Raw genomic sequence first — 70334 nt, forward strand, 5'->3', positions numbered from 1 at the left:
AAATTCTGGGAAAAGGTCTCATTGGGGGTGAATGGAAACACTTGGTTTCAGTCAAGCCAAGATGTTTTGTGTCAATGGCGATGCTTATTTAGTGTATTAACTTCCACAAGAGCAAGTCCAATTTGAAATCAAAAGTTCAGCTCTGCTTTAGATGAGATCCAGGATCACCTGGAGTTCAGGCCGGCGGCTTAGCCACCAGGCCATGCTCCCACAGCTAGGAAAGGGCGAAGTGGAGGAGACACTAGGTACCGGCCAGGGTGCATGGTACCATTGGGCTGTTTGCAGACGCTGGCGCACTGGGGAGATATGTGGCCTGCACTGACCCACCAAGATGACACATCTCTGTTCTTTCCAGCTTCGTCTCTGGCATCGTCAGACACTATTACCGCAGTGATGCCCACGTCCTGGCCGACTGTGAGCTGCAGGCCTGGGCAGATGAGATCTTCCGTGAAGGCTTCCTGGAGAACGAGGCATCCGGTAAGGGCCATGTGAACCCAGAGCTCTGCAGCCGCTAGTCACTGGGCTCCATGCGGGGTTTGGCTGGGGGACATCTCCGGACTGTGTGTCTGTCAGCCAGATCCCAGCTGATGTCAATGGGCATCTCCCCATTGGAGTCAATGGGGCCAGATCCCAGCTGGTGTCAATGGGCGTTTCTCCATTGGCGTCAATGGGGCCAGATCCCAGCTAGTGTCAATGGGCGTCTCTCCATTGGCATCAATGGGGCCAGATCCCAGCTGGTGTCAATGGGCGTCTCTCCATTGGCGTCAATGGGGCCAGATCCCAGCTGGTGTCAATGGGCATCTCTCCATTGGCGTCAATGGGGCCAGATCCCAGCTGGCGTCAATGGGCGTCTCTCCATTGGCGTCAATGGGGCCAGATCCCAGCTGGCGTCAATGGGCGTCTCTCCATTGGCGTCAATGGGGCCAGATCCCAGCTGGCATCAATGGGTGTCTCTCCATTGGCGTCAATGGGGCCAGATCCCAGCTGGCGTCAATGGGCGTCTCTCCATTGGCGTCAATGGGGCCAGATCCCAGCTGGTGTCAATGGTCGTCTCTCCATTGGAGTCAATGGGATCGGATCCCGGTTGGTGTCAATGGGCGTCGCTCCATTGGAGTCAATGGGATCAGATCCCGGTTGGTGTCAATGGGCGTCTCTCCATTGGAGTCAATGGGGCCAGCGACCCTGCAGGGACAGGGTGGCCTGGATCACGGTGGTGGGACGGGGCTGTGGGGTGACTGGGATCGGCCCCGCCGTGGGAACAGGCAGGGCGGGGAGACGGCGCGTGGCTGAGCTGAGACCCGGAGCAGGGGAGCGACTCACTGGGGGAGGCTCCGGCAGAGGGAGGCATCGAACCCGACTCTATGGGTCCCAGCCCAAGGCCACAGAGCAGGGTCGGGCCAGGTCAGTGACAGGTCAGTCTCCATCCCGCAGGTTTCCCCTCGTCCCTGCAGAGCATCCCCGAGCTCATCAAGTACCTGACCATGTGGATCTACTGCTGCTCGGCCCGGCACGCCGCCCTCAACAACGGGCAGGTAGGGAGAGGCCAGCCTGGGTGCTCGGGGGGGGGCTTATTCCCTACCCCCCACAGGGCCCTTGGGTGCAGCCACTGACACCCGCACCCTGCACCCCCCACACGGGGCCCTGGGGTCCAGCCACTGACATCCCGGCACCCAGCATGGGGACCTGGGATCCCACCACCAACACCCGCACCCTGCACCCCACCCCACTGACACCTCAATCCCCAGGACCCTGCTCTAGCGGCCAATCCCCCACCCAGCACCCAACCCCAGTGAGATCCTGGACACCTCAGGACCCTGCCCCAGCCCCCCAGGACCCTCCCCCACTGCCGCACTCAGTACCCCAACCCCCCTCCCCCTTGATTCTCCCACCCGTTGGCCGTGGGAGAGATTCCGACCAAGCCCCGGGTGCCCAGGCCTCTTGGTTGAGCCAGACCTTCCCTGTACTGGTGGAGTGAGGAGGGGATCCCTGGCTGGGCTGGGGGGTCCCCGGCTGCTCTGACTGGGGGGGGTCTCTCTGGGCCGCAGTACGAGCTCGGCGCTTGGATGCCCAACTTCCCGGGCTCCATGAGGAACCCCCCGCCCCAGGCCAAGGGCACCTCCTCCCTGGAGAGCTACCTGGACACCATCCCGGAGGTCAACAGCACCAGCATCGCCATCTACACCCTCTGGGTCCTCTGCTGCGAGCCGGGGGACTCGGTGAGGACACAGAAGATAGGGGGGCACTTTGGGGCAGGGAATGGGGCAGGGGCTCAGCAGGGGGCGCTCTCCCCTGGCAGGGGGCTGGCCCCAGGGTGGAGCTAGGGGGCGCTGTGGGGCAGGGAATGGGGCGGGGGGCTCGGCAGGGGGTGCTCTCCCCTGGCAGGCACGGCTGGCCCCAGGGTGGAGCTAGGAGGCGCTGTGGGGCAGGGAGCAGAGCAGAGGCAGCAGGGGGCGCTCTCCCCTGGCAGGCGGGGCCGGCAGTGGGGGGCGCTGTGGGGCAGGGCGGGGGGCTCAGCCGGGGGCGCTCTCCCCTGGCAGGTGGGGCTGGCCCCAGGGCGGTGCTAGGGGGTGCTGGGCTGTGGCTGGGAGTGTCTCTTTAATGAGCCGTTCAGCTGTTTTCTTCCCCCCCCCCCCCCCGTTGTGGTAAGAATAAAGGACCCGCTGACATTTCCCACGAGCCGGGGCATGAACCCAGGTGTCCCGGCCCAGCTGCACTTTGGGGGATTCCGTTCAAACACCCATAAATTCTACCGTGTTGTTTCAACCGGCCGCAGGATTCTCCTTCCCTCCCTGGCGTGAACTCTTCCCAGTGTTGCTACTTTTTTTTTTTTTTTTTTTAACACGGTGCATCTTTACCTGGTCCGGACCAATACCATGAGGCGGTATGACAACCCCTCTTGAGGCGGTAAAAACCCCTCAGCATCGGTGCATTCTAATGCATTTACCTATGCATTACCTTATGCATTACCTATGCATTTCCTTGTTGGCCAACTCAGCAGTTCCCAATACTGCTATAAACTAACCTTGTTGGGGCCTTTCCCCAATACCACTCTGCATCTGATCTTGCTGCACAGTCAATAAGTTCAGATGGCGTGAGCCCAACAGAGACAGACGTCCTCACGGACAGTCCTCCTCCGATACCCCAATAGAGATTTCAAAAGGTCTCATACCTCTCATGTGGCGCCATGGGGTTCGAAGGGGAATGATCCGTAGTAGCCGTCTGTGGGTCCGTGGGCATTGCCATCCCGGACGAGCCCCCAAATTGTCGGAGAAAAACTCAGTTCTCGCTTTTTGTTTGGGTGCAGCAAAATCAAATACTTTATTATTTCTCCAGTAATTACAATGGAGGGAGAGAGTGCCATAGGACACAGGGTCGCCCCAGTCCTGGACAGGTCTCTCAACTGGTAAACAATTACAGCAAGCATTTATACCTTTGTTACAGACAATAACTAACAATAATACAGACAGTAAAGAGAAACAATTGCATTTGTTTATACATAAGCCTTTCTGCTATCTTATTTGTCTCACTACCAGAAAAAGCAAGCCTGCATATTTGGTTATCAATGCAAGGTCGTAATAACTTTTTACACAGTTCGTTCGTCTGTCTCACACTATCTTTGCTTCTACAAGTCTCACGTCATTAGGGTCACAGCTAGCCTAACTCTTGCTAACTAACTGACATGCATTAAAATCCCTTCAAATCCTTGTTAATTATTTCCCTGCTTCCACACTACACAGCTGTTAAACACCTGCCCTGCGCTCTAGGGCACATGAGGGATCCTTGTGTAACCAGCCGCCCCGCCCCAGAGGTGGCTGCATCTCAGCGCCAGGCGAGGGGTCCCTGGGTAACCAGCCGCCCCACCCCAGAGGTGGCTGCATCTCAGCGCCGGGCGAGGGGTCCCTGGGTAACCAGCCGCCCCACCCCAGAGGTGGCTGCATCTCAGCGCTGGGCGAGGGACCCCTTCCGTGCTGTCCCTCACCGCTCTCCCGTTCCCTTGCAGAGATCCCTGGGCACGTACCCCGACGAGCACTTCACGGAGGAGGAGCCCAAGCGGCTGATCGCAGCCTTCCAGGGGCGCCTGGCCCAGCTCTCCCAGGAGATCCAAGAGAGGAACAAATCCCTGCCCATCCCCTACCGCTACCTGGATCCCCACCAAATCGAGAACAGCACGTCCATCTGAGCCCGACCGGCGAGCCCCAGGGACGGGCCCCACGCGGCCGCTGGCAACGCTGTCCCTGCGATCCTCTCCCAGGAACAATAAACCAGACTGGTTCCACTCTGAATGGCTGATTCTGTCTAGTGGGGTACATCATGGGGGGCTGAGAGCCAGGACTCCTGGGTTCTATACCTGACTCGGGGAGGGGAGGGGAGTCTAGTGGGTAAAGCAGGGGGGTGCTGGGAGCCAGGACTCCTTAGTTCTATACCTGGATCTGGGGGGTGTGAGGGGGCTGGTGGTTAGAGCAGAGGGGGTGTGATGTTACTGACATAACCTGTAACTGTATAGATCGTTGTTGCAACCACTGCTATATATTTGCAGCAAAGATTGTTGTGTAAGGTGTCTGTGAAAAGGTTATGATTTGCTGATTATGATTATGCTATCTGGATGCATGTATCATTTTTGTAGTTGCAGTTATGAATATTGGCTATGTACTTGTATCTCAATGTGTTTTAATTCTGAAGAAGCCTTGGTAAAGCATTTGGTCAGCTTCTTGAGAAAGGAATTTGCAAGTTAAGTGTCCAATCAAGAAACACTTAACTCACAATGGACTTTGGAAGACTCCAATCCACATAAGAAATCTTCCTGGCTACTGTCGGTACAGATCTGAATCATGCATGGACATGTGACTTGCCCATGTGACTCCAAACTCCATTTTGCTGTAATTTTCCACAGTAAGAACAAAGAGGTGTCCTTACACCTGGAGGAGACTATAAAAGGCAGCTGCCTTATCTCCATCTTGTCTTCAATCCTGCTTCATACCTCTGGAGGGACTTTGCTATAAACTGAAGTTCTGAACAAAGGACTGACTGACCCATCCCAGCTGTGGATGGACTCCAGAGACTTGATTTGAACCTGATTTATTCCATCACTGCTACAAGCCTGAACCAAGAACTTTGCCATTACTGTCTGTAAGTGATTCCTTTAACCAGTTTTAGCTCTCATCTAGATTTCTTTCTTTTATGAATAAACCTTTAGATTTTAGATTCTAAAGGACTGGAAACCGTGATTTGTGGGTAAGATCTGATTTGTATATTGACCTGGGTCTGGGCCTTGGTCCTTTGGGATCGAGGGAACCTTTTTTCTTTTACTGGGGTCTTGGTTTTCATAACCATTCATCCCCATAACGAGCGACACTGGTGGGGATACTGGGAAACTGGAGTGTCGAAGGGAATTGCTTGTGTGACTTGTGGTCAGCCAGTGGGGTGAGACCGAAGTCATCTCCATTTGGCGGGTTTGGTTTCCTTTGGTGTGCAAAGGAACCCCAGCCTAGGGCTGTGACTGCCCTGCTCTAAACAATCTGTCCTGAATTGATATTCTCATAAATATCCCACAAAAGGCAGCATCGTTACAGGGGGGCTGGTGGTTAGAGCAGGGGGGGATGGGAGCCAGGACTCCTGGGTTCTCTCCCCGGCTCTGGGAGGGGAGTGGGAGCTGGTGGTTAGAGCGGGAGGGCTGGGAGCCAGGACTCCTGGGTTCTCTCCCCGGCTCTGGGAGGGCAGTGGGAGCTGCTGGGTCAGAGCAGGGGGGGCTGGGAGCCAGGACTCCTGGGTTCTTTCCCCGGCTCTGGGAGGGCAGTGGGGGCTGCTGGGTCAGAGCAGGGGGGGACTGGGAGCCAGGACTCCTGGGTTTTCTCCCCGGCTCTGGGAGGGCAGTGGGGGCTGGTGGGTTAGAGCAGGGGGGGCTGGGAGCCAGGAGTCTTGTGGGTTAGCGCAGGGAGGCACAAGGCTCAAGTGAAATCACCCATCCAACACCAAGTCCTGTGTCTATGGGTAGCAAAATACCTGTCCCCAAACCCTGCCCTGGACAGGAGGGCGTTACAGGACAGCTGTGGCTTTAATTAACCCTGAGCAGCAATTAAGGCCTGGAAAAGCCAGAACAGAGGCTGGGACAGGCCTGCACAACATGCAGCCCGCGTGGGCTCGCGGTGCGGCCCGCAGGCAAGTGGCGGGGAGGGGCTGTCGGGTTTGCCCAGGGCCGGTGCAACTGTCTGGGATTTCTCCTCCTTCCCCTCATGGGTGCGGAGTGTGGAGCGGCTGATTGGGCGCCTGGGCCTGATTTAGCTGCTCCCATTGGCTTCCAGCAGGCAGAGTCTCGCCCCCTCCCCCTGCCTCAGTGTCATGTTGCAGCACTTTGTGTGTGACATGCGGTTTCTATGATGAGCTGCATGCAATGCGAGGGGGGGGCTCCCCACCACTACCCTACCCCTGTGCATGGACACTTGCAAGGGGGCAGTCTCACGCAATAGGGATGAGGAGGAGGAGGAGGAGGCTAGCGAGCCGAGAAACCATTCTTCCCGACAGCCAGGAATTGTTTATCACGCTGGAGCCAATACCCGCCCAACCCAAGCTCATGGACCATGAAGCCGGAGGAGGCACCTCTGGTGAGTGTATCTGTGTAAATATAATGCATGGTTTAAAAGCAAGCGCATTTAATGATGTGGCAGCAGAATTAAAATCAGGGTAAATGTTTCAGTCAATTTAAGGACAGAATGAAAGGCAGCCCTAACCCTAACCCTAACAATGCAAGAGTTGTAAGAGGTGCTGTTTATCGCCTCGCTTTTAGTTGATAAGGATGGAATGCGGATTTAAGCAGAAACCTTGAGATAAGGTCGTGTCTAAAGGGAGCTTGTATTAACAAAGGATAACCGTTAGCCATTGATGTATGTAACGGGAAAGTGTAAATACTTGTCTTATACTGCCTGTAGGGGGAAGATCTGCCTAAGGTCGAGGGGGCCCCCTGTCTGACCGCAGTCTTGTAATAAACTGTCTCTGACTTGTTGCTAACAAACACAGAGTGAGGACTTGTTTTCTTCCACAAGGATTAATTTGCCCTGAAGACTTGGGATGCATTCGTGGCCAGTACAGCCCCTCCTCTTAAATGGCCAACCCAACAGGTGCTTGGTATGGGAAAAGAGGGTGCTGCGTGTGTGATCTCTCACACCAAACCAGCAGGGTCTCAATGTAAGAGGCAAAATGTGACCTTGTACTGAAAGTACATGTGCTATGGAATGTTAACAGCTTGGTTCACTGTGAAAGAGTCTACCCATTGTTCTCTAAAATGTGTCTTTTTAAATACTATTCTCCCATTTTTTCCTCCCACAGCTGCAAATGTTTCAACGCTCCCCCTATCATCTCCACCCCAGAGGCTAGCGCAGATAAGAAGGTGGAAAAAAACGCGCTTGCAATTAAATGTTCTCTGAGCTCATGCAGTCCTCCCGCACTGAAAGTGCTCAGCAGACTGCATGGAGGCAAACAATGTCAGAGTCCAGGAAAGCAGAAAATGAACACGAGGACAGGAGGGACGAGCAAGAGGAGAGGTGGCGGGAGCAAGAGGAGAGATGGTGGCAGCACAATGAGAGGAGACAGGATTCAATGCTGAGGCTACTGATATGCTCCGGTGTCTGGTGGAGCTGCAGGAAATGCAGCAGGAGCGCAGACAGCCGCTGCAGCTCCTGGGTAACTGCCTGCCCTCCTCCCCAAGCTCCATAGCCTCCTCTCCCAGAGGCCCAAGAGCTTGGTGGGGGGGCCCTCCGGGCACCCAAATACTCCACCCCAGAAGACTTCCCAAGCAACAGAAGGCTGGCATTCAATAAGTTTTGAAGTGCAATGTGGCCTTGTCCTTCCCTCTTCCCCTCCTCCACCACCCCACCCCTCCTGGGCTACGTTGGCAGTTATCCCCTTGTTTGTGTGATGAATTAATAAAGAATGCATGATTTTGAAACAATAATGACTTTATTGCCTCTTCAAGAGGTGATCGAAGGGGGCAGGGCGGTTGGCTTACAGGGAAGTAGAGTGAACCAAGGGGGTGGATTTTCATCAAGGAGAAACAAACAGAACTTTCACACCGTAGCCTGGCCAGTCATGAAACTGGTTTTCAAAGCTACTCTGATGCACAGCGTGCCCTACTGTGCTCTTCTAGTCACCCTGGTGTATGGCTGTGGGTAATCAGCGGCCAGGCGATATGCCTCAACCTCCCAGCCCACCATAAATGTCTCCCCCTTACTTTCACAGATATTGTGGAGCACACCGCAAGCGGCAATGACAATGGGAATATTGGTTTTGCTGAGGTCTAACCGAGTCAGTAAACTGCGCCAGCGTCCTTTTAAACATCCAAAGGCACATTCTACCACCATTCTGCACTTGCTCAGCCTATAGTTGAACAGCTCCTTACTGCTGTCCAGGGTGCGTGTGTACGGCTTCATGAGCCATGGCATTAAGGGGTATTTTCTGGTCTGGGAAGTAAGTCTCTTCCTGCAGCTGTTCAAACAGACCAGAGTTCCTGAAGATGCGCGCCTCATGTACCTTTGCCGGCCATCCCACGTTGATGTCGGTGAAATGTCCCTTGTGATCCACCAGTGCTTACAGCACCATTGAAAACTACCCCTTTCAGTTTATGTACTGGCTGTCTTGGTGCTCCAGTGCCAAGATAGGGATATGGGTTCTGTCTATCGCCCCACCACAGTTAGGGAATCCCATTGCAGCAAAGCCATTCACTATGACCTGCACATTTCCCAGAGTCACTATGCTTGAGATCAGCAGCTCAGTGAGTGCGTTGGCTACTTGGATCACAGCACTTACCCACTCCAAATTGATTCCCGACTGACCGGTAGCTGTCTGGCGTTGCAAGCTTCCAGAGGGCTATCAACACTCACTTCTCAACTGCGAGGGCTGCTCTCATCTTGGTATTCTTGCTCTTCAGGGTAGGGGAAAGCAAGTCACAAAGTTCCATGAAAGTGCCCTTACGCATGAGAAAGTTTGGCAGCCACTGGGAATCATCCCAGACCCGCAACACTATGCAGTCCCACCAGTCTGTGCTTGTTTCTTAGACCCAGAATCAGTGTTCCATGGCATGAAGCTGGCCCATTACCACCATGATCTCCAAATTGCCAGGGCCCTTGCTTTGAGAAAATCTGTGTCCATTGTCTATTGTGAGGTGTTTACAATGCTCACAACAGCAGCGGTGAGCTGAGTGGGCTCCATGCTTGCCGTGGTATGGCATCTGAAGGAGAGCAGGAAAGCAGACTTGCAGCGGAATCGATGGATGATGACGGATGCCACGAGAATAGATATTTATACTGAACGATGAGATGACCTGTGAGGTGGATTCATGGCACCAGGAGAGCAGAGTTGCAGTGGAAGCGGTGGAGGACGGTGGTTAGCACCGCACACATTTCCCGAGTACCCAGGAGCCCATGACAGACAACATGGAGAAATTGGCTGTCAGCAGAGCAAAGTTGTAGTGGAAGCGGTGTATGACGATGGTTTGCAGTCCTACACCCAGGACACAACAGCCTTTACCAGCTTCTTTTCGTCAATAACTTCCCTCTCTTCTTTCAAATTTCCTTTTTTCTCTAAACCTTACTCAAACTTTCTTTTTTCATCTTTAAACTCTCTCACGCTCTTCTTTCAACCTTTTTCTCTCCATGTACCCAAGCACAAACATACACAACTCTTCCCCTAGTCAAACACATACACATACACATTTTTCCAAAATGGCCGACGGCGCCACACTTCAGCGCCAACGGAAACGGGGTGGGAAGGCGGGACATAAGCCCTAAAAGGGGCGTGGAAACCTATCAAAAATGCATGGTGATGAATACTATCGAGTTCTATACTACTGATCTGATCCAGGAGAAGCATTTGTTGCCAGGTAAAATGGCAGAATTAGAGCTGGTGGGAGATTACTGGTGGGAGATCTGCAGAAAAGGACCCGGGGGTTACAGTGGACGAGAAGCTGGATATGAGTCAGCAGTTGCCCTTGTTGCCAAGAAGGCCAACGGCATTTTGGGCTGTATAAGTAGGGGCATTGCCAGCAGATCGAGAGACGTGATCATTCCCCTCTATTCAGCATTGGTAAGGCCTCTTCTGGAGTACTGTGTCCAGTTTTGGGCCCCCCACTACAAGAAGGATGTGGATAAATTGGAGAGAGTCCAGCGGAGGGCAACAAAAATGATTAGTGAGCTGGAGCACATGATTTATGAGGAGAGGCTGAGGGAACTGAGATTGTTTAGTTTGCAGAAGAGAAGAGTGAGTGGGGATTTGATAGCTGCTTTCAACTACCTGAAAGGAGGGTCCAAAGAGGATGGATCTAGACTGTTCTCAGTGGTGGCAGATGACAGGACAAGGAGCAATGGTCTCAAGTTGCAGTGGGGGAGGTTTAGGTTGGATATTAGGAAACACTATTTCCCTAGGAGGGTGGTGAAGCACTGGAATGGGTTACCTAGGGAGGGGGGTGGAATCTCCTTCCTTAGAGGTTTTTAAGGTCAGGCTTGACAAAGCCCTGGCTGGGATGATTTAGTTGGGAACTGGTCCTGCTTTGAGTAGGGGGTTGGACAAGATCCCTCCTGAGGTCCCTTCCAATCCTGATATTCTATGATTCTAATGAGCCAAGCTGTGCAAAAATCATAAGATTGGCTTGATAATCATGAGAATTAAATTGATATAGTTGGGGATAAACTTCCCAAGCAGTGTAAGCGATGCAGAGGTGCTTACCTGAGTCTTCAGCCAGCCTGAGACGATAGCTCGGAGAAGGTGAAACTGCCTTGAATTTAATTGACACAGTGATGTCTGCTTGAGTGTGCAGAGAGCCTGAACCAATCAATCTGAAGGGGGCGGGACTACTCCTAGTGTAACCGATGCAGCAACATCTGCTTGAGTCTGCAGGAAGCCTGTGCTAATTGTTCCGAGAAGGGGAACTGCCTCAAGTGTAATGGACGCAGAGATGCCTGCCTGAGTCAGCAGAGAGCCTGATCTGATTGCTCTGAGAGGGGGGAACTGCCCCGAGTGTAACTGACACAGCAATGCTGCCTGAATCTGCCGAGAGCCTGAGTCCATTACCCTGAGAATGGGCTACTTCCCAGATTCACAGCAGTGGGTGCTAATCATAGAATCATAGAAGATTAGGTTTGGAAGAGACCTCAAGAGGCCATCTAGTCCAACCCCCTGCTCAAAGCAGGACCAACACCACTTTGTCAAGCCAGGCCTTAAAAACCTCCAAGGATGGAGATTCTACCACCACCTCCCTAGGGAACCCATTCCAGTGCTTCACCACCCTCCTAGGGAAATAGTGTTTCCTAATATCCAACCTAGACCTCCCCCACTGAAATTTGAGACCATTGCTCCTTGTTCTGTCATCTAATTCAGCTGCCCAGTGAGCACACTTTAAATGCAAGTCTTTAGTGTTCAAGTCCCATGAGCCAGGCTCTCCAAAATCACAAGAATGGCTGAAAAATAATTAGATTCATCATAACGTATGTGAGGTTCTATTTATTTGCCTTCTGGTATTGGTGCCCCTGGGCGGGGGGTCACATTTTGAGCACTGCCAGCCAAATCTCCCTGACACCTCCCGCTGGCTCCGTCGAGACACTCTCCGGTCAGGTGGAAAGTGCTCTGAGCTCCCGGAGGAGATGCCCTGCTGGGTTATATGGACACGCTGTTCTGAACCTCCGCGGGGTCCAGGTAGGGGTAGCGAATGGGCAGCGACTTGTTCCTCTGTTGGATTTCCTTGGAGATCTCCGCCAGACGTGCCTGGAAGGCTGCAATAAGCCGCTTGGGCTCTGCCTCAGTGAAGTGCTCCTCAGGGTAGCAGCCCAGGGGTCTCTGGAAAGGAGCGAAGAGAGAAGTGACTAGGGAGGCACTGAACTCACAGATCCCGCTCGGCAAAGGGGAAGAACCAGGGTCCATTCCAAGCTGGCCCGAATGTCCTTCTTCTTGGATCCCTTCTGATGCTGCTGGGTAATGGACATTCAGGCACAACTGGTGCTTTCTCCTGCCCTTTGGGTACCAGGGAATCTCTCACGAGCCACCCACGAGAACAACTCCAATATCTGCTTCCAGCAGAACATAGGAATGGCCACACTGGGTCAGACCAATGGTCCATCTAGCCCAGTGTCCTGTCTGCCGACAGTGGCCAATGCCAGGTGCTGTAGCGGGAATGACCAGAACAGGGCAATTATCAAGTGATCCATCCCCAGGCGCCTGACGCCCGCTTCTCTCCACCTCCTCCCCCGAGGCTCCCCCTGCCTGCTCGCTGCTCCCTCTTCTCTGAGCCCCCCCAAGTGTCTCCCGCCCACCGCTCGCTCCTTTCTGCCCCCTCCTGCCCTAAGGGCGCGTGACGGCGGGAGGGAGCGGAGAGGAGGGAGCTGCGGGAGGTGCTCAGAGAAACAGGCAGAGCCCTAATGCAGTCTGGTGAGATTGTCCTCACCTGATTTGGGTTTTTACCCTGGGGAGGGGAGTCACTAGGGAAATTTCCAAGGAATTGTTTCCCATCCGAACATGGAGTTTTGTCAAAATGTAAATGTTTCACAGGAACGCGTCAATTCCAATGGGAAAAAGTGGAAATCGTTTAGACTTTCTCGTTGCACTTTGATCCGGTGAAAATGTTTTGTTTTGACTTTCTCACTTCATTTAAACTTTTATATTCTATTGTAATCTTTTAATATTCTATTATATTTAATAGTCTATATTATCCTGTAGTGTTTTGATGTGTTCAAAATATTTTAATATATTTGTATAGAGTCTATTTAATACTAAATTACAGTGTTATGCCATTAGAGAAACAAAACTTTGAAATATTATAGTGTATATATATTATATTTAACATTTAATTTGCTGTAACACAAAAGTGCTTAATAAATATTTCTGTTCTGTAACTTGGGAAAACAACAGGTGTTGCAGTCCTATCATCCAAGGATGAGAACACTCTTTCCTTTCCACTAGTCTCTCAGGAGGAATTTAAACCTTAGCTACTAAAGACAGACATTTTTTAAATCAGCAGATCCAGATAACTTGCAACCAAGAGTTTTAGAAGAGTTGGCTGAGGTGCTCACTGGGCTGCTAATGCTGATTTTCAGTAGGTCTTGGAGCACTGGGGAAGTGCCAGAGGAGTTGAAGGATGCTAACATTGTGCCAATATTTAAAAAGAGTAAATGCGATTTCCCAGGCTGGTCAGCCTGATGTCGATCCTGAGCAATATAATGGAGCAGCTGATAAGGGACTTAATAAAGAATGAAAGGAGAGTACTATAATGAATGCCACTCAGCATGGGTTAATGGACAATAGATCCTGTCACACTAATTTGATATATCTTTCTTGGGTGAGATTACAAGCGTGGCTGATAACGATAATAGTACTAATGTAATAGACTTAGACTTCTGTAAGGCATTTGACTTGGTACCACCCGGCATTTTGATGAAAAAGCTAGACCGATATTAACTGAAGATGGCGCACAATGAATGGATTCAAGAGAAGGGAGGGTGGCAATGCCATACCATGCCACCCTTCCTTCGGCGCTTCCCTAACTCTCCACTCTGCCTTCAGAGCTGGGCGGCCAGAGAGTGGCCGCTGCTGGCTGAGCGCCCAGCTCTAAAGCACGGAAGGAAGCAATTTCAAAATGGCAGAAATTCTCCGTGGGACCCAGATCCACTAGGATGGGTCCCTCGCAACCACCCTAATTTGCAGGGCTGATGAATATGCATGGCCTCATTTCCATAAATACCCTCTTTCTCCCAGCATTCCCCAGCCATTGTCTGTCCCCCCGCCCGCACACATCTGTCCCTCTGTCTCCCCCAGCCATGCCCACAGCTCTCAGCCAGCATCCATGGGGCCGCCTCACTCACCAGGTCTCCTGGCTCGTAGCTCACAACGGCGAGGAGGGAGAGGAGGGCGCAGGTGGCATTCACCGCGGGCAGGGTGTCCAGGACGCTGCGCAAGGTCGCGGTGCCCTTGGAGGTGGGCGGGGGAGCTCTCAAGGTCGATGGTGTGTTGGGCATCCAGGCGGCGAAATCGTACTGCGGTACAGACACACCCAGGTGGGTCAGCGCCTCCCCTTGCTGGAGGGAAGCTACCCAGAGAACCCAGGAGTCCTAGTGGCTACAAAGCCAGGATGTGGATCCTCATTAGACCTTAAAGGCACAGCATTTAGGTGGTCCTATAGCTTCATATTCATAGTGTATATTATCTACCCCATGTATTAGTGTCTATCATGCACCAATAACATTAAGCACAACTATTTTAACAGTGATCTAACTCAAACTGGCCTAATACCATCATCCTGGTCACTGAGGCTGTGCCCCACAACACCTTGCAGCTCGTGAAGTAAACGTTTGTCACAGATAGGAAACTTGTCAAAAATCAAGATACATTTGTTCTCTGTCTTACGACAAGGCAGGGAATTACCTTCGCAGCTCAGTGCCGGGGATATTAGCCTCCAGAACAAAGCTACGAACAGAGCAAGACGTTAGAGAACTGGAATGAACCGATGGGCTGGGTTTTTGTGAGGTGCAAAGACATGTGTCACTTGTAGAATCATAGCAATGACAGCAGCGGAAATGTGTAAATTGGGGAGCATGAGGTGAACGTAACATCACTGCACGGGCTGGCTCCTCGGGGGTAGGTCGTGTGCAGAGCCTTTTTCCTGTGCCATATTCACAAACCTGACTGGCGCTGGCTATTTGGTCTCTTGAGTCTATTTCATAATGAACCAACATGTGGTCAAGCAATTGACGATACAATTTAGCAACAACAGATTTAACATAATCCAACCAACCTCGACTTCCCCATAAGAACAGCCACACCGGGGCAGACCAATGGTGCGTCTAGCCCAGGATCCTGTCTGCCGACACTGGCCAATGCCAGGCGTCATAGGGAATGAACAGAACAGGGAATCATTGAGTGAGCCACACGCAGCCGTCCGCTCCCAGCTTCTGGCACTCCGAGGCTGGAGACACCCAGAACATGGGGTGCCACCGAAGCACCAGGGCAGTTGAGTGGCTGAGCCGTGCTCAGAGGAATGGCATTGCTAGGAGCCGGGCGAACGCCTGTCAAACTGCCGTGGGAAGTTTTTAAGAGTTAGCCAAGAGGCCACCCCTAAAACAAGGCCTGTTAGAGTCTGCTCAGAAACTAGCTGCGTGTGTGTGTGGGGGGGAATCCACTGTGCGACAGCGAACGCAAACGGTGACCAGAGGAGAACGGAGCGAGAGGCAGAGGCAAAAGCCAGCAAGCCAAACCCGGCCTGAGCGCCTACAGTGCAGCGTGAAGCTGGGGCAGTGGGACCCTGGTGTAGGGACTTGGTGCACCCTGGCCCACGCCTGAGCATCCGCACTGGGCTGACAATTGCTGGCCCCAGGTCTCAGCCAGGCCAGCACGGCCATAGAACCACAGGGTTACAAGGCACCGCAAGGGTCATCGAGTCGAACCCCCCCATGCCGAGCTGCAGGATTTAGTGTGTTTCCACCAGCCGGCTTACCCAGTCTCCAGCCCATACTGCACTACACAGACCTTCTGACTCGGATCTGCGGCTTGAGCTGCGTCCACACTGCCCCGTGACAGGGCTTGGATCTGACTCGCAGCAGGACTCGGGCTCTGACCTACCCCACCAGCGAAGTCCGAGGATCTGGGTCCTGACCCAAGTCAGATTGGTCTGTGTGTGGACGACAGGAGGGCTTGGCCTCAAACCTGAGTCACACCCCGGGCTGCATGTGCAGTGTGGACATACCCAGTGTGTCCCTGGGAAAAGCTAGAGAGAGAGAGAGGAGTTTTGGGACTGTTTGCTAAAGAAGCCTGGGTTCTCCCTGCTGTTGCAGCAGCGGCGTTTATCCATTCCTGGTACATAAATCAGACGGCATCAAAAGGATACCAGACTCCATCAATTTCTGCCTCTGCCTGGAACGTACCAAGGGGCCTGAAACTTGACTAGCCACTCGGCTCAAAAATGTGCAACAGTGTGAACCTAGCACTAGCGGTGCAGCACCCATGTCTTCATGGGCCCAGAGCGGGAGAACCCACCTAGCCCTGAGGTGGCTTGGGCTCAATGCACAGGGACTTCCTGTGTGACCCGGGGGAAATCCCTCAACTGGGCGCTGGGTAGGTCTGTTCCCCAGAGGGGTCACCCCAAGCACATTGGGCTGGCAGGGTTTTTAAGGCCAGAAGGGACAATTATGAGCCCCTAGTCTGACCTGCCTAGCCCAGTGATCCCTGAATGGAGGCCAACAACCTCTGGAGGGGCTAGAACCAGATGCATGATCCTGGGTAAAGGTCTTCATGGTCCATTAGTGAATTATCCACCCTGCTAAACCTGGGCACTTTACTTCCAGTTTAGAGTCAATGGGGCCAGATCCCGGCTGGTGTCAATGGGCGTCTCTCCATTGGAGTCAGTGGGGCCAGATCCCAGCTGGTGTCAATGGGCGTCTCTCCATTGGAGTCAATGGGGCCAGACCCCAGCTGGTGTCAATGGGCGTCTCTCCATTGGAGTCAGTGGGGCCAGACCCCAGCTGGTGTCAATGGGCGTCTCTCCACTGGAGTCAATGGGGCCAGACCCCAGCTGGTGACAATGGGCGTCTCTCCATTGGAGTCAGTGGGGCCAGATCCCAGCTGGTGACAATGGGCGTCTCTCCATTGGAGTCAATGGGGCCAGACCCCAGCTGGTGACAATGGGCGTCTCTCCATTGGAGTCAGTGGGCCCAGATCCCGGCTGGTGTCAATGGGCGTCTCTCCACTGGAGTCAATGGGGCCAGACCCCAGCGGGTGACAATGGGCATCTCTCCATTGGAGTCAGTGGGGCCAGATCCCAGCTGGTGACAATGGGCGTCTCTCCACTGGAGTCAATTGGCCCAGACCCCAGCTGGTGTCAATGGACGTCTCTCCATTGGAGTCAGTGGGGCCAGATCCCAGCTGGTGTCAATGGGCATCTCCCCACTGGAGTCAATTGGGCCAGACCCCAGCTGGTATCAATGGACGTCTCTCCATTGGAGTCAATGGGGACAGATCCCAGCTGGTATCAATGGACGTCTCTCTATTGGAGTCAATTGGGCCAGACCCCAGCTGGTATCAATGGACGTCTCTCCATTGGAGTCAATGGGGACAGATCCCAGCTGGTATCAATGGAGTGACACTGATTTCCCTTGCCATGGAGACGCCCTCTGGACCAGTGCAGAGATCCACCCACCAAATCAGCTGAGCTTCCCAGGGTGCCAAAGAGGAGTGGGAACCGGCAAAGCAGCATATTTCAGGGCTATTCAAACTCAGCTCCCCCCAACTCTCTCCTACCTGCCCGCTGTTGACGGCCGCATGCCGGGCCGAGCTGCAGTAGACGATCATGGTGAGGAACTTGATAAGCTCAGCTCTGGTCTGCAATGTGGAGGGGACACCTGATGGGTGGACAAAATGACCCAGGCAGTGAGATAACACCAAGAGTCCTCTCTGCCCTGGGGAACAACACACACACACACACACAGCTGCCTCAATGCCCCCTTCCCAAGCATTGCTACAGGCTGGGGACCGACTGGTTAAGCAGCAGTTCTGCAGAAAAGGACTCGGGGATTAACGTGGAGGAGAAGTTGGATATGAGTCAGCAGGGTGCCCTTGTTGCCAAGAAGGCTAACGGCATTTTGGGCTGTATAAGTAGGGGCATTGCCAGCCGATCGAGGGATGTGATTATTCCCCTCTATTCAGCACTGGTGAGGCCACACCTAGAGTATTGCATCCAGTTTTGGCCCCCCACTAGAGAAAGGATGTGGATAAATTGGAGACAGTCCAGCGGAGGACAACGAAAATGATTAGGGGGCTGGAGCACATGACTTATGAGGAGAGGCTGAGGGAACTGGGATTGTTTAGCCTGCAGAAGAGAAGAACGAGGGGGGATTTGATAGCAGCCTTCAACTGAAGGAGGGTTCCAAAGAGGACGGAGCTTGGCTGTATTCAGTGGTGGCAGATGACAGAACAAGGAGCAATGGTCTCAATTTGCAGAGGGGGAGGTTTAGGTTGGACATTAGGAAAAACTTCTTCACTAGTAGGGTGGTGAAGCCCTGGAATGGGTTCCCTAGGGAGGTGGTGGAATCTCCATCCTTAGAGGTTTTTAAGGTCAGGCTTGACAAAGCCCTGGCTGGGATGATTTAGTCGGGGATTGGTCCTGCTTTGAGCAGGGGGTTGGAGTAGATACCTCCTGAGGTCCCTTCCAACCCTAATCTGTGATTCTATGATTCCCCGCTAAGAGGAATGGGGCAAATAATGGAGTTTTTGGTTCATGGGCCAGACAAGGGGGAAAAAATCATTTTGGGTCCAACCAAAACTGAAATTTTTCATGAACTGAAAGGTCATCATGAAAATCAAAATGTTTCCTTTGGAGAATGTTGAAATGGAACGTTTCCTAGATGCTAAAGCCACCGTGACAGTCTACTCTGACCTGCGTAACTTCCCGGAGCTAATTCCTGGTTCAGCTAGAGCCGAGGCTTCAGAAAAACATCCACGCTTGAGCTAAAAATTACCCGTGGTGGAGAACCCACTGCAGCCCTCGGGGAGTTATTCCAATGACTGATTCCCCTCGCTGGTAAAAATTTACACCTTCATTGCAGTGGGAATTGGTTTGGTTTCAATTTCCAGCCGCTGGATCTTTCTCTGCTAGATCGAAGAGCCCGTCATCAAATTGTTTTTCCCCACGTGGGTTCTTATACACTGCTTTGGCCTCTACCTGGAGCAGCAAGGCCACAAGGAGAGGCCTGCACGGTTCCTTCCCCGGGCAATGCGGCCACACCCTGGTAGCTTTAACCCTCACCCAGCCCAAAGTGAGTTCTAACCAGACCCCCACTGGCTACGCTGGAGAGGGTGAGCGAGGGAGTGGAGGATGGTACCGGACGACTTCCTGCCCAAAAACCCTTCCGTGAAGATCTCTGCCACCCAGGCCTGCAGCTCGGAGTCCTTCTCGACAGTGGCGTCGCTCTGGTAGTACAGCCCAATGATGCCAGAGACAAAGCTGTGGGGGTTAAAGGAGAAACCAGTGAGCCAGGTATGCAGTGGGGTCACTCCGGAGTCACACCAGGGTGAGCGAGAGGGGAACCAGCCCTAGTGACTCCAAGGGAGTTACTCCCGATTTACACAAGGGGGCAGCGTGAAAGGAATCAAACCCCAACGAGATAATAAATTACTGAGAATGAAATGTTATGGGAAAGTCACTAGATGGCACCACAGGACTAGGAAAACGCATTGTACAGCGTTTCAGCTGTCAGCCATTTGCCACACACAGAGATTTTTGTTTCAGTGGCAGGAGGCTGCTCACAGCACTGATGTGATTTCAATGACTCCTGGAAGTTAACCCTGCTCTGCTCACCTATACTGACCCCCCTGCCCAGCCCAGACATCAAAATCTCACTCAGCAAGTCCTTGCTGAGGCTGAGGGGTAACAGGGTGTCTCACAGTTCTGGGAGTCCTGATCAGGATGTCAGACCTGCACTGCCGCCAATAGAACAATGCTGATTTACACCAGCTGGGGATCTGGCCCCATTGACTCCAATGGAGAAACGCCCATTGACACCAGCTGGGATCTGGCCCCATTGACTCCAATGGAGAGACGCCCATTGACACCAGCTGGGATCTGGCCCCATTGACTCCAATGGAGAGACGCCCATTGGCAACAGCTGGGATCTGGCCCCATTGACTCCAATGGAGAGTCGCCCATTGACATCAGCTGGGGTCTGGCCCCATTGACACTAATGGAGAGACGCCCATTGTCACCAGCTGGGATCCGGCCCCATTGACACTAATGGAGAGATGCCCATTGACACCAGCTGGGGTCTGGCCCCATTGACTCCAATGGAGAGACGCCCATTGACACCAGCTGGGGTCTGGCCCCATTGACACTAATGGAGAGACGCCCATTGACACCAGCTGGGATCCGGCCCCATTGACTCCAATGGAGAGATGCCCATTGACACCAGCTGGGATCCGGCCCCATTTACTCCAGTGGAGAGATGTCCATTGACACCAGCTGGGGTCTGGCCCCTTTGACACTAATGGAGAGACGCCCATTGACACCAGCTGAGGTCTGGCCCCATTGACTCCAGTGGAGAGACGCCCATTGACACCAGCTGGGATCCGGCCCCATTGACTCCAGTGGAGAGACGCCCATTGACACCGGCTGGGGTCTGGCCCCATTGACACTAATGGAGAGACGCCCATTGACACCAGCTGGGATCTGATGGGCATAAGACCCACGGGATCAGGCCTCACATTACAAACAGCAGCCAGCTCTGAAAGGCCCGTGTCCCTGATGGCCCAGTAGTTAGTGCAGTAGTTAGCCCAGTAGTTAGTGTGGCAGACCCAGATCTGAAGCCCCACTCTGCAGCCTGTTAATGTGAACACAGGGCCCCAACCCCTGTGCAATAACTGGGGGGCAGGAGAGGTTCCCTGTGAGGAAAGCACTGGCCTGTGTTCAGGGCCTCATTCCAGGGGACGATTTATGGCTATGAATAAGGCACCGCCCTCTAGCCTTCAATTAGGCTCCCAAACCTCTGCCTAGTGGCCTGTAGCTTCTTTGATGCCTAACTCTCCCCTTGCGAATCTGGCCTGCCTCAGTTTCTCTCAAAGGGGACTCACCCTATTGGCCTACCTTTGCAAAGCCCTTTGAGATCTGACGAGGATCGGCGCGAGGGTCAACGATTAATATTGATCCCTGCCGGATGGTCCCACGCTCCTGCCCAGCCGGAAGGGCGACGTCCCAGAAAGCACCCGACTCTTTTAGAAGCTTTCGGCCGAGGCGAATTTCACCCAAGGCAGCATTTTCTGTGCTCCCTCCCCTGCGTCCCTGAGACAACCCCCCAATTCTGTTGGCAAAAACCTCTTTCCAAAGCCACATTTAGCGTCAGCGGATCAACTAGCTTCGGAAAGCCTCCATCACGCCCAGGCTGTTTGCATTTTCCCAGCTGCCCGCGGGAACGTGTCCATGTCTCAGCAGCGTGAGGAAAAGTCCTGAACCCCTATCCTGCCCCATAATCGTCCCCTGCACTAGGGACGAGGAAAGAGAGAGGAGTAGGTCAGATCCCCAGCTGGTGTAACTGGTTGTCACTCCATTGGATTCAGTGAGATCAGTTTCCGAGCTTGTGTCAAGGGATTTCCACTGGTTCTCTCACCCACCCTTTGTCTATTTAGATTGCGAGCTGGTTGAGACAGGAACCTTCTGTCCATGGGTGTCTCTCTCTGCAGCACCTAGCACCCTGACAGTACCGATCTCGGTCAGGGTCTGTGCAGCGCCTGGCACAATGCGGCCTCTGATCTTTGTCTGGGTCTGTGCAGCACCTGGCACAGTGGAGTTCTAATCCTGACTGTAGCAAACTATAATCATTTGATCGCAGCCCATAAGTATCTACATGGGGAACAAATATATAAAAATGGGCTCTTTGGTCTGTCAGAGAAATGTCTAAGAAGAGACAATGGCTGGAAGGTGAAGCTAGATAAACTCAGGCAGGAAATAAGGTGCCTTTTTTTAAAGGTGAGAGTAATTAACCATTGGAACAATTTACCAAGGGTCATGGAGGAGTATCCCTCACTGGCAATTTTAAAATCAAGATTGGCTGTTTTTTTTCCTGAAAGATCAGCCCTAGGAATTATTTTAGGGAGGTTTTCTGGCCTGCGTGAGACAGCAGATCAGAGTACATAATCACAGTGGTCCCTTGTGGCCTTAGAATCTATAAATAAAAATGATAGGACCAGAGCCTCAGTGAGTGTAAATAAACACAGGTGTATTGAAGTCTCACAGATTCACATCAGCGGTGGATCGAGCCCGAATCTTCAGGCCTCATGGACGTGAAAAAAACCTTCAGATTGTGACCTGAATGTGACCTGATGCAGCGACGCTGCCTGAGTTTGCAGAGAGCCTGAGCCCATTGCTTTGAGAGGAGGGTGGTGAGTTGCTCCCCATATGTGCCATTAATAAGGCCAACAATTTCCAGCTCCCGATGACTACATCAGTGCTGATGAAAGCACATTACAGAGGAAAGAGATGACCCCCATTGTGATGTTCTACTAGGAGCAGCACCTCATTGAAGGGGAATGTGTGGATGGGGTTTGGTCAGGGCCGGTGCAAGGATGTTTCGTGCCATAGGCAAAACTTCCGCCTTGCGCCCCCCACACCCCCGCCCTGAGATGCCCCCCCTGCAGCAGCTCCCCACCCTCCACCCTGAGGTGCCCCCCTTGCGGCAGCTCCCCACCCTCCGCCCTGAGGCACCCCCCACCCCAGCTCACCCCTGCTCCGCGCATGAGCACGAGCACCCCGAACACGCCGTGGCCGCTTCACTTCTCCCGCCTCCCAGGCTTGCAGTGCCTAAGCTGATTGGCGCCGCAAGCCTGGGAGGCGGGAGAAGTGAAGCGGCCACGGCGTGCTCGGGGAGGAGGCGGGGCAGGGGTGAGCTGGGGCAGGGAGTTCCCCTGCATGCCGGCCCCCCCTCCTTACTTGCTGCAGGCGGCCCTCCCCGCCTAAATACCAGCGGCGACCGGGACGGCCAAAGATCCAGCCACCGCGGTCACTGCCGAAAAAAATGGTGCCCCCCAAATCCCATCTCCCTAGGTGACCGCCTAGGTCGCCTACATGGTTGCACCGGCCCTGGGCTTGGTCTGTGGGTGGGGCTTGACAGAGCACTACCTCTGTTTTCTCCTAGAGATTCACTGCTCTGCCCAGCTCCACTGTGGTTCCTCCACCCCCAGCCTCTGAGGCATCACTAGCCCCCGCCCCCTGGATTCACCTCTCCACCGCTGTCCAGATCCTCATGCCATCATCCCGGTAGTAGTAATTGGGGAGCAAGGTGACCCCACGAGCTTCCAGGTCGTCTGGCAGACAGAGCGCCTCGTAGCTGACATTCTCCACGCCCTTGGCCAGCAGCCTCAGCATCCCGTCCCGACCCGTCGAGGAGGCCTGGAAGAGAGGCAAGAATCTAGAAATCTTGAGAGGACAGATCCCCAACTGGTGTCAATGGGCGTCTCTCCATTGGAGTCAATGGGGCCAGACCCCAGCTGGGGTCTATGGGCGTCTCTCCATTGGAGTCAATGGGGCCGGATCCCAGCTGGTGTCAATGGGCCTCTCTTCATTGGAGTCAATGGGGCCAGACCCCAGCTGGTGTCAATGGGCGTCTCTCCATTGGAGTCAATGGGGCCAGATCCCAGCTGGTGTCAATGGGCGTCTCTCCATTGGAGTCAATGGGGCCAGACCCCAGCTGGTGTCAATGGGCGTCTCTCCATTGGAGTCAATGGGGCCAGACCCCAGCTGGTGTCAATGGGCGTCTCTCCATTGGAGTCAATGGGGCCAGACCCCAGCTGGTGTCAATGGGCGTCTCTCCATTGGAGTCAATGGGGCCAGATCCCAGCTGGTGTCAATGGGCGTCTCTCCATTGGAGTCAGTGGGGCCAGATCCCAGCTGGGGTCAATGGGCGTCTCTCCACTGGAGTCAATGGGGCCGGATCCCAGCTGGTTCAATGGGCATCTCTCCATTGGAGTCAATGGAGCCAGACCCCAGCTGGTTTCAATGGGCGTCGCTCCACTGCAATCAATGGGGCCAGACCCCAGCTGGTGTCAATGGGCGTCTCTCCATTGGAGTCAATGGGGCCAGATCCCCAGCAGGTGTAAATCAGCATTGTTCTATTGGCAGCAGTGCAGGTCTGACATCTTGCGCTGGACTGCAATCCCGACCCCAACCCCTGCGCCGGACTGCAACCCCCGACCCGGACCCTAGTGTGCGGCTCCGAGCCCCGACTCCTGCGCCGGGCTGCGAGCCCCGACCCCCACAGTTCATGATGCACTATGATGCACACCTTAGATGTATTAGTTGATTTTGTACACGGATCTTATGATTAAAATAAATAAATGTTTTATTATCATTATTTATTCTTGTTAATTACATATTTTTCTGTTTTTTCACAGAGTAACTACTATGAAATTATATGGAGGTGGGAGGGTGCAATTTCATATTCTTGCCCCTGGCACAAAAATAGCTAGTTACGGCTCTAACCCCCCAGCCCCCACTCCCCTCCCAGAGCTGGGGATAGAACCCAGGAGTCCTGGCTCCCAACCCCCCCTGCTCTAACCACCAGCCCCCACTCCCCTCCCAGAGCTGGGGAGAGAACCCAGCAGTCCTGGCTCCCAGCCCCCCCTGCTCTAACCCCTGAGCCCCCGCTCCTCTCCCAGCACTGGGGATAGAACCCAGGAGTCCTGGCTCCCAGCTCCCCCTGCTCTAACCCACCAGCCCCCACCTTCCTCCCAGAGCTGGGGAGAGAACCCAGCAGTCCTGGCTCCCAGCTCCCCCTGATCTAACCCACCAGCCCCCACCTTCCTCCCAGAGCTGGGGAGAGAACCCAGCAGTCCTGACTCCCAGCCCCCCCTGCTCTAACCCCCGAGCCCCCTCTCCTCTCCTAGCACTGGGGATAGAACCCAGGAGTCCTGGCTCCCAGCTCCCCCTGCTCTAACCCACCAGCCCCCACTCCCCTCCCCGAGCTGGGAAGAGAACCCAGTAGTCCTGGTTCCCAGCCCCCCCTGCTCTAACCCCCGTGCCCCCGCTCCTCTCCCAGCACTGGGGATAGAACCCAGGAGTCCTGGCTCCCAGCCCCCCCTGCTCTAACCCACCAGCCCCCACTCCCCTCCCAGAGCTGGGGAGAGAACCCAGCAGTCCTGGCTCCCAGCCCCCCCCCCCTGCTCTAGCCAAGGGGACAGGAGTGGCAGGCAAGTCACCTCTCACCTTGTCGAAGATCCCTCCCGGCTGGATGAGGTTGGTTCTAGCCAGGGTGTTGATGTGCAGGGTGTAGCGGGTGTGGGGGATCAGGAGCTGTGGGGAGCAGAGCAACGTGGGGCTGAGCTGGGGCCTTGGTGCTAACTCTAAATCCAATCCCCACCCCCCGTGACACAGCCCCTGTGGGATACAGGGCCCATCGAGGGGCGACTGGCCCCACGCGGCTGCGTGAAACAGAGACGTGCCCGCACACAGCTGGGCACAGGCTCTGCCGGACATAGCTGGGGCAGGGCACATCTGGGTGTCATCCAGACGACCCCCGCAGAAGCAGCTGGGCATAACTGGGCGTGGATCCAGGTGGGGAGTGGGCACCTTTGGCTGCAGACGGCACCTTCGCACTCAGCTGGGGAACAGGCACAGAGGGCACATCTGGGGCAGGGGCTGCAGCTGGGCACACACCTGGGTGCCCCTGGACCCTGCAGACACTGATGGACCATAGCAGGGACAGCTGGGCACATTTTGAAGCGCGATCAGCTGCCTCTGGGCACATCTGGGACACAGACGCAGCTGGGCACAGATGTTGCCGGACACACCTGGGGCACGCAGCTGGGCACTACCGGGGAATGGCTGCAGTGGGGCGCTTCTGGGGCACGGGTGCAGCTGGGCACATCTGGGGCACACAGCTGGCACGTGGCTGTTTCCTGGCCAAAGACACGGGAAGGACATGAGGGGGTGACCCTTCCCCAATTTCGCTCCCTCTCCCCCCCTCACCTTGTAGACAGGATGGCACATGGGCAGCTGGCGCAGTGTGGCCATGCAATAGACCTCGCAGAGGAAATGCGCCTCCAGCAGGTGGGTGTTGACCTCATGGACGTGGAAGTTGGCCAGGCGCACCCAGATCTTGGCCAGGGTCCAGTCCCACTGCGGGTCGCTGGGCAGGAAGATGGGGCTGCCGGGGCCCGGGCGCTGGCTGAGCTGTGGGGGGCGGGGAAAGGAGTTGGGAAGAAAACAGCCTCCTGCGTGGCCCACGTGCTGGGAGCCCTGCAGCTGGAGGTGGGACTAAGGCTTGTGGGCTGTGACATCCCGAGACACCAGTGGGTGGGAACCGGGCGGAGGAGGGGGCTGCCCCACCCAGGAGGGCCCCACTCCTGAATGAGTACATGGAGCAGGAAAGGGGGAATCAGAGCCCTCCTGTGAGACTTCTGGTCCATCCGTCCATCCCTCCTGCCCAGCACCTCGGTCCATCCGGGTGCTACGGAGCTTGAGCGCTCACGGAAAAAATAGGGGGTGCTCAGCACCCACCAGCCACAGCGGGGCAGCAGATCAGCTGTTGGCGGCTGGCGGGAGGCACTTGGGGGGAGAGCGGGGAGCAGTGAGTGGCTGGCGGGTGGGGGATCTCGGGGGAAGGGGTGGAGCAAGGGTGGGGCCTCATGAAAAGGGTCGGAGTGGGGGCAGGGCCTCAGCGCAGAACAGGGGTGGAGCAGCCACTGGGAAATATCAAAGTCAGTGACTGTGCATCCATCTGTCCATCCTCCCGTCCGTCCTCCCGTTCCTCTGGTCTCCTTGGCCCATCCATCCTCCCATCTGTCCTCCTGTCCTTCTGGTCTCCCCAGCCCATCCATTCTCCTGTGTGTCCTCCCGTCCCTCTGGTCTCCTTGGCCCATCCATCCGCCTGTCCATCCTCCCATCCGTCCTCCTGTCCTTCTGGTCTCCCCAGCCCATCCATTCTCCTGTCCATCCTCCCATCCCTCTGGTCTCCCCAGCCCATCCATCCTCCATCTGTCCTCCTATCCTTCTGGTCTCCTCGGCCCATCCATCCGCCTGTCCATCCTCCCATCCGTCCTCCCGTCCCTCTGGTCTCCTTGGCCCATCCACCCTCCCATGTCCCCAGCCCATCCATTCTCCTGTCTGTCCTCCCGTCTGTCCTCCCGTCCCTCTGGTCTCCTTGGCCCATCCATCCTCCCATCCGTCCTCCTGTCCTTCTGGTCTCCCCAGCCCATCCATTCTCCTGTCTGTCCTCCCGTCCGTCCTCCCGTCCCTCTGGTCTCCTTGGCTCATCCATTCTCCTGTCCATCCTCTCGTCTGTCCTCCCATCCTTCTGGTCTCCTTGGCCCATCCATCCTCCCATCCGTCCTCCGTCCCTCTGGTCTCCTTGGCTCATCCATTCTCCTGTCCATCCTCTCATCTGTCCTCCCATCCTTCTGGTCTCCTTGGCCCATCCATCCTCCCATCCGTCCTCTGTCCCTCTGGTCTCCTTGGCCCATCCATCCGCCTGTCCGTCCTCCCGTCCCTCTGGTCTCCTTGGCCCATCCACTCTCCTGTCCATCCTCCCGTCCGTCCTCCCGTCCCTCTGGTCTCCTCAGCCCATTCATCCTCCCATCCATCCTCCCGTCTTTCTGGTCTACTCGGCCCATCCATCCTGATGTCCATCTGTCTGGCCTTCCTGCCCCGTTGTAAAAAAATTTTTTTTAAAGGGTGAAAAGTGGATTTTCTCCTTTTCCAGCCCGACTTTCAGAGGTTTTCTGTCTTTCTTTTTTTTCTTTTTTTTTAACGTTTCAGTGATTAAAAATGCAGAAGAAGGAAAAAGAGAAAAAAAGAGAATAAAGAGGAAAGGAAATTGAGAGAGCAACTCCCCACCTCCAAATCCAACATTTTTCACTTTCTGAACCCGCCCCCACCAACCTTTTGAGTCCAATCACACTTCCTGTTTGGATCCAGTAACAGAAAGGCTCTGTCAAAATTACCTTGTATGGGAGGATCCATGTTGGAGGGTTTCTCATGGGACAGTGTTTCACCCCCCCAAATGTTGAGGTACCTGCTCACTAGGAAGGGCCCACTGGTCTGGATCGGGGGCAATTCCTCTGTTCTGGATTAGCCTGGCAGGGTCAAAGGGCTCCCTGGGCGGTTGTGAGCACCAGGCAGAGGCCGGGCATGCTTGTTACCTGGATGGCCAAGGGTATAACCTGCCCGCCAGGTGTCAGGTGCAGTAGGCAGAGCGGTGCGGCCAGGTACTGCTGTTTCCCGTTCAGCTGCGTGGTGGGGATCCCCTCCAGGATCTTGTAATCTGTCAGGAAGATGTTCCCTTTCTGCAAGGCGGAGAGAAGGGTTCATCTCTCACATGAAACAGGCTGCTGGGTTTTGTTGCGGGCACCCACAGAACTCATCCCCACACACGGCTTTCGGGAGACCAGCAGGATCACCTTACCTTGAGCTCGTCCTGCAGGGTGGTGCCCTCCCCCAGGGAGCCGGCCACCATCTCCTCCGTCACAGGAAAGTTCTCCGGGAGCGATGTGCATTTCCGCATCACCACCGGGTTGACCCCATTCAGGAACTGGTACCCGAAGAACGAATCTTCCTGCCAGTGCTCGGAGACGTACTCTGGGGACACAGATAACAACGTGTGAGTCAATGGGGCCAGACCCCCAGCTGGAGTCAATGGGTGTCTCTCCGTTGGAGTCAATGGGGCCAGACCCCCAGCTGATGTCAATGGGAGGCAATAGATGGGGGAGCACGAGCCCCCTCTAGCTATGGGAGATGGGGTGGGATCCCCAACTAGCTGCTGGGGGACAGATCCTGATTCCAGCCAGAGCTGCCCTCCAGTCTCCCATGCGGATGGTGTAGTAAGAGGAGGCCCTAAGATATAAACCTTGGTATCAGAGGCCTGGTATGAGGCCTGAGGCCTGAACTAAAGTAATGGTCAAGACTTTGCTAACATAAAGCAAAGTGAAGCTGCTCACAGAAGCTGGCAAGAAAAGGGCTGATGTTGCATAAACGTATCTCCACATAGTGGATTGAAGCGTAAACACGGTACCAGGACACAGAAATACTGCACATTCCACCCAGATAACAAGGAACAGACGGACCCATCCCAATGACAGGGCCAAAAGGGGAATAGGATGGATAGGGTTGTTTTGTTCGAACCAATGTGTACAAGGTGAGAGGCGGCACCTGACTACGTAGAGGGGTCATACCTTGAAGCATAAACACGGTACCAGGACACACCGCCCCAGGGGTACATTCTTATACACAGGTACAAACAAGTTACACATCACCCCTGACGTATTGAGGTGCGACCCTTCTACGCAGCAAGGTACAACCGCTCTACGTAGTCAGGTGCCGCCTCACACCTGGTACACGTTGGTTCGAACAAAACAACTCTATCCATCCTATTCCCCTTTTGCCCCTGTCATTGGGATGGGTCCGTCTGTTCCTCGTTATCTGTGTGGAATGTGCAGTATTGGTGTGTCCTGGTACCGTGTTTACGCTTCAATCCGCTATGTGGAGATATGTTTATGCAACATCAGCCCTTTTCTTGCCAACTTCTGTGAGCAGGGCCTGCCTCTGGCTCACAGCTTTATGTTAGCAAAGTCTTGACCATTACTTTAGTTCAGGCCTCAGGCCTCATACCAGGCCTCTGATACCAAGGTTTATATCTGAGGGCCTCCTCTTACTACAGATGGAACCAGGGAGGCTGCAGAGGGCTCACAAAGCCCGTTTGTCCTTCACCCTCCAGCCCCAGTGCTCAGGTCAGCCCAGGAGGAACAATGAGTCTCAGCCCTCAGCCCTGCCCATGGTGGAGTCAGCAGGGCCATCTCACCCCATGTCTGCGGGCACAGGGTCAGATTGTGTCGGGGGGCCGGGGGCAGGACATGCCCGTGCCCTGGGGGAGCACAGACCTGAAGTGGGGTTCTTGTTACACCAGAATATCTTCCGGATGTCTTCCAGCTTCTCCCAGGAGCCCGTGCATAAGGAGAAACCCTTCAGCTTCAGCTCCAGCTCCCTGGGGACAAGAGAGACCCTTAGAGGAGAGACCGATGGACCCGGCCAGTCAAGAGAAAGGAGACGCAGCCAGGCCCCATAACCACAGTGTGTGCCAGCCATGGCCCCAATCCACCCACTGTGGGCACTGGGGGGCAGGGAATAGCAGCAGACTAGAGGTATCCGACCATGCCTCCAGTCTGATAGATAGGTAGATAGATAGATAGATTGGTTTTCAGTTGGTTGGTCACTTAGAATCATAGAATCATAGAATCTCAGGGTTGGAAGGGATCTCAGGAGGTCATCTAGTCCAACCCCCTGCTCAAAGCAGGACTCTCAGCCATCCAGTAAAGCAGAAGGTTTATTTAGACGACAGGAACACAGTCCAACACAGGTCTGCCAGATCGTCCATCAGCCACTGCTTCAGGTCAGCTGGGCACTGATCATACAGGTGCTGACTCTCAGCCATCCAGTAAAGCAGAAGGTTTATTTTAGACGACAGAAACACAGTCCAACACAGGTCTTGCAGGCACAGATAACCATTCCCCCCAGCCCATCTTCCCAGGCCAGGCTCAACTCACCCTTTGAATTCCTGCATCTCACCCTAAACTCTGGGCTCTCCCCCCCCGCACACACAGACAGTTCTTCCTTCTCTTCACACCGGTCATCTAGTCCAACCCCCTGCTCAAAGCAGGACCAAACCCAACTAAATCATCCCAGCCAGGGCTTTGTCAAGCCTGACCTTAAAAACCTCTAAGGAAGGAGATTCCACCACCTCCCTAGGGAACCCATTCCAGTGCTTCACCACCCTACTAGTGAAAAAGTTTTTCCTAATGTCCAACCTAAATCTCCCCCTCTGCAACTTGAGACCATTACTCCTTGTTCTGAGCCATGATTTCTATTCCTACCATTGTGCAGCTGGTGACCTGAGGTCTAAACAGAGGGTCGGAGGGGAAACTAAGTCAGAGAGGAGGGTTTAGACCGGGAGGACTTTGGGGCATGGGCTGTCTCTCACTGTGGGTCGCCAGGGCCCGGAATAACATAGCGACCGAGAGGAATGGCTGGGGATGTCCGGAACAGAGGCAGGCGTGAGTCCTGCTCTGGGGGCAGGATCTGAGCTAGAAGATGGCCTCTTTGGAGTGACTCTCAGATCAACCCATCCCCGCTGGGGTACCTGGGGAGGGGGTTGGTCCCCTTTGAGCCCTCCCCAAATCCCCACTGCCCCAGGCTGCTCCACTCAGGGCCGGCCCCAGGGTAGCGTCCCCCCGCACACACACACTCACGTTTTAATGGTGCGCAGGGTGAAGATGGTGGTCTTGGTCAGGCTGTACTTGTCATTGGAGTCCAGCTCATCCACGGTCGCCACGTCCAGGCACCTTGGCCACCCGGGGGCGTATTCCTTCCAGCTGCCGGGAGACACACGTGGGCTCACCATCCCACGCCCGAGAGAGCGCAGACAGGGGCCCCTCCAGAGACCTCCTCTGCCTCACCCAGGCGTGCCTGGAGGCTCCCCAGGGGCAAAGAAATCCCTCCCCTGCTCAGCTTCCTAGCAAAAATAAAACCGTCTGCAGCTTGTGTAGTTACAGAGGAACCATCCAAAATGGGCAGCCAGTGTGACCGACTCAGCAGCACTGCCTGCGTCTGCAGAGAGCCTGAGCCCATTGCTCCAAGAACTGCCTCGACTCCCTTCAAATGCCCTAAGAGGCTCGTTTAAATAGTAGATCATGCACCAGCCCCGTCCCCTGAGTAAGTAAGACCCCAAAGGGTTATTGAGTGAAATCTCAGGATCTGGAAGTCGATCCCTATAGGTGGGGGTCAGATTTCTGAGTTGCTCTCCCCACACACAATGTCTGGAGAGTGACTTGGCTTTTAAAACAGAAGCTGAGTTTTTTCCCCAGGATAACCCCGTGACTCCAGGAGCTGGGGCTTTCAGAGAAGCCCTGAGCTGCCGATGCCGCAGGGTTAACTCTTCCATTGTCTCCCCAGAGCAGGTGTGGGAGACTGATGGAGAGTGGGGGATGGTCAGGCCTACCCAGGGGGGTAAGATGGGGCAGAGATATGGTTTTAGATGAGTCTCGCCCAGCATAAGCTCTTCGCCCACCTTCTGCCAGTGGCTGGAGCCTGCCCACCCCTCCCAGGTGGAAACCAAAGGAAAAGACCGTGTCCTTCCAGAGGTCACTGATAGGAGGTGCTGCAGCAGCTGAGAACAGAGACAGGCTGCAGCACATCATGGCTTATGCTGACATTTGGGAGGGGAGGGTGTAGGATTGAATCAGGATCCCCATGAGCCTCTGGGTTCTCTCCCCGGCTGTGGAGGAAAGTGGGGTCTAGTGGTTAGAGCAGGGGAGTCGAGAGCCCAAAGTGGGAGGCAGGGGAAGGGAGTGAAAGCAGAACCGGTGCTTATTATCGTCCTCCCCCGGACAGGGCTTACGACTCTATCAGCCTGATCCTCCTCATCCCCCAGTCCTGCCTGGGTGCATCCCAGCCCCCTTCACCAGCCCTGCCGCCCCCTCCCTGCTCACCGGTAGGCCTCCCGCCGCGCCTTCAGCTCCTCTTGCCGGTGCTGCAGCAGCAGCGGGTGCTGGGCATCCTCAGACACGGTTTTGGCTGGAGGGAGAAGAGGGAGTTTGAAAGCCAATGGCACACGTGGGCGTTAGCCACATCATGGGCCCATCCTGCCGTGTTTGTGTCGGGGGGGGAGGATGGCTGGTCCCAAACAGAGTGAGAAACAGCACCTCCTGCTGCTCCCCCAGGGAATCAGGGAGGACGCTTCCTTTCTCTAACGGGGATGTACCAGGCTGCCTCCCCAAAAAAAAGTTCTCTTCTGTGACGTTATTGACATGAACTGGGACTGTATAGATCATGGTTGCAACCAAGGTCCGGTACTGGCACCAAATCTTGTAGAAAGGGGGTCAGATAAGGTGTCTAAGACAAGGTTATGGTTTGCTGGTTAGGATTAAGCTGTCTGGATGGGTGTATCAATTTTGTAGTTCAAGTTATGAATATTGGCTCTGTGCTTGTATCTCAATGTGTTCGATTCTAAGAAGCCTCAATGAAGCATTTGGTCAGTTTCTTGAGAAGGGACTGTTCTCAGTAAGTGCCCAATCAAGAAACAGTTAACGGACAATGGACCTTGGGAGACTCCAATCCACATAAGAAGTCTTCCTGGGAACGCTCAAGACAGCCTGTGGGCAGTGGCTGCCGCCTGTAAAGAACTGAGTCAGGCATGGACATGTGACGTGCCCATGTGACTCCAAACTCCATTTTGCTGTAATTTTCCACGGTAAGAACAAAGAAGTGTCCCTACGTCTGGAAGAGACTATACAAGGTGATGTTACCTCATCTCCATCTTGTCTTCAATCCTGCTTCATACCTCTGGAGGGACTTTGCTACAAACTGAATCTCTGAACAAAGGACTGAATGACCCATCCCAGTGGGGGATGTTCCAGAGACTTGATTTGAACCTGCAGCTTATTCCATCACTGCTACAAGCCTGAACCAAGAACTTTGCCATTACTGCATGTAATTAATTCCATTTAACCACTTCTAGCTCTCATCTAGATCTTTTTCCTTTTATAAATAAACTTTTAGATTTTAGATTCTAAAGGATTGGCAACGGCGTGATTTGTGGGCACGACCTAACTTGTATATTGACCTGGGTCTGGGCCTTGGTCCTTTGGGATTGAGGGAACCTTTTTCTTTTACTGGGATATTGGTTTTCATAACCATTCGTCCCCATAACGAGCGACACTGGTGGGGATACTGGGAAACGGGCGTGTCTAAGGGAATTGCTTGTGTGACTTGTGGTCAGCCAGTGGGGTAAAACCGAAGTCATCTCTGTCTGGCTGGTTTGATTTGCCTTGGTGTGCAAAGGACCCCCAGCCTTGGGCTGTAACTGCCCTGCTCTAAGCAATTTGTCCTGAATTGGCACTCTCAGTTGGGTCCCACCAAAGCCAGCATCGTTACATCTTCACTGATGTGGGGGAGGGTACTGAGAAGGGAGCAGGGGTGCAGGGGCAGTTTCAGATGCTCGCAGGGCAGATGTGGACAGCTATGCATGGGGCAACCCTGCCCTGGGGCAGATGTGGCCAGATGTGCAGGGTGCCGAACGTTATCAGGGACAGATGCGCATGTGTCCAACCTGAAAATAGACGGATGCAGATGTGGCGAGCCTCATGGAGGACCTGTGGCAAACCAGGGCCAGGACAGATGGGGACAGATGTGCCCATGGCAAACCTCATGAAATATAGTTGTGGACGGGGCCGGCTAGCCTCACAGTATATGTGGACAGATATTGCATGGGGCGAACCTCTGGAGGGACAGATGTGCAGGTGACAGCCCTTATGTTGGCCAGATGTGCACAGTGCAAACCTGAGGACAGACATGCATGAATGATGGATGGGGCGTAAGAATCAGGGTCCAGGTGCTCCTCCCCGGGGAGAACAGAAGGTTTGAATACCCCCCCATAAGAAGTTCAATCAACTGTTTGTATACAGTGTTATTTGACCATAAAAATATCCTGAGTAAGGTATTTTATGCAACCGTGTGATGTTCTGAACTGCCCGGCCCTTGTGAGCAAGGCATCCAGGCTGTGGTTGTGAACGTGTGTATGCGAATACAGAGGGAAGTGTCAATTGGAACCATGATGCAACGTTAGCATCACCTCGTGGGAGGGCGGGGAAGCAAAACAGGCCAGGAGAGGCCACCTCCCAAGCCAAGTGTTTACACAAAACCAGTTCCAAGTAACCATCCATTAGCCAGCCCAGGAGATGACAATCAGGAGCCATTACATAGGAACATAAGAACGGCCAGACTGGGTCAGACCAATGGCCTATCTAGCCTAATATCCTGTCTTCTGATAGTGGTCGGTGCCAGGAGATTCAGACAGAGAGACCGGGACAGGCAATTTCTCGAGTGATCCATCCCCTGCCATCCAGTCCCCGCTTCTGGCCGTCAGAGGTTTAGGGACATCCAGAGCATGGGGCTGTCCCCTGAGCATCTGGCTAATAGCCATTGATGGACCTATCCTCCATGAACTTCTCTAGTTCTTTTCTGAGCCCTGTTATAGTCTTGGCCTTCACAACATCCTCTGGCAAGGAGTTCCACAGGCTGACTGCGCGTTGTGTGAAGAAATACTTCCTTAGGTTGGTTTTAAACCCGCTCCCTGTTAATTTCATTGGGTGACCCCTGGTTCTTGTGCTATGTGAAGGGGTAAATAACACTTCCATAGTCACTTTCTCCACCCCAGTCATGATTTTCTAAACCTCTATCATATCCCCCCTTAGTCATCTCTTTTCTAAGATGAACAGTCTCAGTCTTTTTAATCTCTCTTTATACGGAAGCTGTTCCATACTCCTCATGAGTCCAGCGGAGGGCAACAAAAATGATCAGGGGGGTGGGACACATGACTTGCAAGGAGAGGCTGAAATAACAGGGCTTCTTTAGTTTGCAGAAGAGAAGAGTGAGGGGGGAATTTGATAGCAGCCTTCAACTACCTGACGGGGGGTTCCAAAGAGGTTGGAGCTCGGCTGTTCTCAGTGGTGGTAGATAACAGAAGGGGGGAGGGATAGCTCAGTGGTTTGAGCATTGACCTGCTAAACCCAGGGTTGTGAGTTCAATCCTTGAGGGGGCCATTTAGGGATCTGGGGCAAAAATCTGTCTGGGGATTAGTCCTGCTTTGAGCAGCAGGTTGGACTAGATGGTCTTCTGAGGTCCCTTCCATCCCTGATATTCTATGAATGTCCACTTCTAACAAGGAGCAATGGTCTCACGTTGCAGTGGGGGAGGGTTGCATTGGCTATTAGAAAAAACTATTTCACTAGGTGGGTGATGAAGCAGTGGAATGGGTTCCCTAGGGAGGTGGTGGAATCTCCTTCCTTAAAGGTTTTTAAGGTCAGGCTTGACAGAGCCCTGGCTGGGATGATTTAGTTGATGTTGGTCCTGCTCTGAGCAGGGGGTTGGACTAGATACCTCCTGAGGTGTCTTCCAGCCCTGATATTCTATGATTTTTGTTGCCCTTTTCTGTACCTTTTCCAATTTCAGTACATCTTTTTGGAGATGGGGCAACCAGAACTGTATGTAATATTCAAGGTGTGGGCCTACCATGGATTTCTATAGAAGCAATATGATATTTTCTTATTATCTATCCCTTTCCTAAGGGTTCTGTAGCAGGGTGGACCCCTGCTCCTGCCTGGAAGGGGTTAAAAACAGCCCTGGGAAGGGGGCTGTGGCTGGAGAAAGCAGCCTTTAGGCTGGGGCAAGAAGCCTGGGATGATTGGGAGAAAGCAGGTCCAGCTGCAGCCAGGTCCCAATCCGGCCCAGCTGGCCCCTATAAGAGGCAGTGAGCCAGGAGCCCAGTCAGTCTCCCTCTGCCTGTAGTGAGAGAAGGGCCTGGCTGCAGGGAGCTAGACAGGGTACCTGAGGGGAGCAGGGCTGGGGAAAGGCTGAGGAGCTGGGGAGCTCCAGCCTGGAAAGCCCCAGGCTGCGGCCTAGCATGGGGCTAACAGGTACTGGGGGTTGCAGGGGGCAGCCCAGGGATAGTCAAAGGCAGCAGGTCCAAACCCTCCTTGCCAGTGATGAGTAGGCGGATACTGCAGTCTGCCCCTGGGCGTGGGGCTAGACAATGACTGGCAGTAGCCAATACTGAGGCAAGGTGGGGATAGAGGGTGGGGGTTCCCTGGGGAGGGGAGACCCTGAGAGAAGAGGGGTTACTGCCAGGGGGCAGCACCCCAGCTAAAAGGGCACCGGGTCCAGGGAGGGACCCGGGAGGCCAGAGGCCAGGCGGATCACCGGCCTGCAGAGGGTGCTCCAGCGCTGGAACGGAGCTAATTCCCAGGAGTCACCAGCAGGAGGCGCCGCAGGGGTGAGTTGGCCCGTCTACAGGTTCCCAACATTCGGTTCGCTTCTTTGACTGCCGCTGCAGTGGATGTTTTTCAGAGGACTATCCACCATGACTCCAAGATCTCTTCCTTGAGTGGTAACAGCTAATTTAGCCCCCATCATTTTGAATTATCGTTGGGATTCTGTTTTCCAACATGCATTAACTTTGCATTTATCAAGACTGAAATTCATCTGCCATTTCGTCACCCACTCGCCTGGTTTTGGGAGATCCTTTGTAACTCTTCGCAGTCTGCTTTGGACGCAACTATCTTGAGTAATGTAGTGGTGGCTGCAAACTTTGCCACCTCCCTGCTCCCCCACTTTTCCAAATCGTGTATGAATATGTTGCACAGCACAGGTCCCAGGACAGACTCCGCTAATGACCTCTTCCCACTGTGAAAACTGATCATTCATTTCTGCTCTGTTGTCGATCTTTTAACCAGTTACTGATCCATGAGAGGACCCATAGGCGCCGACTCCATGGGTGCTCCGGGGCTCAAGCGCCCATGCCAAAAAAAAATAGGGGTGCTCAGCACCCATGAGCCATAGTGGTTCCTGCCCCCCCACCCCCGGAGTTTTGCACCTGTGGTCTGGTCACAGCACATGCCCTAGCCCCAGGTGGAGCTTGAGTGTGGAATGTGATCTGTGCTGTGCTGCTCCCCATTCTGCCCTGGGGGCAGTGAGATTGTTTGTTTATAAACAGAGGCAGGGTGACTAAGATCACAAAAGGCTTCTCATTAAATTAAATTAAGGCTCTTTAGATGATCCTGAAAGCATTCCCAGGCACCCTAGTTAAAAGGCAGGAACCAAAGGGCAGGAATCAATGGTGAGTTTTCAGAATGGTGTCAAATGGTGTCCCCCGGAGGTCTGTTCTGGGACCAGTCGTATTCAACATATTCCTAAATGATCTGCAAAAAGAGGTAAACAGGGAGGTGGCAAAATTTGCACATAATACAAAATTACTCAAAATAGTTAAGCCCGAAGCTGACTGCGAAGCGTTACAAAGGGATCTCACAAAACTGGGTGACTGGGCAACACGATGGCAGATGAAATTCAATGTTAAGTGCAAAGTACTGCACATGGCAAAATATCATCCCAGCTACGCATACAAAATGATGGGGTCTAACTTACCTGCTACCCCTCATCAGGAAAGAGATCTCGGAGTCACTTGCAGTAACCTGGCAGCCCCATGCACAGTTATAAGAATCGTGCTCACTGGGCCTGTATCATCCTGAACTCATTCCCCAGCTTCACGTGACTTAAAAATTATCTCCAATCATCAACGGGACAGACACAACTGAATAATGTAGCTGTCCTTAATGTGCATGAAGACCATACCAGGGAACTAGATGGAAATAAAATTGCTGACAGTTTCATCCAGAAAGCTACGGTGAGATGTAATGTCTTTAAACCGGGACGTTGGTGAAGACAGCTTGTAAGTGACTGCAATGATTTCAATATAGTATAATTCAGGAGAACGTAAATACGTAGTTCATAAGAATGTAACCATTATTAAAATAGTAAAGATACCAACGATAGACACATTCAGTAACTAGAACAAGAAAGATGTGTATAAAGAGGGTGAAAACAACCTCTCCCCAAAGCCAACAAAGTCCCGCCCCCACACACACCTCTTTGAAAGCACTCACCAGCAAAAACAAAAGTCAGTGCCTATTGTGACGTTATTGACATGAACTGTGACCGTATCGATCATGGTTGCAACCACTGTTATATCTTTGCAGCAAATCTTGTACAAAGATTGTCGTGTGAGGTGTCTGTGAAAGGTTATGGTTTGCTGGCTATCTGGATGTGTGTCTCATTTTTGCAGTTGAAGTTATGAATATTGGCTATGCACTTGTATCTCAGTGTGTTTGATGCTAAGTAGCATTAGGGAAGCATTTGGTCAGCTTCTCAAGAAAGGAATTTGCAGATTAAGTGCCCAGTCAAGAAACACTTAACTGACAATGGACCTTGGGAGACTCCAATCCACATCTGAGAAGTCTTCCTGGGACGTTCGAGGTAGCATGTGAGCAATGGCTGCTCTACCTGCAAACTGAGTCATGCATGAACATGTGACTTGCCCAGGTGGCTACAAACATCATCTTGTTGCTGTGATTTTGCACAGGAGAACAAAGGGGTTTCCGCCCATAAGAGAGAGAATATAAAAGGCCCTGGGAACCAGGGGTGTAGCTAGTGGGGTGCAAGGGAAACAGCCGCTTCCCTTCAGCACATTTTCCAAAAGCGGCGCCTTAGTTAGGGGTTACCGTGGTGCCAGCGGGCGGGGCCCACGCTCCGCTCTGAAGCTTGGCCTGCCGGTCGGCGCTGAACTCCTACAGGCAAGGGGAGAGGCAGGGACTGGTCCCTGCGGTGGGGCTGGGGCTCTCCCGGGGCTCTGCCCTGCACGCGCCCAGCACCTCCGGGGCTGCTCCTGCCTCCCCGGGGGGCTGGCCCCAGATCCCCTCCCCCGGGGGGCTGGCCCCAGATCCCTGCCTCCCCGGGGGGCTGGGGTCCTGCTGCGGCTTGCACCCCTCTGCCTCCTCCGTGGGGCAGGCAGCCCTAGGGGGTTGTGGCCGTGCCACCCCTTCCCCAGCTTCCCCCTCCAGCAGCCCCCGCACCAGTTCAGCCCTCGGCCCCACCGGGTCCTGCCCCGCCGCATGCAACCCGCCCCTACCGTGCAGGTGCAGGGGGCGGCCCGGCCCGGGGGGACTGGGGGAGCCGTAGCGAAGCCCTGCCCGGAGCTGGTGCAGGAGACGAGCCTGGCGCTCAGCCCAGGCTCCGGCATCAGCCTGCAGCGGGGAGCGCAGCCACCCCCCACCGGCTCGGCTCATCCCAGCCCCGCTCTTAAAGGGACACGGACCCCACCGCGGCTCGGCCCGGCCCGGGGCACGTGGGGGTGTCAAGGTGCGTGCAGGAGGCACCCAGGTGCCTGCAGGGCCCTGGCAATAGATGGGTCTGGGGAGATGCGGAGGGGGTGGGTTACATGGGGTATCCAGGAGGGTCGGTATATGGGAGTATCAGAGTGCATGCAGGGGGGGTGCATGCAGGGGGCTTTGGGGCACGACAGCCCCCAGCACTGCGGTGCACTGGTGCAGGTGGAGCGCTGCAGGGCCTGTGCTGAGTTCCCGGCGCTAGCATTGCTGGTGCAGGTCTTGGGACGGGGAGGGGGCCGCCTGCAGCCTCCCAGCATTCGAGCGCGCCCCGGGCTGCCGTCTAGCGTTCTAGAACCAAGAACTCTGCCATTACTGGATGTAATTGATTCCTGTAACCAGTTTCAGCTCTCGTCTATATTTCTGTCTTTTTATCAATAAACCGTTAGATTTTAGATTCTAAAGGATTGGCAGCAGCGTGATTTGTGGGTAAGACCTGACTTGTATATTGACCTGCGTCTGGGGCTTGGTCTTTTGGGATCGGGAGAACCTTTTTTCTTTTACTGGGGTCTTGGTTTTCATAGACTCTAGGGCTGGAAGGGACCTCGAGAGGTCATCGAGTCCGGTCCCCTGCCCTCATGGCAGGACCAAATACTGTCTAGTCCAGATAGACATTTATCTAACCTACTGTTAAATATCTCCAGAGATGGAGATTCCACAACCTCCCTAGGCAATTTATTCCAGTGTTTAGGCAAAAGTTCCTCACTGTCAGGGTGGTTAAAGTCCAACCTAAACCTCCCTTGCTGCAGTTTAAGCCTGTTGCTTCTTGTTCTATCCTTAGGGGCTAAGGTGAACACGTTTTCTCCCTCCTCCTGATGCCACCCTTTTAGATACCTGAAAACTGCGATCATGTCCCCTCTCGGTCTTCTCTTTCCCAAACTAAACAAACCCAATTCTTTCAGCCTTCCTTCGTAGGTCATGTTCTCAAGACCTTTAATCATTCTTGTTGCTCTTCTCTGGACCCTCTCCCATTTCTCCACATCTTTCTTGAAATGCGGTGCCCAGAACTGGACACAATACTCCAGCTGAGGCCTGACCAGCGCAGAGTAGAGCGGAAGAATGACTTCCCTTGTCTTGCTCACAACACACCTGTTACTGCATCCCAGAATCATGTTTGCTTTTTTTGCAACAGCATCACACTGTTGACTCATATTTAGCTTGTGGTCCGCTATAACCCCTAGATCCCTTTCTGCCGTACTCCTTCCTAGACCGTCTCTTCCCGTTCTGCATGTGTGAAACTGATTGTTCCTTCCTACGTGGAGCACTTTGCATTTGTCTTTATTAAACTTCACCCTGTTTACCTCAGACCATTTCTCCAGTTTGTCCAGATCATTTTGAATTATGACCCTATCCTCCAAAGCAGTTGCAATCCCTCCCAGATTGGTATAATCTGCAAACTTAATAAGCGAACTTTCTATGCCAATATCTAAGTCGTTGATGAAGATATTGAACAGAGCCAGTCCCAAAACAGACCCCTGCGGAACCCCACTTGTTATACCTTTCCAGCAGGATTGGGAACCATTAATAACTACTCTCTGAGTACGGTTATCCAGCCAGTTATGCACCCACCTTATAGTAACCCCATCTAAATTGTATTTGCCTAGTTTATTGATAAGAATATCGTGCGAGTCCATATCAAATGCCTTACTAAAGTCTAGGTCTACCACATCCACCGCTTCTCCCTTATCCACAAGACTCGTTAGCCTAGCAAAGAAAGCTCTCAGATTGGTGTGACGTAATTTGTTCTTTACAAATCCATGCTGGCTATTCCCTAACACCTTACCACCTTTGCAGATGATTTCCTTAATTACTTGCTCCATTATCTTCCCTGGCACAGAAGTTAAACTAATTAGTCTGTAGTTTCCTGGGTTGTTTTTATTTCCCTTTTTATAGATGGGTATTATATTTGCCCTTTTCCAGTCTTCTGGAATCTCTCCCGTCTCCCATGATTTTCCAAAGATAATAGCTAGAGGCTCAGATACCTCCTCTGTTAGCTCCTGGAGTATTCTAGGATGCATTTCATCAGGCCCTGGTGACTTGCAGACATCTAACTTTTCTAAGTGATTTTTAACTTGGTCTTTTTTTATTTTATCTTCCAAACCTACCCCCTTCCCATTAGCATTCATAACCATTCGTCCCCATAGCGAGTGGCACTGGGAAACGGGAGTGTCTACGGGAATTGTTTGTGTGACTTATGGTCAGCCAGTGGGGTGAGGCCGAGTCTTCTCTGTTTGGCTGCTTTGGTTTGCCTTAGTAAAGGAAACCACCCTGCCAATGAGCCAAAGGTGATCCTGGATGTAAGTGAAACCCAGAAAGAGTCTGTCGCTGCTCAGGAAAGTGATCCTTTCGAGCAAGCCCTAGGTGAAGAGGGTAAGGGCAGAATTTCTGTGAGGGGGTGAATTGATGCTTTGAGAAGCTCCCAGGGAAAGGAATCCTCACGGTAATCTGTGCAAGCAGTTTGCTGGAACTAAAAGTGTGGAAGTGATTTGACCAAGGCAGTTTCAGTTCCTAACAGCCAGAAATGTTCTGCGGTGAATGGATCCACTGACTTTCCTGTTGAAAGATCCAGTGGGGATGGCTTTGAGAAGATCTCAGATGAACCTAAGAGCTGTTAAGAAAGTTGAACAGCCCTATAACCAAGTGGCTGTGCTCGACCAGTTTGCTGGGCAAACAAGGTTGTTGAGAGAGGAATGTCTCCATGCTGATTCGGTGGGTGGACAGTCTGTGTCTCGGGTTCAGAGGGCAGTTGAGTCTGCAGAGCAGAACGGCTGGGCAGTTAATCTCTGGAGCAGGGCCGGCTTTAGGAAGTGGGGGGGTCCGATTTGAATATCTTGCGGCGGTCCAGGACTTCGGCGGCGGGTCCTTCGCTCATTCCGGGTCTTCCACGGCACTGAAGGACCCGCCGCCCAAGACCCGGAGTGAGTGAAGGAAGGACCTGCCGCCAAAATGCTGCCGCCCGGACCGCCGCGGTGAGTAAAAATTAAAAAGTTAGGTGCTCTTCTTTAGGGCGCAGGCGTGGGGCCTGATTCAGGGGAATCGGCCTAAAGTTGGACCTGCTCTGGAGAATGCAGGGAAGGGCACGTATACGCTCATCCCTAGACACTTTGGATATGACGTGTCGTCGCTCACTGGAATTAACATCGGACTCCATGTGGAAGCAGAGGTTGGTAAGGGAAGGACCACAGCACTTTGAGTCTAACTTGCTGGTGAAAATGGACGGTATCTCTTTACGACAGAGTCCTGCCTTGGAAGTGGTAGTGGTTAAAGATCTGAATAGTCGGGAGCAGGCTCCTGTCTCGGTTGATGCAAATTACCTGGCTGGCAGGGAGAAGAAAGACTTACTAATAGCTAAAAGAAGGAGGAGTCCTTGTGGCACCTTAGAGACTAACACATTTATTTTGGCTTTGTAGAAGCAGCAAAGAATCCTGTGGCACCTTATAGACTAACAGACGTTTTGCAGCATGAGCTTTCGTGGGTGAATACCCACTTCGTCGGATGCAAGCAGTGGAAATTTCCAGGGGCAGGTGTGTGTATATATAAGCAAGCAAGAATCAAGCTAGAGATAACGAGGTTAGATCAATCAGGGAGGATGGGGCCCTGTTCCAGCAGCTGAGGTGTGAAAGCCAAGGGAGGAGAAACTGGTTCTGTAATTGGCAAGCCATTCCCAGTCTTTGTTTAGTCCTAAGCTGATGGTGTCAAATTTGCAGATGAACTGGAGCTCAGCAGTTTCTCTTTGAAGTCTGGTCCTAAAGTTTTTTTGCTGCTTCTACAGAACCAGACTAACATGGCTACCCCTCCTGTTATTTGGCTTTGTTCATCTCAGGTGCCACAAGGACTCCTCCCTGCTACAGACTAACAGGGCTGCCGCTCTGAAACTTGCTAATAGCTGGCAGGGAAGACAACACACCCAGTCAGCCAATGGATTCTGTTTAGCAAGAGAAATCAGGGTTGGATCCTTCAAGGAGCTCCCGGCGAGGCCAGGGTGCTGAAGGCTCCGAGGTCGGTCCCAGGAGGCATCCCAAGGATGCTTCCCCTAGCAGTGTGCCAGAGAAGTACCAGAGCACCGAGCCTGTGACCTCCCTGACAGAGTCTGCAAACGCCGCCCCCTCTCTGTTTCTCCTTCCCCCCCCCATACACCCTTTCCAAATCATTGATGAACGTGTTGCACCGCACTGGTCCCAGGACAGACCCTCGGGGGTGTGACGGAGCAGGGCGTGGGGAGGATTGAGCTGGGGATGTTGCGGGGGAGTTTTGCAGGTACTGTCTGCCCTGGGGATGGGAGATCAGGGGGGGTGACTTCACTTGAGGGATGATACCGGAGCGTGTAATCCAAGCCAGGAGGGGGATGGGGCCAGGTGGCCTGGGAAGCTGGACAAAGGCTGGAGGAGGAGCCGGGGGGTGTGGCTGGAGGAGACGGCTGGAGGGGGGGGTTTCAGTTTGGAGCTGGCTGGGGGAACGGAGGGAGCCCCAGGGCTGGGGTCTAAGCTCCCTGCCCCCCAAGACGGACCTGACTGAGGGGGTCCTGTTGTCTGTACCTACAAGCTCTGTGCTGGACTGTGTTTCTGTCGTCTAATAAACCTTCTGTGTTACCGGCTGGCTGAGAGTCACCGTGAATCGCAGGAAGTGGAGGGGTGCAGGGCCCTGACTCCCCCACACGCTGTGACAGGGGGACCCTACTGTTTACCTCTCCCCACTGGGAAAACTGCCCATTCATCCCTCCTCCGTTGTCGAGCTATTAACCAGTTACTGATCCATGTGAGAATCCATGAACGTTCATGGGAGACATGGTGACATCCATCAAGTCAACAGGGAAATTCCCCCCACCCACCAGAATCACCATGTTCAGGGGGACGGGGCGCGCCAGGACTCGCCGCTGACCAGTTGTTGAGTGGACGGGAGGCGCTCGGGTTAGGGGGCACGGAGAGGAGGGGGCAGAGGGCAGGCAGGGCCTGTGATCCCTTGTGTGAAGTGGGGGACCTACCTGCCCCTTCTCGCAGCTCCACGGTGCGGTACCCCTCGATCCATCGGTAGCAGGGGAAGCGGTAGGTGTCCCCCTCGGGCGACGTCACCTGGACGCAGTTGCAGAGCCAGCCGTCCGAGGGGAAGAAGGAATAGGGCTCCTTGTGCAGTCGGATCAGCACGATCGGCCCCAGGTTTTGTGCGCTGGGCACCTCGTATATGTCCACCTGGGGGGGAGAGGGCCAGGGGAGCAGGGTTAGACCCCCCCACAGCGCTGGGGGATGCCAGGGATTGCCCCTAATTCCTGCACACGGCTCATTGCTCTTCTGCTCCGGCATCTGGGGCAAAAGGGGGAACCGCCCTGGCTCATGGGGGCTCTGCCTGAAGTGACCTCCAGGGGCACCACTCAGACGGAGCCCAGAGATTGGGGGTCAGCGCAGCAATATTGCCAGATCTAACCCAGCCAACGGCTGGCAAAAGTTCGAGAGCCCCACGCCTCTGCTCCCAGCGGGGAGGGGGGAGAACAAGAGATCTAGGGCAGCGCTATTGTGGGTAGAGCAGTAGCACGGCGAGATCCAATCAGGAGTCAGGCCCCTGTTGTGCCAGGCGCTGCACAAACCTCGACTGAGATCAGGGCCCCCTTTGCATCCAGTGCTGCACAGACACATACCGAAAAGCCACAGTCTAAACAGGCAAATTATTATCCACCCTAGTTCATTAGTTTCTAAGGGCTTCGGATGGGTTAGAAATCATCATGCTTCAGAGCTCTGAACAATAGGGGACAGGAGGGAAATGGGGGCAGTTTAGACCTTCATTGAGGGGTCTTTTGCAATTTCTCATGAAGCAGCCGGATCTCGGCCACTGTTGGATAGTGGCCCGGTTGGATCCGCTGCTCTGGCCGGCCCCGGCAATGGCAGGGGATTGATTAGGTTGGTGTGCCCAGATGGTGCCAGCAGATGAACCATGCCACAGAGGATGGAAACACCCTCAAGGAACCTGACCTGGGGGAGAATTTCTTTCCTGACCCCCCAATCTGGTGATTGGTCGGACCCCAACATGTGAGGGAGACACACCAGCCAGGCAGCTAGGAAGAGGATTCTTTGGGTGCCGGCCACCCCGCCGGGTGTCCAAGCATCGATGCTTCAGAGGAAGGTGGGGGAGGAAAAAAAAAGCAGAATGCACCCGACCAGTTATTGAGCAGGGAAGGGGGGGAGGTTGTTCCTGACCCCTATGGAAAACCATCTGAAGCCCTGAAGCATGAGAGTGCCTGAATGCAGAGCTGCAGGTGTTCTTCTCGGAAATTTCCCCCTTGGGAGATCCTCAGGAGACAGCTGCTGTGGAGGAGGGAGGACTCATACTCACAGCTCCGGGAGCAAAGTCCTTTCCTTCATGATCCAGCCGGTGCTTGGGGGTCTCCCCGTGAGCTCCCACCAGGGTGATGGAGATAGCGCTGCAGGTGCTGGCCGCCAGGCCCTGCCCGGTGGTCACCCAGACGGTGTAGGTGGCCATGGGGCAATCTCAGGAGGTGGTTTGCTCACGCTCCCTCCAGCCGGTGAGTTGGGACATTAAGAGCAGCTCCCAGCGGGCGAAGGAGATTGTTTTTTGGCAGCTCCGCCCTGCAGACCACGTCTGGCTTGCTGACTCGCTCCTGGATGTTTGCATCCAGCTGTGGGCCAGGTGCCAGCTGGCCCCAGTGGGGCCCCTCCCAGCACCCACACACCTGTAAAGAGACTCACCTGAGCCAAGATCTGGCAAAGAGGATTATCACCGACACGCACACGCACACCCCGTGCTCTGGCAAAGGCCTCAGACGTCTTGTGTCTGCTTCGAGCAACTGGGGAGTGGGAGGCATCTTCTCCACCAATGCCTCGCCGGGCAGCCCTTGCAAAATCCCGTCAGCCCAGTCAGGGCTGGATTAACCTTTTGTGGGCCTGGCGCCAAACATATTTGTGAGCTTCCCTGGGGAATGAAGGGGCCAGGGGAAAGAACACAGCGTTCAGGGTGGATTTGATTGAAATCAGTATTTAAACCACTAGTCAGGAAGACTCGATTTAATCATGGCTTTCTACATAAAAGTGCATTCTCGTTGGTTGTTATAAGCTTAATACATATTCTTCACAACTCAGAGATAGCTGTCGGTTTCATTTGTGGAAGGTACCGTACACACGATACGTTTTTAAACAGGGATTTATTTTGAAAACTTTTCAGATGAGTTTTACGGCTCTATCAGAAAATAAATGACTGCTTGGTTATTTCGTTTACCAAAGATAATTGAAGTAGATATTTCTGAAGTCATTGGGAGGTGAACTATCGCCAATTCTCAGAGGGGGAGCCGTGTTAGTCTGGATCTGTAAAAGCAGCAAAGAGTCCTGTGGCACCTTATAGACTAACAGACGTATTGGAGCATGAGCTTTCGTGGGTGAATACCCACTTCGTCGGATGCATGTAGTGGAAATTTCCAGGGGCAGGTATATATAAGCAAGCAAGAAGCAGGCTAGAGATAACGAGGTTAGTTCAATCAGGGAGGATGCGGCCCTGTTATAGCAGTTGAGGTGTGAAAACCAAGGGAGGAGAAACTGGTTCTGTAGTTGGCAAGCCATTCACAGTCTTTGTTTAATCCTGAGCTGATGGTGTCAAATTTGCAGATGATCTGAAGCACAGCAATTTCCCTTTGAAGTCTGGTCCTGAGGTGTTTTTGCTGCAGGATGGCTACCTTTAAATCTGCTATTGTGTGTCCAGGGAGATTGAAGTGTTCTCCTACAGGTTTTTGTATATTGCCATTCCTAATATCTGATTTGTGTCCATTTATCCTTTACGTAGGGACTGTCCAATTTGGCCGATGTACATAGCAGAGGGGCATTGCTGGCATATGATAGGGTATATTACATTGGTGGACGTGCAGGTGAATGAACCGGTGATGGTGTGGCTGATCTGGTTAGGTCCTGTGATGGTGTCGCTGGTGTAGATATGTGGGCAGAGTTGGCATCGAGGTTTGTTGCATGGGTTGGTTCCTGAGCTAGAGTTACTATGGTGCGGTGTGCAGTTGTTGGTGAGAATATGCTTCAGGTTGGCAGGTTGTCTGTGGGCGAGGACTGGCCTGCCACCCAAGGCCCATGAAAGTGTGGGATCATTGTCCAGGATGGGTTGTAGATCCCTGATGATGCGTTGAAGGGGTTTGAGCTGGGGACTGTATGTGATGGCCAGTGGAGTCTTGTTGGTTTCTTTCTTGGGTTTGTCTTGCAGAAGGAGGTTTCTGGGTACATGTCTGGCTCTGTTGATCTGTTTCCTTATTTCCACCAAGCATTCTCAAGACTACAGTACCCACACGAGGAAATATATGCCATCATATGCCAGCAATGCCCCTCTGCTATGTACATCGGCCAAACTGGACAGTCTCTAAGGAAAAGGATAAATGGACACAAATCAGACATTAGGAATGGCAATATACAAAAACCTGTAGGAGAACACTTCAACCTCCCTGGCCACACAATAGCAGATGTTAAGGTGGCCATCCTACAACAAAAAAACTTTAGGACCAGACTTCAAAGAGAAACTGCTGAGCTCCAGTTCATCTGCAAATTTAACACCATCGGCTTAGGACTAAACAAAGACTGTGAATGGCTTGCCAATTACAGAACCAGTTTCTCCTCCCTTGGCTTTCACACCTCAGCTGCTGGAACAGGGCCCCATCCTCCCTGATTGATCTAACCTCGTTATCTCTAGCTTGCTTCTTGCTTGCTTATATTTAACTGCCCCTGGAAATTTCCACTGCTTGCATCCGAAGAAGTGGGTATTCACCCACGAAAGCTCATGCTGCAAAACTTCTGTTAGTCTATAAGGTGCCACAGGATTCTTTGCTGCTTCTACAGAACCAGACTAACACGGCTACCCCTCTGATACATAAAAGTGCATTCTCGTTGGTTGTTATAAGCTTAATACATATTCTTCACAACTCAGAGATAGCTGTCGGTTTCATTTGTGGAAGGTACCGTACACACGATACGTTTTTAAACAGGGATTTATTTTGAAAACTTTTCAGATGAGTTTTACGGCTATATCAGAAAATAAATGACTGCTTGGTTATTTCGTTTACCAAAGATAATTGAAGTAGATATTTCTGAAGTCATTGGGAGGTGAACTATCGCCAATTCTCAGAGGGGGAGCCGTGTTAGTCTGGATCTGTAAAAGCAGCAAAGAGTCCTGTGGCACCTTATAGACTAACAGACGTATTGGAGCATGAGCTTTCGTGGGTGAATACCCACTTCGTCGGATGCATGTAGTGGAAATTTCCAGGGGCAGGTATATATAACCAAGCAAGAAGCAGGCTAGAGATAACGAGGTTAGTTCAATCAGGGAGGATGCGGCCCTGTTATAGCAGTTGAGGTGTGAAAACCAAGGGAGGAGAAACTGGTTCTGTAGTTGGCAAGCCATTCACAGTCTTTGTTTAATCCTGAGCTGATGGTGTCAAATTTGCAGATGATCTGAAGCACAGCAATTTCCCTTTGAAGTCTGGTCCTGAGGTGTTTTTGCTGCAGGATGGCTACCTTTAAATCTGCTATTGTGTGGCCAGGGAGATTGAAGTGTTCTCCTACAGGTTTTTGTATATTGCCATTCCTAATATCTGATTTGTGTCCATTTATCCTTTACGTAGGGACTGTCCAATTTGGCCGATGTACATAGCAGAGGGGCATTGCTGGCATATGATAGGGTATATTACATTGGTGGACGTGCAGGTGAATGAACCGGTGATGGTGTGGCTGATCTGGTTAGGTCCTGTGATGGTGTTGCTGGTGTAGATATGTGGGCAGAGTTGGCATCGAGGTTTGTTGCATGGGTTGGTTCCATAGAGTTACTATGGTGCGGTGTGCAGTTGTTGGTGAGAATATGCTTCAGGTTGGCAGGTTGTCTGTGGGCGAGGACTGGCCTGCCACCCAAGGCCTGTGAAAGTGTGGGATCATTGTCCAGGATGGGTTGTAGATCCCTGATGATGCGTTGGAGGGGTTTGAGCTGGGGACTGTATGTGATGGCCAGTGGAGTCCTGTTGGTTTCTTTCTTGGGTTTGTCTTGCAGAAGGAGGTTTCTGGGTACACGTCTGGCTCTGTTGATCTGTTTCCTTATTTCCACCAAGCATTCTCAAGACTACAGTACCCACACGAGGAAATAAGGAATGCCCCTCTGCTATGTACATCGGCCAAACTGGACAGTCTCTAAGGAAAAGGATAAATGGACACAAATCAGACATTAGGAATGGCAATATACAAAAACCTGTAGGAGAACACTTCAACCTCCCTGGCCACACAATAGCAGATGTTAAGGTGGCCATCCTACAACAAAAAAACTTTAGGACCAGACTTCAAAGAGAAACTGCTGAGCTCCAGTTCATCTGCAAATTTAACACCATCGGCTTAGGACTAAACAAAGACTGTGAATGGCTTGCCAATTACAGAACCAGTTTCTCCTCCCTTGGCTTTCACACCTCAGCTGCTGGAACAGGGCCCCATCCTCCCTGATTGATCTAACCTCGTTATCTCTAGCTTGCTTCTTGCTTGCTTATATATACACACCTGTCCCTGGAAATTTCCACTGCTTGCATCCGAAGAAGTGGGTATTCACCCACGAAAGCTCATGCTGCAAAACTTCTGTTAGTCTATAAGGTGCCACAGGATTCTTTGCTGCTTCTACAGAACCAGACTAACACGGCTACCCCTCTGATACATAAAAGTGCATTCTCGTTGGTTGTTATAAGCTTAATACATATTCTTCACAACTCAGAGATAGCTGTCGGTTTCATTTGTGGAAGGTACCGTACACACACGATTTTTTTTAAAATTTTTTTTTTTTTTTTTCACTTTTCAGATGAGTTTTACGAAATAAAAAAAAAATAATGACTTTTTGGTTTTTTCGTTTAAATAAAAGTAATATTTTAAGAGTTTCTGAGTCATTGACTCGGTGAATCGCTCAGATTCAGAGGGTGAGCGGCTGGATCTGTAAAAGCAAAAAAAGTCAAGCATCTCCTACAGGTTTTTTATATTGCCATTCCTAATATCTGATTTGTCCATTTATCCAAAGTGTGGGATCATTCTCCAGGATGGGTTGTAGATCCCTGATGATGCGTTGGAGGGGTTTGAGCTGGGGACTGTATGTGATGGCCAGTGGAGTCCTGTTGGTTTCTTTCTTGGGCTTGTCTTGCAGTAGGAGGCTTCTGGGTACACATCTGGCTCTGTTGATCTGTTTCCTTATTTCCTCGTGCGGGTATCGTAGTTTTGAGAATGCTTGGTGGAGATTTTGTAGGTGTTGGTCTCTGTCTGTGGGGTTAGAGCAGATGCGGTTGTGCCTCAGTGCTTGGCTGTAGACAATGGATCTTGTGATGTGTCCGGGATGGAAGCTGGAGGCATGAAGGTAGGCATAGCGGTCGGTAGGTTTTTCGGTATAGGGTGGTGTTAACGTGACCATCACTTATTTGCACCGTGGTGTCTAGGAAGTGGACCTCCCGTGTAGATTGGTCCAGGCTGAGGTTGATGGTGGGGTGGAAGCTGTTGAAATCGTGGTGGAATTTTTCCAGAGTCTTCTTCCCATGGGTCCAGATGATGAAGATGTCATCAGTGTAGCGTAGGTAGAGAAGGGGCGTGAGTGGACGAGAGCCGAGGAAGCGTTGTTCCAGGTCAGCCATAAAAATGTTGGCATATTGTGGGGCCATGCGGGTGCCCATAGCGGCGCCACTGATCTGGAGGTATATATTGTCATCAAATTTGAAATAGTTGTGTGTGAGGATAAAGGCACAGATCCCAGCAGCCAGTTGTGCTGTGGCATCATCAGGGATACTGTTCCTGACAGCTTGTATTCAATCTGTGTGTGGGATGTTTGTGTAGAGAACCTCTACATCCATGGTGGCTAGGATGGTGTTTTCTGGAAGGTCACCAATGCATTGTAGTTTCCTCAGGAAATCAGCGGTGTCACGGAGATAGCTGGGAGTGCTGATGGCATAGGGTCTGAGTAGAGAGTCCACATATCCAGATAGTCCTTCAGTGAGCGTGCCAATGCCCGAGATGATGGGGCGTCCAGGATTTCCGGGTTTGTGGATCTTGGGTAGTAGATAGAATAACCCTCGTCGGGGCTCTAAGGGTATGTTGATTTGTTCTGGTGTTAGTGTAGGGAGTGTCCTGAGTAGATGGTGCAGTTTCTTAGTGTATTTAATAGGCAGCAGGTTTAAAACAAATAAAAGGAAGTTCTTCTTCACGCAGCGCACAGTCAACTTGTGGAACTCCTTGCCTGAGGAGGTTGTGAAGGCTAGGACTATAACAGTGTTTAAAAGAGAACTGGATAAATTCATGGTGGTTAAGTCCATAAATGGCTATTAGCCAGGATGGGTAAAGAATGGTGTCCCTAGCCTCTGTTTGTCAGAGGATGGAGATGGATGGCAGGAGAGTGATCACTTGATCATTGCCTGTTAGGTTCACTCCCTCTGGGGCACCTGGCATTGGCCACTGTCGGTAGACAGATACTGGGCTAGATGGACCTTTGGTCTGACCCGGTACGGCCGTTCTTATGTTCTTATGTTCCTCAGTGGGATCTGAGGGAAGTGGCCTGTAGAATTTGGTATTGGAGAGTTGTCTGGCGGCCTCCTTTTGGTGTAAGCAGAGTCAGGATGAGCTCTACCCTGACATCTGGTGGTGAATTATGGCGAGTGTCGAAAAGAATTTCAGGGGCTGATCGTGTTTGCATAGGCACACCCACCCCGCCTGGCATAGCCCACGGCAGCCTGGGATGGTTGCTTTGGCAGCTGTGGGAACCCCAGTTTCTTTGTTGTTGGGGCGGGAGGAGTGGAGTGTTGTCACCCTGACTGTGTGGATGAGGAACTGTGAAACTGCTTTGTGACAGGGAGTCTCACCATCAATTGAGTGGCACTCGCTAGACAAGGGAGTGGGCTCCTTGTGTGAGTCAGAAGCACCAATTGCACCTCCTCCTCTCTCCACTGTTGAATATTAGAGCTGATTTTTGATTCCCTTAAGAGTCTAAGTTACAGGTTACTGAGCTGAACTCACTAAGAGCTGAAATCACTAAAGAGCAGTGCTAACTATGGGGGGAGTCTGAAGCTATATTGCGGAGTAGAGCAGTTTGTGGGACAGTTAGAGCGGCCCGCGGAGCGAGCGGAGCTGAGCAGTTCGTGGGGAAGGCGGAAGCAGAATCCCACGGAGAGGCAGGGCAGTCGGCCCTGGACCACATAAGGTGTCCCATTCTACCCAGGCTGGTGGGGGTGGGAAACCCCTACAGATAGACTCTTGAACTCTGGGGCTGCACTGACCCGAGCCAGAGACTTTTGGGTTGCGGGGACTTTTGGGACTGTGGGTGATTTTGGGGTTGCTGGACTCTTGGGACATTTGAGGTGTTGGACTTTGGAGTCTTGGGGTGATTTTGGGGTTGCTGGACTCCAGAGCCTGGCAGAAGGGTTACATGGTATTCAGACCTGTTCATGATGACAACAGCGCCTCCTTTATCAGCCTCTTCGATTATAATGTCAGGGTGGTTTCTGAGGTTGTGGATGGCATTGTGTTCTGCACGACTTAGGTTATGAGGCAGGCGATATTGTTTTTGCACAATTTCTGCCTGTGCACGTCGGCGGAAGCATTCAATGTAGAGGTCCAGACTGTCATTTCGACCCTCAGGAGGAGTCCATGTGGAGTTCTTCTTCTTGGGCTGTTGGTGGGAGGGTAACTGTGTATCAGTGGGCTGTTCAGTGTTGTCCTGAAAGTATTCTTTGAGTCGGAGACGGCGAAAGTAGCCTTCCAGATCGCCGCAGAACTGTATCATGTTGGTGGGGGTGGCAGGGCAGAAAGAGAGTCCCTGAGATAGGACAGACTTTTCTGCTGGGCTGAGTGTGTAGTTGGATAGATTGACAATATTGCTGGGTGGATTAGGGGTACCACTGTTGTGGCCCCATGTGGCAGGTAGGATTTTAGACAGCTTACAGTCCTTTTTCCTTTGTAGAGAGGTGAAGTGTGTAATGTAGATCTCCTGTCTTATTTTAGTGAAGCCCATTTGTATGGAAGTTTGGTTATTTATGAGAGTCTCCAGGTTGGAGAGCTCTTTTTTGATGTTTTCCTGATTGTTGTATAGGACGCGGATCAGGTGGTTCCTCAGTTTCTTTGATAGAGTATGGCATAATCTCTCACTGTGGTCTGTGTAGTATGTAGATAGCAGTGGATTTTTCACCTTTAGTCCATTTGGTATGATGGCCATCCATTTGCATTTGGAAAGGAAGATGATATCTGTCTGTACTTGCGCAAGTTTCTTCATGAGGTTGAAGTACAACCTATCCTGGATAATGATCTCTCACTTTCACAGGCCTTGGGTGGCAGGCCAGTCCTCGCCCACAGACAACCTGCCAACCTGAAGCATATTCTCACCAGTAACTAGACACTGCACCATAGTAACTCTAACTCATAGAATCATAGAATATCAGGGCTGGAAGGGAACTCAGGAGGTATCTAGTCCAACCCCCTGCTCAAAGCAGGACCAATTCCCAACTAAATCATCCCAGCCAGGGCTTTGTCAAGCCTGACCTTAAAAGCCTCTAAGGAAAGAGATTCCACCACCTCCCTAGGGAACCCATTCCAGTGCTTCACCACTCTCTGAGTGAAAAAGTTTTACCTAATATCCAACCTAAACCTCCCCCACTGCAACTTGAGACCATTACTCCTTGTTCTCTCATCTGCTACCACTGAGAACAGTCTAGATCCATCCTCTTTGGAACCCCCTTTCAGGTAGTTGAAAGCAGCTATCAAATCCCCCCTCATTCTTCTCTTCTGCAGACTAAACAAGCCCAGTTCCCTCAGCCTCTCCTCATGTCATGTGCTCCAGCCCCCTAATCATTTTGGTTGCCCTCCGCTGGACTCTTTCCAATTTTTCCACATCCTTCTTGTAGTGTGGGGCCCAAAACTGGACACAGTACTCCAGATGAGGCCTCACCAATGTTGAATAGAGGGGAATGATCACATCCCTTGATCTGCTGGCAATGCCCCAACTTATGCATCCCAAAATGCCATTAGCCTTCTTGGCAACAAGGGCACACTGTCGACTCATATCCAGCTTCTCGTCCACTGTAACCCCCAGGTCCTTTTCTGCAGAACTGCTGCCCAGCCATTCGGTCCCTAGTCTGTAACAGTGAATGGGATGGAAGAATCCCGTGCACTGCTACAGGCTGGGGACCGACTGGCTAAGCAGCAGTTCTGCAGAAAAGGACTTGGGCCTTACAGTGGATGAGAAGCTGGATATGAGTCAGCAGGGTGCCCTTGTTGCCAAGAAGGCCAACGGCATATTAGTAGGGGCATTGCCAGCAGATCAAGGGATGTGATCATTCCCCTCTATTCGGCACTGGTGAGGCCACATCTGGAGTACTGTGTCCAGTTTTGGGCCCCCCACTACAGAAGGGATGTGGACAAACTGACGAGAGTCCAGCGGAGGGCAACGAAAATAATTAGAGGGCTGGGGGACAGGGCACATGACTTACGAGGAGAGGCTGAGGGAACTGGGCTTGTTTAGTCTGCAGAAGAGAAGAATGAGGGGGGATTTGATAGCAGCCTTCAACTACCTGAAGGGGGTTCCAAAGAGGATGGATCTAGACTGTTCTCAGTGGTAGAAGATGACAGAACAAGGAGCAATGGTCTCAAGTTGCAGTGGGGGAGGTCTAGGTTGGATATTAGGAAAAAGTATTTCACTAGGAGGGTGGTGAAGCACTGGGATGGGTTTTATATTTTTCACATTTCATGTTAACAAAAGATTTCAGTGTAGATTAAATTTTAAAAGATGCAGTATTAGAATAAAAACGAGTGCCTATGTCTTAAAGCAGATATACGAGGCAATTAGCTAGAGGAACTTCAATGACCATTAATAGAGCAAACCTTCTTCCTCTTAGGGCTGGTCCACACTAAGAAGCGGGGTCGAACTAGGGTACGCAAATTCAGCTACGTGAATAGCGTAGCTGAATTCGAAGTACCCTAGTTCGAACTACTCACCCGTCCAGATGCCACGGAATCGAAGTCCGCGGCTCCAAGGTCGACTCCGCCACCGCCTTTTGCAGTGGTGGAGTACCGGAGTTCGAACTATCGCTTCCGGAGTTCGAACTATCGCGTCCAGATTAGACGCGATAGTTCGAACTCCGAGAAGTCGAACTCACCGCGTCGACCCGGCTCGTAAGTGTAGACTAGCCCTTAGAGGTTTTTACAGCCCGTCTTGACAAAGCCCCGGCTGGGATGATTTAGTTGGGGGTTGGCCTTGCTTTGAGATACCTCCTGAGGTCTCTTCCGACCCTAATCTTCTATGATTTCACTGGCAGCTCATTGGTCTGTAGAGGTTTGCTGGCTTTCACCTGCAAATAACTCTCCGATCCCTTTGTCCTGATGGAAACAGAATCAAAATGAGCTCTCCCCTGACATCTGGTGGGGAGCTGTGGAAAAGGACTTCAGGGGCTGAGCTCGTTTGCATGGGCACATCCACCCTGCCTAGCATGATGGGACTGCCTGCCCAAATGGTCACTTTGGCTGATGTGGGATCCCCAGTCTCTTTCTTATTGGGGGAGGAGTAATGACGGGTTGTTATCCTGGGGATGTGAATCAAGGACAGTAGAACTGTACTTGCCATTTTATGACCGAGGAACTTGCCGGCAACTAAGCAGCACTCGCTAGGCAAGGGAAATGGGTTCCAAAGCGAATTGAGAAGGGGTGAAGGAAAGGGGTATATTGGGTAGTTACAGGGCCGCCCAGAGGATTCCGGGGGCCCGGGGTCTTCGGCAGCGGGGGGCCCTTCCGTTCCAGGACCGCCACCGAAGTGCCCCGAAGACCCGCGGTGGGGCCCCCCCGCCGCCGAATTACCGCCAAAGTGGGACCCGCCGCCGAAGTGCAGCCCAGTCTTCGGCAGTAATTCGGCGGCGGGGAGCCCCCGCCGTGGGTTTTCAGGGCACTTCGGCGGCAGGTCCCTGAACGGAAGGGTCCCCTGCCGCCGAATTACCACTGAAGACCGAGCTGAACTTCGGTGGCGGGTCCTGCTTCGGCGGTAACTCGCCAGTGGGGGGTCCTTCCGCCCCGGAGCGGAAAGACCTCCCCGCCGGCAAAGACCGGGAGTGTAAGAAGCTCCTGGGCCCAGCCCCTTAAGAGTTTTCCAGGGGCCCCGAAAAACTCTCGTGGGGGCCCCTGTGGGGCCCGAGGCCTGGGGCAAATTGCCCCTCTTGCCCCTCCCTCTGGGCAGCCCTGGGTAGTTATGTTAATTCTCTCCTCATACCTAGTGGAGCAAATTTTGAGTTCTCTAGGAGTCTTATTACAGACTGCAGAGCTGAAATCTCTGATACTTAGATCTAAATATGAGACCTACTTTCGGCTAGTGGTGCAGCAGCACTGAAGCTCCCCTACTATCTGCTAAACTCACTGAGAGCTGTGCTAAGTAGGGTGAGGGCTGAAGACAAGTGGGTGAGTGGCTAGCAGGATAGCTAGTGGAGCAGATAGCAGGACGGCCAGCGGAGAGGGGTGCAGATAGCAAGGCGATGGGGAAGAGAAGCGGACAGCAGGATGGCTGGCGAAGAGGCACAGAGAGCAGGGAGGAGCGAAGCAGACGGCAGGGTGGCTGGTGGAGAGGCACGGAGAGCGTAGTGGACAGCAGGGTGGCTGGTGGAGAGGAGTGGGGAGCAGAGCGGATAGCAGGGCGGCTGGAGACAGCAGGGTGGCTGGCGGAGAGGCACGGAGGGCAGAGTGGAGCAGACAGCAGGATGGCTGGCGGAGAGGAGTGGACAGCAGGGCGTCTGGTGGAGAGGATTGGGGAGTGGAGCAGATAGCAAGACGGCTGGCGGAGAGGCGCGCGGAGGGCAGGGCGGAGCAGAGCAGATAGCAGGGCAGCTGGCGGAGAGGAACGGGGAGCGGAGATGGCAGAGCAGCTGGAGACAGCAGGGCGGCTGGCGGAGAGGAGCAGAGAGTGGAGCAGATAGCAAGGCGGCTGGTGCAGAGGAGCGGACAGCGGGGCAGCTAGCGGCGAGGCGTGGTGAGCGGAGGGGACAGCGGGACAGCTAGCGGTGGGGCGAGGCGAGCGGACAGCAGGGCAGCTGGCAGAGAAGCGCAGCTGGCAGGGCCGACTGCAGCAGAACCCCATGGAGAGACATGACACTCGGCCATCGACCCGAGCAGCGGAGCGTGTAAGATGCCCCCCCTCATACCTCCCTCCTCTTCCACCCAGGCTGGGAGGTGACTCTGCAGATGAACTTCTGAACTCTGGGGGCTGCACTGACCAGGGTCAGAAACGGTGGGGCAGAGGCGCTGACTTTATTTTTCCCCGTGGGTGCTCTGGCCTGAGGCTCTGCCCCCCACTTTGCACACTCCCCCTGCCTCTTCCCGCCCCCGGCCCTGAGCAGCTCCTGCCACCCGCCAAACAGCTGATCGGCGACTCAAGCTGAGCGCTGTTCAGGCAATGTCACACCTGCGCACTGATTGCCCCGTTCATAACAATTTATGCCTCGGCTTTAATCTCCTAGCAGGGAACAACTGGGCCCAAGGCACCAAAATAAGTGTTGCTCTGTCTTTACTAAAACATGCCTGAGCCAGGAGTTTATGGACGGGCGGGTCCTGAAAAGCTGCTAGACAGGCGGGGTTGGCTACCGATGCCAATTTTGGCCTGTGAGCTGTGAATCACTTCCCACAATCAAAGACAGGAGGGCGGAGAAGGACGACGCAGGCCGGGAGCATTGGCGATTCGGGACTGAACGCGGGAGATTTGGGCTGGCACGTTTCGCCAAGCTCCCAGCAAAGCGGATCGGGATCAAAGGGAAATGGACGCGAAAGGGGAACGGATGCAAAAAGGATCAGGATTGAAAGGAAACAGAATCACTGGAGGGGGGCAATTTTGGCCAGGGTCTGTGCTGTGCCTGACACAACGGGGGTGCCCCAATCTCAGCTGGGGTCATCTGTGCATAAATAGGGCCCTGATCTTCAGACCGCTAATAAATGAATCTGCAGCCCGTGAGGGCATTTGGGATTCAGCAGGGGGCGATGTGGGGGCAGGAAGAGGTGGGGTGGGCAGGGGCGGGAAGCGACAGGTGTGACGCACTCTATATGATTTTATGAAAGTGCGCTGATGAGTGTGAACATAATGTAACTGAAATACGTTTCATGCAAAAGGTCTCCAGTAAGGCATCAATACAAAGCTTATAATCTACTGCGTGTGGTCACCCTATTTGTATGAATGTATCAGTCTTGTATCTGAAACTAGGAATAGGAAACATAACTCTGAGGGCCTTTTGTCATTATGCAAAGTGTGGGCCGTTAATGGTGGGTTGGAATCTGGATGACTCCCATTAACTAGAATCATTGTCTGTGTTTTACCTGCAAGTCTTCCTGTCTCCGTGTGTGCTGGCAAGCGGGTAATGACGTCTTACAGTGACATGTGATCATGTCGACTGAACTGGTATCCATCTTTAAGCTGGCGTCTTTCCATTGAGAAGGGGGTGGGGAGAGGGACAAAGGATTCCCGCCTTATGCAAAAGATTTATAAGTGAAAAGCGCAGCCATCATGAGAAATCCCCGAGCTACCACCCAAGCTGGAACAAGGGCTGTACCAGGGGAAAGGATTGTGCCTAGACTAGGAAGGTGTCCAGTAAGTGAAAGAAACGTTTATTGAAACATCTCTGAAGGTGAGTTTTTAATCTGTATTCAGTTTTATTACTGTGTTAGACTTAGATTTGCGTGTTTTATTGTCTTTTACTTGGTAATTCACTTTGTTCTGTCTGTCACTACTTGGATCCTACTTTCTGGATTTAATAAAATCACTTTTTACTTATTAATTAACTCAGAGTATGTATTGTCGGAGAAAAACTCAGTTCTCGCTTTTTGTTTGGGTGCAGCAAAATCAAATACTTTATTATTTCTCCAGTAATTACAATGGAGGGAGAGAGTGCCCTAGGACACAGGGTCGCCCCAGTCCTGGACAGGTCTCTCAACTGGTAAACAATTACAGCAAGCCTTTATACCTTTGTTACAGACAATTTCTAGCAATAATACAGACAGTAAAAAACAACAAATACATTTTGTTTATACATAAGCCTTTCTGCTATCTTATTTGTCTCACTCCTAAAAGACGCCAGCCTGCATATTTGCAAGGTCGTAATAACTTTTTACACAGTTCTTGTCCTCTCGCCTCGCACTATCCTTGCTTCTACAAGTCTCACGTCATTAGGGTTACAGTATGGCCTGACTCTTGCTAACTGACTGACATGCATTAAAATCCCCTTCAAATCCTTGTTAATTATTTCCCTGCTTCCACAGTATTAATACAGAGGCGGGGGGAAACAGCCGGCCATAGCTCTCTATCGGTGTTATAGAGGGCAAACAATTTATGAGTTTACCCTGCATAAGCGCATAAGTTTTTTTTACCCTGTAACTTTAGCGCCCTTGTAGCCAAGATGGAGTTTGCTTTGCAGGCAGCTCTGGCCAAGAGACAGCGCGCGCAGGAATGCAGCAGGAGAAATCCCTTCCACCCCAGGGGCACCTGTTCCAGCCCCCCCAGAGTGAACACACACCCCCCCACAGGAAAAGTACAATGGATATAACAAAGGGAGATATTTATTTACAGAGGGATGAGAGGAGAAAAACAACAAGGGGAAATATAGGGGGAGCAGTAGAACAGGGCTGCATCCAAACCAAAACCCCACGGCCCTAGCGGGAGCACAGTCTGGAAGGGCAGACACTGAGCCATGCACCTGCACACACAGTTCAGGAAGCCTGAGCAAAGTTCCAGTCCCGTGGTGAGTCTTGGGGGCTCCTGGTCATCTTCGGCGCCAGTGAACTCTCCCCAGCAAACCCTTCCGGTGGCCTCTTCTGCCGCTCTCTGCAAAGCCCCACAGAGCGACCCCCCTCCCCACTGAACTAGCTACAGCCTCCCTCCTTGTTCCCAGTGCAGAGTCACCAGCCCCAGTGCTCCCAGCCCCACGCAGCTCTGGGCAGCCGTGATACTGGATCCAGCTCTGGCCTGTCCTTCTCGGGCAATTCCTCCCTGGCACAGGGCTGCTCCGGGCTCCTGTCCTGGGCTGTCCCCGATTGGGCCTGTCCTCCTCAGGCCTCAGGCAGGTTCTCCTGCTTCCTTCTCCAGGGCCAGCCCTGCTGCTTCTCCCCCTCCCTGGAGCTCCAGCCTGGCCCCTGGAGCTTCCCTCCTTTTTCTTACTCGCCTCCTCCTCCCTGGGAAAAAGATTGAAAGGGGCCATGCTCTCTAAACCCCAAAGGGGTTACAGCCCTATTCAGGGTAAAATGGATTTATTTGGGTTTCGACTCCGTTGGGAGTTGGGCATCTGAGTGTTAGAGGCAGGAACACTTCTGTGAGCTGCTTGCAGTTAAGTCGGCAGCTTTGGGGCACGTGGTTCAGACCCTGGGTCTGTGGTGGAGCAGACGGGCGTGTCTGGCTCCACGGGACAAGGTGCTGGAGTCCCGAGCTGGCAGGAAAACAGGAGCAGAAGTAGTCTTGGCACATCAGAACCTCCTGTTTTACTGGCTGGCTGACTGAATGCGCCCCTGAATCAGACCCAGGAAGGTGGAAGCTTCTTGCCCCAGAGACAGTCTGCTCAGAGAGAGGAGGCTCCCAGAGTCCTGACTGGCTTCATATGGAGGAGGTCCCGAGCATCACCCGGGGACTCTGTGACAGATTGGTCCTGCTTTGAGCAGGGGATTGGACTAGATACCTCCTGAGGTCCCTTCCAACCCTGGTCTTCTATGATTCTACGATGGGTCATACGGAAAGGTGAAGTGTCAGGCTGGAGGAATCAGGCTAAAGTGTTCAGGCTTGGAGGTATTGCCGGTACGGAGGAGGACCTGAATATCATACAAGAAGATCTGGGTGGCCTTGTAAAGTGGAGTCATAGAAATGCAATGAGATTTAATAATGCAAAGTGCAAGGTCATGCATTTAGAGACTAACAAGAACAATTTTTTGCTATAAGCTGGGGACGAATGAGTTGGAAATGACAGAGGGGGAGAAAGGTCTGGGTGTATTAGTTGATCACAGATTGACGAGCAGCAAATATCTCCAACGGCCGGAGATGGGACACTAGATGGGGAGGGCTCTGGGTTACTACAGAGAATTCTTTCCCAGGTGTCCGCCTGGTGGGTCTTGCCCACACGCTCAGAGTCTCACCGATCACCAGATTAGGGATCGGGAAGGAATTTTCCCCTGGGTTGGATTGGCAGAGACCCGGGAGATTTGCCTTCCTCTGAAGCATGAGGCAGGCGTCAGTTGCAGGTGGAAGCTAGAGTGAACGGCGGCGAATGAGTGGGCGCAGTTCTGCAGCCGGCAACATGCAGGATATCAGGCTAGAAGATCGCAATGTGTATGAGTCTGAGTGAAGGTGCGGCAACCTGTACAAAAACCACAAGTCGGGTAATTAGAGACCCGTCTGCCTGACGCTGCTCTCGGACAAGCTAATGGAGCAGCTGACATAGATAATATCCGTAATGCCAATTAACAAAGGTTTACAGAAACTAGATCCCATCAAACTAACTTGATACCTTTTTATTTTATAATGAGATTACAAGTTCTGTTTGCCAGAAGCTGGGAGTGAGTGACAGGGGATGGATCACCTGTTCTGTTCATTCCCTCTGGGGCACCTGGCATCGGAAGACAGGACACTGGGCTAGATGCACCTTTGGTCTGACCCAGTCTGGCCATTCTTATGTTCTTTAGCTAAAGGTCATGGACTTGATATAATCAACCTGGACTTCTGGGCACCATTTGGCGTGGTGCCGCCCAACGTCCCGATGAACAAACTAGAAAGTAAGATGGGGCGAGTTCGATGGATTCAAAATTGTCAACAGGGACCCGTCATCGAGTGAGGGCACTGCCGGGCGGGTCCCGCAAGGCTCAGTTCTTTGCCTTACGCTACTTAATGTTTTTAATCCATGAGCTGGAAGGAAGCATAAAACCAGCCCCGATACGGCATGCAGAGAACACCAAACATTTGCGGAGTGGTAAATAAGGTAGAGGACGGGTCACTGATACAGAGCAAGGGGCTCCCTCCCCACACCCCCGATCTCCTCCAGCACATACCGCCTGATGCTACCACTCCTGCCCCCGGAGGCATGACATCTCTGCCAGCCCCTGCTCCGCAGAAAAGGACCTGGTTGCAAGCCCCCTGCCCTCCGAGGGGGAAGCACCCCACAGTTTGAAAACCCACAGACCAGGGGAAAGCAGATTTTATATCCTTGATATTTCCACAAAACCTTCCCCCAAAGGAACTTAAAAATACATCAGAAACGTTTGTCTCCATGGTCAAGAAGCAAAAGGGACAAACACTCACACACACACAAATCCTTTGCAGATGGCCTCTAAAAACATTCAGAACCTCTTGGTGCTAATCCACTTTCTTAGCTCCTCCAAGGACAGCACCAAGAAAATCTGCAGAATAATAATAATAATTAATAATAATTTTGAGTGCTTTGAGTGCTTGTCATCAGCACATCTCCCAGCGCTTTGCAACAGAGGTCAGCTTCGTAATCCGCATTTTATGACTGGAGAAACTGAGGCACTGGGAGGGGCAGCGACGTCCCTACGGTCAGCCAGCACGAAATAAGAGCGTGACATTGTTATAATTACTCTCCTGATTTGCTTGGTGCTTGTGTTGGCTTTGGTGGGACCCAACTGAGAGTACCAATTCAGGACAAATTGTTTAGAGCAGGGCAGTCACAGCCCAAGGCTGGGGGTCCTTTGCACACCAAGGCAAATCAAACCAGCCAAACGGAGATGACTTCGGTCTCACCCCCCTGGCTGAGCACAAGTCACACAAGCAATTTCCTCAGACACTCCAGTATCCCCACCAGTGCCGCTCGTTATGGGGACGAATGGTTATGAAAACCAAGACCCCAGTAAAAGAAAAAAGGTTCCCTCGATCCCAAAGGGCCAAGGCCCAGACCCAGGTCAATATACAAGTCAGATCTGACCCACAAATCACGCCGTTGCCAATCCTTTAGACTCTCAAATCTAAAGGTTTATTTGTAAAAGGAAAAAATATATAGATGAAAGCTAAAACTGGGACAGAGGGTTGGGGTGCAGGCTCTGGGGTGGGGCTGGGGATGAGAGGTTTGGGGTGCAGGAAGGGGTTCTTGGTTTGAGGGGCTCAGGGCTGGGGCAGGGGATCAGGGTGCAGGGTTGGGCATGGGGTTACCTCTGGCGGCTCCTGGTCAGTGGCGCAGCAGGGGGCTAAGGCAGGTTTCTCGCCTGTCCTTGCACTGCGGACCGCGCTGTGCCCCAGAAGCGGCCAGCAGCGGGTCTGGCTCCTAGGCGGAGGACTCTCGCCCGCAGGCACCGCCCTCCCTCCAGTGCAGAGCCGGTGCTCAGGGCAGAGGAAGCGCACGGAGCCTCCTGGCCCCTTTGCCTAGAAAACGGACCCACTGCTGGCCACCATAACCTTTCCCCTGATACCATACAAGGCCTGCTTTATGTGTAAGATCACGATCCTATGAAAATGAGGAATATGGCGGTTATGGTCCTACGCTCCCCCACAAATCACGCTGTTGCCAATCCTTTAGAATTTAAAATCTAACGGTTTATTCATAAAAGGAAAAAGATATTGGTTAAATGGAATCAATTAATACAGTAACGGCAAAGTTCTTGGTTCAGGCTTGTAGCAGTGATGGAATAAACTGCAGGTTCAAATCAAGTCTCTGGAGTCCATCCGCAGCTGGGATGGGTCATTAGTCCTTTGTGTAGAGCTTCAGTTTGTAGCAAAGTCCCTCCAGAGGTAAGAAGCAGGACTGAAGACAAGATGGAGATGAGGCATCCGCCGTTTATAGCCTTTTCCAGGTGTAAGGACACCTCTTTGTTCTTATGGTGGAAAATGACAGCAAAATGGAGTCTGGAGTCACATGGGCGAGTCCCTGCATACTTTGCTGAGTTACAAGGCGCATCTGCCTTCTCTCAATGGGTCCTTAATGGGCCATCAAGCCGGCTAGGCAGAGCTGACACCAACTTGTCTGGGGTGTCACCCAGAAGCACAGCACACGTTTGAACTACAGACAGTGTTGCGCCAACCCTTATAACTTTAAGTACAAAAAAGATACACACATACAGACGGCATAATCCTAACCAGCAAACCAGAACCTTGTCTTAGACACCCTATTCGAGCCCCTTTATACAAGATTTGGTGCCACCATGTTCTATATGGTTCCAGTTCAAATCAATATCGTGACACCATCCCCTGTTGTCCAGTCCGTGTCTGGCAAACAGAGGCTGGTGGAACCCAGAGCATAATTGGGTTGCGTCCCAGACAATCTCGGCTAACGACCATGGACAGACTTGTCCTCCAGGAATTTAGCTCATCTCTAAAGTGTCATATTTCCATTTTGGAGCTTGTTTGGTTGAAGCTGCCAGCTGTTGGTGCTTGTTCTGACTTTCGCCACGAGCCTTCAAAGCCCTTTCGTTCCGGGGATTTTCTGGCTCTTACACAACACGCCGATCCTCTCTTTATAAGCTAAACCATGTCTCCCTGTCGGGCAATTTCTGTAGCGCTCAAATCACTTTTGGTGGATTAGAGACGGGGTATAGGGTTACAGTTACGGGTACTTGTTAGGATATAGATATTCAGGCCTGTCTGCAAAGGCCTGTACTTTAAACATGTAGGTGTATTCTTATCACTAAGCTAGTTATAGAGGTATAAGAGAATCAGAATCACTGTCTGCCTGTGTAAGGGCCTTATCTCACTGTGACGGTTTGAGGCCCAGTTCTTAAGCTAAGGTCTTTGGCTAAGCAGTGGGAGCAGCTGGGAAGCGACCGGTCACATCCTCACATTTCAGCTAGTCACACTGAAATAAGGTGCTATTGGGCTGTTAGGAATACAATCCTGCCCTGATATTCCTGTCACCTCCAGAGAAAGAGAAGAGCCTAGAAGATGTAAAAGGAAACCTGGTTTGATAGCGTCCTGTCTGGCAACAACTCACTTATCAATAGCTGGGGTGTGAAATCCTCATTTCTTTATTGTTCTATCCCTGTAGTCTCCACTTCCCTCCTAAAAAAAGAACAGGAGTATTTGTCAGGGGTGCTCTTTGCCGCCCCAAGCACGCTGGTCCCGCGGCTTCGGTGGACCTCCCGCACGCGTGTCTGCGGAGGGTCCGCTGGTCCCGCAGCTTCGGACTCTCTGCAGGTATGAATGCGGGAGATCCTCCGAAGCCGCGGGACCAGCGGACCCTTCGCAGGCAAACCGCCGGAGGCAGCCTGCCTGCCGCCCTCGTGGTGCCGGCAGAGCGCCCCCCCTGGCTTGCCGCCCCAAGCACGTGCTTGGCGTGCTGGGGCCTGGAGCCGCCTCTGGTACTTGTGGCACCTTAGAGACCCCTGCCCTAGCCACCCCCCTTCCCTGTCCCCTGACTGCCCCCCGCTGCCCCATCCAACCCCTCCTCTCATTCCTGATGGCCCCCCGAGACCCCTGCCCCATCCAACCCGCTTCCCTGTCCCCTGACTGTCCCCCGCTGCCCCATCCAACCCCTCCTCTCATTCCTGATGGCCCCCTGAGACCCCTGCCCCATCCAACCCCCATGTTCCTTGACACACACCCCCAGGACCCCTGCCCCATCCACCCCCTTCCCTGTCCCCTGACTGCCCCCAGTGCCCCATCCAACCCCCATGTTCCTTGACACCCCCGAGACCCTTGCCCCATCCAACCCCCATGTTCCTTGACACCCTCCCGGGACCCCTGCCCCATCCACCCCCTTCCCTGTCCCCTGCCTGCCCCCGCTGCCCCTTCCAACCCCTCCTCTCATTCCTGATGGCCCCCCGAGACCCCTGCCCCATCCAACCCCCCATGTTCCTTGACACTCCCCCAAGACCCCTGCCCCATCCAACCCCCTTCCCTGTCCACTGACTGCCCCCCACTGCCCCATCCAACCCCTCCTCTCATTCCTGATGGCCCCCCGAGACCCCGGCCCCATCCAACCCCCATGTTCCTTGACACCCCTGGGATCCCTGCCCCATCCACCCCCTTCCCTGTCCCCTGACTGCCCCCTGCCGCCCCATCCAACCCCTCCTCTCATTCCTGATGGCCCCCCGAGACCCTTGCCCCATCCAACCCCATGTTCCTTGACACCCTCCTGGGACCCCTGCCCCATCCACCCCCTTCCCTGTCCCCTGACTGCCCCCGCTGCCCCTTCCAACCCCTCCTCTCATTCCTGATGGCCCCCGAGACCCTGCCCCATCCAACCCCCATGTTCCTTGACACCCCCAAGACCCCTGCCCCATCCACCCCCTTCCTTGTCCCCTGACTGCCCCCACTGCCCCTTCCAACCCCTCCTCTCATTCCTGATGGCCCCCGAGACTCCTGCCCCATCCAACCCCCATGTTCCTTGACACCCCCAAGACCCCTGCCCCATCCACCCCCCTTCCCTGTCCCCTGACTGCCCCTGGAACCCCTGCCCCTGACTGCCCCACGCCCCATCAACCCCCTCCTTCCTGACTGCCCCCCCGGGACCCTTGACCCTGGACGCGATAAATCAATCCGCTAATCGATGCCCGTACTCCACCTCGGCAGGAGGAGGAAGCGGAGGCGACGGGGGAGCCGCGGCAGTCGACTCGCCGCCGTGCGGACGGCTAGGTAAGGGGAACTAAGGCCTGGTCTACACTACGGGGGGGGGCGGGGTCGAACTAAGGTACGCGACTTCAGCTACGTGAATAGCGTAGCTGAAGTCGAACTACCTTAGTTCGACTGACTTACCCGTCCTGACGCCGCGGGATCGAAGTCCGCGGCTCCAAGGTCGACTCCGCCACCACCGTTCGCGGTGGTGGAGTTCCGGAGTCGACCGGAGCGCGTGGGGAGTTCAAACTATCGTGTCTTGATTAGACGCGATAGTTCGAACTCTGAGAAGTCGAACTCTCCGCGTCGACCCGCACGGTAAGTATAGACCTACCCTAAGATACTTCGACTTCAGCTACGCGAATAGCACGCTGCAGGGGAGGGGCTGGGTGCGTGGCAGCGTGTTTTGCCTCCACGTGGAGCCAGCGTCTGACCGGCATGGGCCTGGTAAGGGGAGTCCCGGGGCGCGGTCAGGGAGCAGGGGGAGGGTTGGATGGGTCGGGAGTTCTGGGGGTCCTGTCACGGGGCGGGGAGCGGTTGGATGGGGCGTGGGAGTCCCGGGGGTCTGTCTGGGGGCGGGGGGGTGGCTAAGGGTCAGGGCAGTCAGCGGACAGGTAGCGGGTAGAGTCCTAGGGGGGCAGTTAGGGTGGGAGGGTCTCAGGAGGGGGCAGTCAGGGGACAAGGTGCAGGGAGGCTTCGGTAAGGGGTAGGGTCCTAGGGGGCAGTTAGGGGCAGGGGTCCCAGGAGGAGGCAGTCAGGGGACAAGGCACAGGGAGGCTTGGGTAAGGGGTGGGGTTCTGGGGGGCAGTTAGGGGCAGGGGTCCCAGGAGGGGGCAGTCAGGGGACAAGGCGCAGGGAGGGGTTGGGGCTTCTGACCGGGGCAGTCGGGGTGGGAAGTGGGAGGGAGTGGATGGGGGGCAGGGCTCTCCCCTCTTTTTTGATTGTTGAAATATGGTAACTCTAGGCGAGGGGGGAGCTGGGGGGCACATGGGGGCTGGCGTCCGCATACATCCACTGCAGCCTGCAGGAGCCCCCGGGGGGCGCTGGGCCGCAGCCTGGGCAGGAGGGGCGGGGGGTGTAGCTATTCCCCGCTAGCGGCACCGCCACCTTTGCCGGGATGCTGCCCCCCTGCACCGCGCCGGCTCCTCCATGGCTGGGGCTCGCCGCCGACGCAAGCCGACGCTCTGGCTCTCCGTTGCCTCCGAGCGGCTAAAGCAGCCCAAGCCTGGCAAAGCCAGTGAGTGGACTCGGGGCGGGGGCCACCTGGGTAGGGGGGCAGGGCTCGCAGGGGGGCTGTTGCAGGGGAGTTCAGGGGGCGGGGAGGAGGGAACCTGGTCTGGGGAGCAGCCCCTGGGCACGGCTGGCCCCTGGGGTCTATAAAGGCTCGTTGGGATTTTCCCCTCAATGAACCGATGTGCGAGGGGTGGGGGGGTGCCAGGTGGACGTTTCACCTAGGGCACAAAATACCCTTGCCCCAGGGGGTGCGTGCACCCCAGGTTAAGAACCACTGCACTAAACTGAGAAGATCTGCATTTTAATTTAAATTTTCAATGAAGCGTCTTAAACATTTGAAAAACCTTGTTTACTTTACATACAACAATAGTTTGTAGACTTATAGAGAGAGAGACCTTCTGAAAAGGTTAAAATGTATTATCGGCCCGCGAAACCTTAAATCCGAGTGAATAAATGAAGACTCGGCACAGCACTGCTGAAAGGTTGCCAACCCCTGGTCTATAAGGAACTGCTGCAGGCAGAGAAATAATCTGATCAGAATTATTTAACTATTGGGTAATGTAATCAAAAGCGCTAAAAAAAATGTCAGAGGTTTCTGTTAAAACGTCACTTGGTTGTACAAAGTGGAAGTGTAACCGGGGTACAGTTTTGAGCCATACTGCAGCGGTCAGGACTCGCTGTTGCTGTAAATTGTGGATTGTTAACTGTACTTGTGTTGCGTTGCATCTAAAAATAACCTAAAAGTAATGCAGTACGCCCTCCCCACCCCGCAGTGTGCTAACCAACCGGGACCCAACCTGCTCGGACCCACTATAATTAAAACATCGAAACCACTCATTAAAATAGGTGTGGCCCGCCCGTACCAAAAAAGGTGCAGGGCCCGGTGCTACACAAGGGGAACGGAAACAAACAAACAGGGGCGGCTCTAGCATTTTTGCCACCCCAAACACGGCAGGCAGGCCGCCTTCGGCGGCGCGCCTGCGGGAGGTCCCCGGTCCCGCGGCTTCGGCGTACCCGCCGCCGAAGCCGCGGGACCGGCAGGGCGCCCCCCCGCAGCTTGCCACCCGGGCACACGCTCGGCGCGCTGGTGCCTGGCGCCGCCGCTGCAAATAAAATATCAACGCCTTCCACCTTCATGCCTGAAAATGTGACGCCATATGTCCTATGCTTTTCCAGGAATACCTGGGCGGGAGAATCCCGCCCCCCCACAAAAGGGGGTGGAGTGTTAGGATATAGATATTCAGGAAACATAGTTTGATAGCAGCCTGTCTGGCAAGAACTCACTGATCAATAGCTGGGGTGTGAAATCCTCATTTCAGTGTTGTTCTATCCCTGTGGTCTCCACTGCCCTATTGTTTGTCTGTGTAATCTCTGGCGGGTTCTGTGATTGTTTCCGCCTGCTGGATAATTAATTTTGTGGGGTGTAAACCAATTAAGGTGGTGGGATATAATTGGTTAAATAACCACGTTACAATGTGTTGGGATTGGTTAGTTAAATTTCAGCAAAATGATTGGTTAAGGTCTAGCTAAGCAGAACTCCAGCTTTACTATATCGGCTGCAGTCAATCAGGAAGTAAGGTTGGGGGGAACGGGGACAGGGACACAGGCAAGGCTCTGTGGCGTCAGAGCTGGGAAGGGGGACACGGAGGAAGGAAACTGGAATCATGCTGGCTAAAAGTTCACCCCCAAAAACATCAAATTGTTTGCACCTTTGGACTTCGGGAAATTGTTGCTCTCTGTTCACGCGAGACGGACCGGAAAAGTGAAAGGGTAAAAAAATAATCCCCCCAATAGTCGTAGTTAGTTTTAGGATTAGGGATGGGGTATAGGGTTTCAGTTTTGGTTAGGGGTTAGATTTAGGGTTAGAGATGGGGTATAGGGTTTCAGTTTTGGGTAGGGGTTAGATTTAGGGTTAGGGATGGGGTATAGGGTTTCAGTTTTGGTTAGGGGTTAGATTTAGGGTTAGGGATGGGATATGGGGTTTCAGTTTTGGTTAGGGGTTAGATTTAGGGTTAGGGATGGGATATAGGGTTTCAGTTTTGGGTAAGGGTTAGAGATGAGGTATAGGGTTACAGTTTTGGGTAGGGGTTAGATTTAGGGTTAGGGATGGGATATAGGGTTACAGTTTTGGTTACGGGTTAGATTTAGGGTTAGAGATGGGGTATAGGGTTTCAGTTTTGGTTAGGGGTTAGATTTAGGGATGGGGTATAGGGTTACAGTTTTGGTTAGGGGTTAGATTTAGGGTTAGGGATGGGGTATAGGGTTTCAGTTTTGGTTAATGGTTAGATTTAGGGTTAGGGATGGGGTATAGG

At 53.2% G+C, this 70334-nt stretch overlaps 2 protein-coding genes across 2 annotated transcripts in view; one reads left to right on the forward strand and one right to left on the reverse strand.

Moving 5' to 3' along the window:
• LOC120381808 (hydroperoxide isomerase ALOXE3-like) overlaps positions 1-4194 on the forward strand; it is a 22205-nt gene extending 18011 nt beyond the window's left edge. Inside the window, exons 11-14 of the mRNA XM_039499942.1 lie at positions 356-477; positions 1432-1532; positions 2046-2216; positions 4001-4194. Coding sequence (XP_039355876.1) covers positions 356-477; positions 1432-1532; positions 2046-2216; positions 4001-4180 — 574 coding nt within the window. The 3' untranslated portion in view covers positions 4181-4194. The remainder of the gene's footprint in view (positions 1-355; positions 478-1431; positions 1533-2045; positions 2217-4000) is intronic.
• Positions 4195-11623: 7429 nt separating this feature from the next.
• On the reverse strand, positions 11624-45841 carry LOC120381799 (hydroperoxide isomerase ALOXE3-like). Its single transcript, XM_039499934.1, has 14 exons — positions 45583-45841; positions 44243-44447; positions 31978-32062; positions 30739-30861; positions 29374-29477; positions 27903-28075; positions 27640-27783; positions 25469-25672; positions 24707-24793; positions 22725-22894; positions 18843-18964; positions 17263-17363; positions 13836-14006; positions 11624-11817 (listed from the first exon to the last, which is right to left on the reverse strand). The coding sequence occupies exons 1-14, from the start codon at positions 45727-45729 to the stop codon at positions 11638-11640; spliced, it is 2016 nt and encodes a 671-aa protein (XP_039355868.1). The 5' UTR covers positions 45730-45841; the 3' UTR covers positions 11624-11637.
• Positions 45842-70334: the final 24493 nt, after the last annotated feature.

The sequence above is a fragment of the Mauremys reevesii genome, linkage group 14 (assembly GCF_016161935.1).
Source record: "Mauremys reevesii isolate NIE-2019 linkage group 14, ASM1616193v1, whole genome shotgun sequence".
Lineage (NCBI taxonomy): Eukaryota > Metazoa > Chordata > Testudines > Geoemydidae > Mauremys > Mauremys reevesii.

What these genes read in the sequence shown, in the direction of transcription:
- LOC120381799 (XM_039499934.1), bottom strand. Translation starts at nt 45,729, where the DNA reads ATGGCCACCTACACCGTCTGGGTGACCACCGGGCAGGGCCTGGCGGCC. An exon ending in ACCCTGCGCACCATTAAAAC is followed by an intron (nt 29,478 to 30,738) that starts GTGAGTGTGTGT and finishes TCTTGTCCCCAG; the next exon opens with GGAGCTGGAGCTGAAGCTGA. An exon ending in CCCTGCAGGACGAGCTCAAG is followed by an intron (nt 27,784 to 27,902) that starts GTAAGGTGATCC and finishes TCCGCCTTGCAG; the next exon opens with AAAGGGAACATCTTCCTGAC.